This window comes from Heterodontus francisci, chromosome 15 (genome assembly GCF_036365525.1).
Source record: "Heterodontus francisci isolate sHetFra1 chromosome 15, sHetFra1.hap1, whole genome shotgun sequence".
Classification (NCBI taxonomy): domain Eukaryota; kingdom Metazoa; phylum Chordata; class Chondrichthyes; order Heterodontiformes; family Heterodontidae; genus Heterodontus; species Heterodontus francisci.
Window position 1 is genome coordinate 36,976,305 of NC_090385.1, and position 72,089 is coordinate 37,048,393.

Below are 72,089 nucleotides of genomic sequence, written 5' to 3' on the forward strand. Positions count from 1 at the left end.
GGGGAGCAGAGTATGAACGAAGAGCTAGTAAAATTCAAACAAGAACAAAGAAAATAAAAAATATCTTTCAAAGTAAATTAATTCTGCCAGTCAAATAACTAATGAAAGACACACAAGATTGTTGGCAGATTCAAGCATTCCTCCATGAAGCCGCAACAGTTTCTATCTGATATAGTTTGATTCAGTTAAATGTTATTATACAAATTACAATCCTATTGGCATTCATTAATCCAAACACCTTGCTGTCTTTTCACAATAACCTCTGACCTTCCCTTATATGAGCCTGAATGATCTGTCCTTAGCAAAGGCTAGAGTTTCATTCCCATACACCCCCACCTCATTGAATTTCAAGCTCGGCACAATGCTGAGCTCTTCTTCCATTGTCTTCTCCACCGCGTCTATTTCTTTGGTCAGGAGTCTTCCCCCCCACTCAGCAGACCCTTTTACCCATCTCCAGTATTCTCCCTCCTCCTGGACCCCTCCCTCTGGCCTCTTACCCTCACGATCATTTCATTGAGAACTGCTAGCATAACATTGGTCGTCTTAATTTCTCTGCTCCCCTCACTCACTCTGACCTGTCTCCCTCTGAATTTGCTGCACTTCATTCTTTTATGTTTAACCCTAACATATTCATCAAGCCTGCTGGCAAGGATGGTGCTTTTGATGACTGACAAACTGACATTTACCATGCAGAGGCTGAGAACCAATCCTCTGATACTTCCTGCTACCTCCAGCTGCACCATGACCCCATCACCGATCGTCAAGCCATTGCCTTCAGGAACGTCACTGGCCTCATCTCCCCTAAACATCTTCCCGCCATGTCCTCCAACTTTATAATACCCCAACTCCGAAGAGCCTGCTTCCACCTCCTTCCCAAGATCCACAAACAGGATGGCCCTGGTAGACCTATTGATTCAGCTTGTTCCTGCCCCACTGAACTGATTTCTTCTTATCTCGACTCTATTTTTTTCTTCCCTTGTTCCACCTTGACACTTCCCACCTACATCCGTGACTCTTCCGATGCCCTCCGTCACTTTAACAGTTTGAAGTTTCCTGGCCTTAACTGTCTCCTCTTCACCACGGGTGTCCAATCTCTCTATCCCTCCATCCCCCATCGGACAGTGTGAGGGTTCTCCGCTTCTTTCTTGAACAGAGGCCCAACAAGTCTAGATCCACCACCACTCTCCTCCGCCTGGCTGAACTTGGTCTCACATTGAACAACAACCCCTCCAAATAAAAGGTGTTGCAAGGGTACCCATAAGGGCCTAGCTATGCCAGACTTTTTGTGGGATATATGGAATATTCCTTGTTCCAGTCTGACTCAGGCCCCCTCCTTCACCTCTTTCTCTGGTACACTGATGACCTGATCGGTATTGTTTCCTGTTCTCGCCCCGAACTGGAAAACTTCATCAACTTTGCTTCCAATTTCCACCCTTTTCTCACCTTCACATGGTCCATCTCTGACTCTTCCCTTTGCTTTCCTACCAATGATATAGGTAGAACAAGGATAGAGGTTTTGCTGAGGGAATATGCACAGATAGGGGCTAAATTAAAAAGCAGAACCAAAAAGGTAATAGTCTCCGAATTACTACCTGAGCCATGAGCTCATTTGCACAGGGTCAATAAGATTATAGAGGTAAATGCGTGGCTCAGAGATTGGTGCGGGAGGAATGGGTTCGAATTCGTGGGACATTGGCATCAGTACTGGGGAAGGAGGGAGTTTTATTTATTTAATTTTTAAATTTAGCGGTACAGCACTGAAACAGGCCCTTCGGCCCACCGAGTCTCTGCCAACCAACAACCACCCATTTATACTAACCCTACAGTAATTCCATATTCCCTACCACCTACCTACACTAGGGGCAATTTACAATGACCAATTTACCAATCAACCTGCAAGTCTTTGGCTGTGGGAGGAAACTGGAGCAAACCCACGGGATCAGAGGGAGAACTTGCAAACTCCACACAGACAGTACCCAGAATCGAACCCGGGTCCCTGGAGCTGTGAGGCTGCGGTGCTAACCACTGCGCCACTGTGCAGTCTGATGAGACAGGCTCCACCTGAATCATGCTGGGACCAGAGTCCTGGTGAATCGCATAACTAGGGCTGTAGATAGGGCTTTAAACTAAATAGTGGGTGGGAGGGTTCAGTTGCATGGAAAATTAGGAAGTCAAAGCTAAAGGAGAAGGTAGGAGTGCAGGTTAGTGATGAGGCTGATAGTTACCAGAAAATAAACAGTAAGGATAGAATGCGTGAATTGTACAAGAGTAGGGAAATTTGATAACAGAACAAACGTAAAGGCTTTGTATCTGAATGCATGAAGTATTTGGAATAAAATTAATGAGTTAACAGCACAAATAGAGACAAATGGGTATGATTTAGTCACGATTACTGAGACGTGGTTGCAGGGAAACCAGGTTTGGGAACTGAATATCCAAGGGTACTCAGTATTTCAGAAGGATAGGCAGGAAGGAAAAGGAGGTGGTGTAGCTTTGTTAGTAAAGGAAGAGATCAGTGCTGTAGTGAGAAATGATATAGGTGCTGGAGATCAAGACATAGAATCAGTCTGGGTAGAAATAAGAAATAGCAAGGGAAAGACGACCCTGGTGGGAGTAATCTATAGGTCCCCAAACAGTAGTTCCGCAGTGGTGCACAGTATAAATCAGGAAATATTGAAGGCTTGTAAGAAAGGTATGGCATTAATCATGGGTGATTTTAATATGCATATAGATTGGATTAATCATATTGGCAAGGGGACCCTCGAGGGAGAGTTCATTGAATGTATTAGAGATTGGTTTTTGGAGCAATATGTTGTGGAACCAACCAGGAAGCAGGCTATTCTAGATTTGGTATTGTGTAATGAGGTGGGATTAATTAATGATCTCATAGTTAAGGATCCTCTAGGGAAGAGTGATCACAGCATGCTGGAATTTAAAATTCAGTTTCAGGGCGAGAAACTGGAGTCCCACACTAGCGTTCTGGAGTTAAACAAAGGTAATTACATAGGCATGAGAAGCGATTTGGCCCTAGAGGACTGGGCAGGAAGACGAAAAGGTAGGATAGTTGAGGAGCAGTGGCAGATGTTTAAGGAGATATTCAATTCCTCCCAACTAAAATATATTCCAGAGAGGAAGAAAGATTGTAAGCGGGGGAGAAAACATCCATGGCTGAGCAAGGAAGTTAAGGGTAACATAAAGCCAAAAACTAAGGCACACCATATTGCAAAGGCCAGTGGCAGGCTGGAAGATTGATAAACTTTTAAAGATCACCAAAGGGTTATGAAAAAAAGTAATAAGAAGCGCAAAGGTAAATTATGAAAGAAAACTAGTGCAAAATATAAAAACAGATGGCAAAATCTTCGATAAGTATATAAAAGGGAAGAGAGTAGCTAAAGTGAATGTTAGTCCCTTGGAGGATGAGACTGGTGAGTTAATGGTGGGGAACACAGAAATGGCGTATTTTGCCTCAGTTTTCACGGTGGAGGACACCCGTACCATCCCAATAGTAACAAGTAATGCAGAGGTTATAGGAAGGGAGGAACTTAGAACAATCATCACTAAGGAAGAAGTACTGAGCAAACTATTGGTAATGAAGGCAGACAAGTCCCCAGGGCCTGATGGCCTACATCCTAGGGTCTTAAAAGAAGTGGCAGTGGAGATAGTGGATCCATTGGCTATAATATTCCAAAATTCCTTGGATGCGGGAAAGGTTCCAGTGGATTGGAAAAATGCTAATATAACACCCTTATTCAAAAAAAGGAGGGAGGCAGAAAGTAGGAAACTATAGACCAGTTAGTATAACATCTTGGGGCGGCACAGTGGCGCAGTGGTTAGCACCGCAGCCTCACAGCTCCAGGGACCCGGGTTCGATTCCAGGTACTGTCTGTGTGGAGTTTGCAAGTTCTCCCTGTGTCTGCGTGGGTTTTCTCCGGGTGCTCCGGTTTCCTCCCACAAGCCAAAAGACTTGCAGGTTGATAGGTAAATTGGCCATTATAAATTGTCACTAGTGTAGGTAGGTGGTAGGGAAATATAGGGACAGGTGGTGATGTTTGGTAGGAATATGGGATTAGTGTAGGATTAGTATAAATGGGTGGTTGATGTTCGGTGCAGACTCGGTGGGCCGAAGGGCCTGTTTCAGTGCTGTATCTCTAATCTAATCTGTCATTGGGAAATTATTAGAATCCATTATTAAGGAAGTAATAACAGGACATTTCAAAAATCAAAACAATCCATCAAGTCAGCATGGTTTTATGAAGGGTAAATTGTGTTTGACTAATTTGCTAGAGTTCTTTGAAGATGGAACAAGTAAAGTGGATAATGGGGATCCTGTAGATGTAGTATAACTGGACCTCCAGAAGGCATTTGATAAGGTGCCGCTCAAAAGGTTAATGCACAAGGTAAGATCACATGGGGTTAGGGGAAATTTATTAGCTTGGATAGAGGATTGGCTAACCAACAGAAAACAGAGACTTGGGATAAATGGGTCCTTTTCTGGTTGGCAAGATGTAACTAGTGGGATGCCACAGTTTGGTCCTTGGGCCCCAAATATTTACAATCTATATTAATGACTTGGATGCAGGGATAGAAAGTAGTATAGACAAATTTGCAGATGACACTAAAATAGATGGGATAGTAAGTTGCAATAAAGAAATAATAAATTTACAAATGGATATGGATAGGTTAGGTGAATGGGCCAAAATTTGGCAGATGGAGTTTAACATGGATAAGTGTGAGGTTATCCATTTTGGTCAGAAGAATAGAAAGGCAAATTATTATCTAAATGGAGAGAAAAATCAGAGTGCTTCGGTGCAGAGGGATCTGGGTGTCCTCGTGCATGAATCGCAGAAAACTAGTATGCAGGTGCAACAGGTAATAAGGAAGGCAAATGGAATTTTGGCATTTATTGCTAAAGGAATAGAGTATAAAAGTAGGGAAGTGTTGCTGCAACTGTACAAGGCATTAGTGAGACCGCACCTGCAGTATTGCGTACAGTTTTGGTCCCCTTACTTGAGGAGAGATGTAATTACATTGGAGGCAGTTCAGAGGAGGTTCACTAGATTGATTCCAGAGATGAGGGGTTTGTCTTATGAAGAGAGATTGTGTAGTGTAGGCCTTTACTCCCTAGAGTTTAGAAGAATGAGAGGAGATCTAATTGAGGTCTACAAGATGATTAAGGGGATTGACAAAGTAGACGTAGAGAGGATGTTTCCTCTTGTGGGGCAATCTGGAACAAGAGTTCATAGTTTTAGGATAAGGGGTAGCAAATTTAAAACAGAGATAAGGAAAAATTACTTCTCTCAAAGGGTCGTGAGTCTGTGGAATTCACTACCCCAAAGAGTGGTGGATGCCGGGACATTGAGTAAATTTAAGGAGAAGATAGACAGATTTTTAATTAGTAAAGGGTTGAAGGGTTATGGAGAACGGGCAGGAAAGTGGAATTGAGGCCGAGATGAGATCAGCCATGATCGTATTGAATGGCGGAGCAGGCTCGAGGGGCTGAATTGCCTACTCCTGCTCCTAGTTCTTATGTTATGTTGTTACGTTCCTTGACTTCTCTAATTTCATTTCTGGGAATGGATTACCAATGAATATTCACGATACAAAAGCAAAATACTGCAGATGTGGAAATCTGAAATAAAAACAGAAAATGCAGGAAATATTCAGCAGGTCAGGCAGCACCTGTGAAGAGAAAAATAGAGTTCACATTTCAAATCTGTGACCCTTCATGAGAACAGAATCATAGACCTGAAATGTGAACTTTGTTTTTCTCTCCACAGATGTTGCCCGACCTTCTGAATATTTCCAGCATTTTCTGTTTTGGAATAAATGCTCACTATACATCCACTGAATCCCAGAGCTACCTCTACTGCACTTCCTCACAACCCGCTTCCTGCAAGGTTTCCTTTCCATTCTCCCAGTTTCTCTGTCCCAGTAGCATCTGTTCTGATGATGCAACCTTCCATACCAGCACTTCAGATATGTCTTTCTTTTTCCTCAACCAAGGATTCGCACCCCACAGCCACAGTCATTGACAGGACCCTTGACCATGTCTGTCTGTTAGAATCTGCCTGGTCATACCTCGTAATCACATCATTCTCAGCTTTGAGTCGTCATCCATCTGAAGTTGTTCACATCTTGAGACCTCATCAAGCTAGAATAGGTGTGAACATTAGAGTTTGTCTGGAACAATGGGGTGGGGGGGCAAGAAATCTAATGGATAAGAAGCCAGGATGTCTCCTGTTCCTTTGTATCATAGAAACAGCAATTATCTCACAGCCTGGAGGTTTGTATGGAGGGAGCATCGGTGACATGACGACATCAAAGGAGAAGGTTCTGGACTTTAGTGGAGTGATAAGTAGGGTTTTCCTATAACAGTGGGGACCCTGCTGAGGAGAGCCCATGGGCAGCCAGAAGAAAAACACCTACAGCCTGAAGCCAAGCGTGATAATGTTGGGTCTACAAGAAACTAGGTGGTATGAGTTTATTGTGTAACCTTAATAATTACTGTATTTTTGTGTGAGTAATGGACTTGCATTTAGACATCACACTCAAGCCTGAATCACAAGGAATCACTTTACTAATTAAAGCAGAATTAATTACACCATCCCATTTCACACACCTGCTCTCACCCCTTTCCCTCTCTCACAGAACCATGATAGGGTTCACCTTGTTCTCACCTTCCACCTTACCAGTCTTCATATTCAATAGAACATGCACTGTCAGTTCTTAGTATATTGTATTTGCTGCTCAGAATGCAGGCTGCTCTACATTGGGATGACCAATGCAGATTGGGTGACCGCTTTGTGCAACACCTCCATTTATTCTGCAAGTATGACCCTGAGCTTCCGGTCGCCTGTCACTTTAATTCTCCACCCTGCTCTCATGTTGACCTCTCTATCCTTGGCCTGCTGCAGTGTTCCAATGAAGATCAGCTCAAGTTTGAGGAACAGCACATCATCTTTCAATTAGCACTTTAAAACCTTCCAGACTCAACATTGAGTTCAACAATTTCAGATCATAGTCTCTACCCCCATTTTGTTTCCTTTTCTTTGTTGGTTTTGGTTTTATTCTCTTGTTATTCTCTCTTTTTTGCTTTCGGACAGCAGCCATTCATTATTCTGTGATTCATACCTCCTCTCGACATAATTTTTACAGTCATAGAGTTATACAGCACTGAAACAGGCCCTTCAGCCCATCGTGTCTGTGCCGGGCATCAAGCCCGTCTAATCCCATCTCGTCTAATCCCATTTTCCAGCACTTGGCCCACAGCCTTGTATGCTATGACATTTCAAGTGCTCATCTAAATACTTGTTAAATGTTGTGAGGATTCCTGCCTCTGCCACCTCTTCAAGCAGTGTGTTCCAGATTCCAACCACCCTCTGTGTGAAAAAAAAAATTTCCTCAAATACACTCTAACCCTTCTGCCCCTTACTTTAAATCTATGCCCCCTGGTTATTTACCCCTCTTCTAGGGAAAAAGTTTCTGCCTATCTATCCTATCAATGCCCCTCATAATTCTGTATACCTCAATCAGGTCCCCCCTCAGCCTTCTCTGCTCTAAGGAAAACAACCCTGGCCTATCCAGTCTCTCTTCATAGCTGAAATGCTCCAGCCCAGGCAACATCCTGGTGAATCTCCTCTGCACCCTCTCCAGTGCAATCACATCCTTTCTTTAGTGTGGTGACCAGAACTGTACACAGTACTCCAGCTGTGGCCTAACTAGCTTTTTATACAGCTCCATCATAACCTCCCTGCTCTTATATTCTATGCCTCGGCTAATAAAGGCAAGTATCCCATATGCCTTCTGAACCACCTTATCTACCTGTGCTGCTGCCTTCAGTGATCTATGGACAAGTACACCAAGGTCCATCTGATCCTTTGTACTTCCTAGGGTCCTACAATCCATTGTATATTCCCTTGCCTTGCTAGTCCTCCCAAAATGCATCACCTCACACTTCTCAGGATTAAATTCCATTCGTCACTGCTCCGCCCATCTTATCAGCCCATCTTTCCTTGTCCCATTACCACTCCCTTTGGCCTTGCACCATTTTCTCATTTAATCTCTCCTGCCCTTTACCCTATCATTGACCTTCCCTCCCTCTTTTTATCACCTTCCCCCACCCCCTCCTTTCACTTACTCAAGACCTATTACATTTCTAACTTTTCTCAGTTCTGATGAAAGGTCATCAACTGAAATATTAACTCTGTTTCTTTCTCCACAGATGCCGCCTGACCTGCTGAGTATTTCCAGCATTTTATGATTTTATTTTAGATTTCCAGATCCGCAGTATTTTGTTTGTGTGTTTGTGCAGCATTAATTAATTACTGCTAGGCAGAACAAAGCAATCAATTAACATGGAGTGCATCATGAGGGACCAACCCCATTTTATATCTTAAAGCCACTTTATCTCACTGAAGCCACCTGTTCATGTGTGGAAGGCAAGGAAGTTGATTCTACACCTAATTCAACCATAGGCTTCCAGTAAATACACTTCAAGTGACTACGTGTACCTTATACATAGCTGGTTAAATATACAGACTTTTAATATGATTGGAAACATCACCTAAACTACCTGTTTGTTACAATACCTAAAGTGCTTTACAGTATGTTTCTCAAAGTTTTACACAACTGTCATTCCATTAGCTACATGTTAAGTTTTGGTATATATTTGAACTTGGCCTCTTTCCAAGTTATTGCTTATGTCCGTGTTGGCTTCCTTGTCTTATTAAATTTGTTTCATTTACTTCCCTAATAATAGATTCCAGTACTTCGCACCACAAATAATGTCAAGCTAATAGGTCTATAACTCCATGATTATGGGACTGACCTTTTGAAAAAATGGAAAATTAAGTATGTTGTAATCTTCTGAACTTTCTCGATTTAATTAGCAGAAAATAGTTACGCAGCTCCTTCTACCTCTTCATTAATTGCTCTAACTATACAGATACATCTTCTATGTTCCTGAAGCCTAATGAATATTCAAGTATTTCAGGGTTTTTAATGGCCAGTTTCTCATTGCCCTCCATGAACTTCTGCCTAGTAGCCTTTATTAGGGTAAGTAATTTGTTGCAGCTAAGATTTGTTATTGCTCAGATCCATTCAAAAACAGGCAATTTCACTGTCTCCAATATTTCTTTCAGCAAAATTGTAGCACTTGGGTAAGAAGTCATGTACTAGTAATGCAATTTTCAGGATCTTGTGCTGTGCTATATCACATGCTTAAACATCACCTAATAAGCACATCAAGTGTATGATGCCATTTTCTTCAGTGAAAACGTATGGGAGAAAGCTTTGAAATTTGACTCCCTATCTTATTTCTTTCATTCTTAACGAGCTCTACTTATTCATTTCTTCTGCACATTGTTTTGCACACTGGGCCAGTTACATGACGAGTCACAATTCAAACCAAATCACTTTCTCTGCTCACTTAGTTACGTGCTTGAACATCTGAAATGAAGTTTGTTTCAAGAAACGGCTCATCCTCAGCTGGGGTAAATAATAGTGCAAAGTATCCTAGAGGATGAGAAGTTGGCACACTCATGATTATTAGAGTAGATCTTCATCAGCTATTGTATTATAAAGAGGTATCCATGATTAAAGAAGTGAATGTTGGATACTGTAGACAATGAATTACATAAATTGGGTTACCATTTAACATTCTTCACAATATTCTTTACTTAAGGTCAATACAAAAGTAAGCTTTCATAGGTCTGATTTCCTATGGAATAACATGTTGCAGAGTAAATAAGTCCTACACCAGAAATAGTATGGGATGCTGCCATATACTCTGAGGGTTGGATTTTACCAGCCCTCTGCAGACAGATTGGGAGGTGGGAGGCCTCATAAAATGGTAACGGAAGGGTTCGAGAGGGGAGACCAACGTCTTCCCACTGCCACAGGATTTTTTCAATGGTGGGAACCTAGTGGTGCAGCCACCCATTGACTGAAGGCGGGCGGCCAATTAATTTCCAATTATTGGCCACTTCCTGCCCCCACCAACATTTTACCGGCGTCACGAGGGGCCGTCACTGCATAAGGAGAAAGCCAAGTAAACTGTGGTGCCTCCCAACAGGCTCCTGGGGGAGACCCTCTTTTATGGCCACTACATGGCTGACTGAGGATTCCCCCCAGCAGCAATGACTGCCCGCGCAGCTATGGCGCCAGTGCTGGAGGGTGCACCGTCCGATTGCCGGGGCCTGCCTACCTGGCCCCAGCACATTGAATTAAAAATCTTACCTGGCCTTTGAGGGCGCTTCGACATGGAGGCACCTCTTCTTCTTCCTGCAGCCTCAGCAGCGGCCACCTCAATCTGGGAGGCGGGCCACTGTCCTCAATTGGACAGCGGTCCCAGTGGCATCTGTCCATGCAGGTTTGGGTCTCGGTGAAGAGACAACCCGGGCTTTGATAAAATTCCAGTCTTGATATCTCCAAATGATAGCAAAGCAATGCAGTTCAGACTAAAGTATTAATTTCAATATAATATGAGATGTAAAACTTCGCAGAAGTAAGAATACATCAACACTTAAAGATACAATAGTCCTTCCTTTTGAAATGTTCTGTAAAACTATCAGTGGAGAAGGTAATTGCTTTGAGATTAACATTCTTGGATAATTTTAAATGGACACATCACAAAATCCATGGAAATCCCCTCATTACAGTGACTTAGAAAAGTGTTTAAACTTGGTAAACTAAGGACTAGATTTTCCACCTATTAAATATAAATAGACAGCAGATCGAGCACTATGTAAACTAATGGGCAGGTGGATGGAATGGCAGTGGGACAGCATTTTGGAGGTAGTGATCATAATTCAGTCAGTTTTCACATAATTATAGAAAAGGACAAGGATAGAACAGGGGTTAGAGTTCTCAATTGGGGCAAGGTCAATTTTACTGAGCTGAGGAGTGATTTAGTGAAATTGAACTGTAAACAACTACTTGAAGGTAAATCAGCGTCAAAGAAGTGGGAGGCATTCAAAGGGGAGATTCAAGGGGTTCAGAGTAAACATGTTCTCACAAAGAAAAAGGGTGGGACGGCCACATCTGGAGCCCCATGGATGTCAAGGAGCTTACAGGGTATGATAAGACAGAAAAGGAAAGCTTACATAAAAGAAAAATACTGTGGATGCTGGAAATCTGAAATAAAAACAAAGTGCTGGAAAAACTCAGCAGGTCTGGTAGGTCTGAAGAAGGGTCACTGACCTGAAATGTTAACTTTGCTTCTCTCTCCACAAATGCTGCCAGACCTGCTGAGTTTTTCCAGAACTTTTTGTTTTTATTAAAGGAAAGCTTATGCCCGACACAGAGAACATAATACTACAGAAAGCTGAGAGGAGTATAGAAAGTGGAGGGGTGAAATCAAAAAGGAAATTAGGAAAGCAAAGCGAGGGCATGAAAGAATATTGGCAAGCAAAATCAAGGTGAACCCAAAGATGTTTTATCAATACATTAAAAATAGGAGGATAACTAAGGAAGGAGTAGGCCCCGTAAAAGACCAAAAAGGTATGTGTAGGGGCGGAAGATGTTGGTATTGTTCTTAATGAATACTTTCTGTCTGTCTTCACAAAAGTGGGGGATGATGCAGATATTGGAGTTAAGGAAGAGGGGTGTGAAGTATTGGACGTGATAATCATAGGGAGAGAGGAAGTGTTAATGGAATTAGCATCCTTGAAAGTTGATACATCACAAAGGCCAGATGAAATTTACCCCAGGCTGTTAAAAGAATCAAGAGAAGAAATAGCAGAAAGTCTGACCATCATTTTCCAGTCCTCACTGGATACAGGTGTGGTGCCGGAGGATTGGAGGACTGCTAACATTGTACCTCTGTTTATAAAGGGAGCAATGGATAGACCGAATCATTACAGGCCAGACTATTTAAACTCAGTAGTGGACAAATTATTGGAATTTATTCTGAGAGACAGGATAAACTGTCATTTAGAAAGGCACAGATTAATCAAAGATGGTCAGCATGGATTTGTTAAGGGAAGATCTTGCCTGACCAACTTGATTGACTTCTTTGAAGACGTAGCAAGGAAGACAGATGAGGGAAGTGCAGTTGATGTGGTCTACATGGATTTTAGCAAGGCTTTTGACAAGGTCCCACATGGCAGACAGGTAAAAAAAAAAATCCCACGGGATCCAGAGAAATCTCTTAAATGGTAAGAGATTAGAAAGTGCAGATGTACAAAGGGACCTTGGTGTTCTTGTCAATAAGTCACTGAAAGCTAACATGCAGGTGCAGCAAGCAATTAAGAAGGTTAATGGTATGTTAGCCTTTATCACAAGAGGATTTGAGTACAGGAGTAGAAAAGTCTTGTTTCAATTGTATAGAACCTTAGTTGGACTGTACCTGGAGTACTCTGTACAGTTTTGGTCCCCTTGCCTTAGGAAGGATATTATTGCCATAGAGAGAGTGCAACAAAGGTTCACCAGACTTGTTCCCAGGATAGCAGGACAGTCCTATGAAGAGAAATTGGGGAAACTGGGCCTGTATTCTATAAAGTTTCGAAGAATGAGAGGTGATAAAGGGATAGACAGGATAGATGCAGGTAAGATGTTTCCCCTGGTTGGGGAGTCTAGAACACAATTTCAAAATAAGAGGGAAGCCACTTAGGACCGAGATGAGGAGAAATTTTGTTACTCAGTGTTGTGAATCTTTGGAATTCTCTACCCCAGAAGGTTGTGGAAGCTCAGTTATTGAGTATGTTTAAAGCAGAGATTGACAGATTTCTAAATACCAATGACATAAGGGGATATGAGGATAGTGTGGGAAAAAGGCATTGAAGTGGCTGATCAGCCATGATCGTACGGAATGGTGGGGCTGGCTTAATGGCTGAATGGCCTACTCCTGATTCTTTGCTCCACTGTTCCTATGTAGCAAGCTGGGTACAAAATTGGCACAGTGGCAGGAAACAAAGGGTAATCGTTGACAGGTGTTTTTGCGACTGGAGGGCTGTTTCCAGTGGCGTTCCACAGGGCTCAGTACTGGGCTCCCTGCTTTTCGTGGTATATAATAACGATTTGGACGTAAATGTGGAGGGCATGATCAAGTAGTGAGCAGACAACACAAAGGTTGGCCATGTGGTAGATGGCGAGGCGGACAGCTGTAGGCTACAGGAATATATTGATGGTCTGGTCAGATCGGCAGAAAAGTGCCAAGTGGAATTCAACCCAGAGAAGTGTGAGGTGATGCATCTGGGGAGGTCAAACAAGGCAAAGGAATAAATGACGAATGAGAAAATACTGAGAGTTGCAGAGGAAGTGAGGGACCTTGGTGTAAATGTCCAGAGATCCCTGAAGTTAGCAGGACAGGTCAATAAGGTGGTTAAGAAGGCATGTGGAATTCTTTCCTTTATTAGCTGAGGTATAGCATATACGAGCAGGGAGGTTATGCTGGAACTGTATAAATCATTGGTTCGGCCACAACTTGAGTACCGTGTGCAGTTCTGGTCACCTCATTACAGAAAGGATGTAATTGCACTCGAGAGGGTACAGAGGAGATTTACGAGGATGCTGCCCAGACTGGAAAAATGCAGCTATGAGGAAATTTTGGTTGGCTGGGATTGTTCTCCTTGGAACCGAGAAGGCTGAGGCGAGATCTGATTGAAATGTACAAAATTTTGATGGGCCTGGATAGAATGGAGGTGAAGGGCCTATTTACCTTAGCAGTGAGGTCAGTGACTAGGGAGCAGAGATTTAAAGTGATTCGTAGAAAGATGAGGGTCTGGAACTCACTACCTGAAAGGGTAGTTGAAGCAGAAACCCTCAACTCATTCAAAAGAAGTCTGGATATGCATCTCAAGTGCCGCAATCTGCAGGGCTACGGATCAAATGCTGGAAGTTGGGATTAGAATGGGTGGAACGTTTTTTGTCCGGCACAGGCACAATAGGCCAAGTGGCATCTTTCTATGCCGTTCTATGATTCTATAGCAATGGTCAACCACCGTCAAAATTTATCAATAATCGGGGTGGAGGGGGTTGTCCGGATATGGAGCTGTCAATCATCTATAATATCAATACTTGTGCACCTTGAACATGGCAACAACTGATTTAACATTGATCTATACCTTGTTCAGTCTACATGTCCAATTAGTGGTTTGGCATTAAAGTTAGAGGCAGGAATTTTTCATTGGGCAGGAGGCCCTGCCCACTGGCCAAAGAAATCGGGGCAAGCTCGCCTCTGCTGAGACAATCAAGGCTCTTAAGTAGCCAATAAACTGGCACTTAAGGACCTTCTCCCACCATCGCTGGTATTTTACCCAAAGAAGCCTTCTTGTGGGCTAAGGAGGGCTCTCATGAGGGCCCCAAGCAAGGTCCCCCCTGAAGCCCCAAACACCCCTCACCGCACAACACTGCCCCAACCCTCTAATAGAGGCCCCTTGCCTCGCTGGGGCCCGGCCAATTGGGCTTTTTCGCTCCCCACGCCCTTGATTGGCCTTGGGTGGGACTTCCACCTCCTTGAGGTAGGAAGTCCCGCCTAATGGAGCTGCCAGCCAATCACCGAGCCAGCAGCTCTTAGTCCCAGCAGTGCCACCAGGTGTGGTGGCCACTGCTGGGACTACACCCAGCCAATAGAAGCAAGAGAAAGGACAATGTAAGTTTTTGGGGCCTCGCTGGGGACAATTGGCCGGGCCCCAGCGAGGCAAGGGGCCTCTGTTAGAGGGTTGGGGCAGTGTTGTGCGGTGGGGGTGTTTGGGGCTTCGGGGGGAGCTTGCTTGGAGCCCTCATGAGAGCCCTCCTTAGCCCACAAAAAGGCTGCTGTGGGTAAAATACCAGCGATGGTGGGAGAAGGCCCTTAAGTGCCAGTTTATTGGCTACTTAAGGGCCTTGATTGGCCTGCGGAGGGCAGGCTGTTTCTCGCCACTGCTTCCAACCGTAAAATTGCAGCGGGGGCGGGAAGGAGTCAGGAACAGCCCCTCTCACCTCCCACTCAATTTTACAGCCTGCCCACCCCCTCCCCCTCACCCGCCACCAGCCTGCTTGTTGGGCGGCCTTAAAACTCTGGCCAGACTTTTTTATATTCGATTACAACAAGCACAATTTAATTAGTAAAGTATGATTAAAATAATAAATCTACAGAAGGCATCTTCTATGCTAATAACTGTAGTGAAACCCATATTATCTACCAAAATAGAGCATATCACTCTTGGTGGAAAATGGAATTTGGAAGATAATTGAATTCCCAATTTTAGGTCTGAAACAGATGGAATAGCAATGCCTCAGACACAGGGCAAAATAAATAACAAAATAAACATCTTTATGGAATAGCAAAGACAAAAGAAACTTCTTTCTCACCAAGGAAAACAGATATGGTAACAAAAGAAGCAATGCAGGCTTTAATATGAAAGACTTCACTTCATCCATGCAAAGGTAATTAGGGAATCTGAGGAACTAAATTAACACACCACTTGCTAATACTCAGGATGAGTGAACTTTTACTGCCCATCAAGTACATTTTGCCACTGAGAGTTCAGGACTCCTGAATTACTGCCATAGTACCAGAGCCTTTCAAGGAGCAGGTTTCACCTAAAATGCATGGTACATAACCCCACAAAGGAATATGCATGACTTTGTACCTACCATGTCCTGAGCATAGCACTGTGACAGAACTATATTTCTCTTTACAACAGCACAAAAGCAAAATACTGTGCCTGCTGGAAATCGGAAATAAAAACAGAAAATGCTGGAAATACTCAGCAGGTCAGACAGCAGTTGTGGAGAGGGAAACACAGTTAATGAACAGAATTTTATCAGCACGCCATGGGTCCTGCTGCCACGACCAAAGGCAGATCCTGAGCTTGTGGGGGCAAACGGCAAGACCACAAAGAGGACTTTACGAGCGGCCAATTAAGAGGTCACCACTGGGACCGTTATCCTGTTAAGGATGGCGGCCTGCTGCTCCGAGCTGCAGGCCCAATCAGAGGGCTGGCAGCTTGGCAGCCTTGCAGCGCCACCTATAGAGGTGGCCTCTGCTGAGGTTACAAGGGGATGGTAAGGGCGCCTCCATATTGCGGTGACCTTGAAAGGCCAGGAAGGGTTTTTTCTTAATGAACCGTGGCCAGGCAGGCAGGACCCAGCAATCAGAAGGCTGAACCATCCAGCAGCAGTGTTGGAGCCACAGTGGGGGTGGGGGGGGGGGAAATGGGGGAGCGGCCATTGCTCCTGGGGGCTGCCTCAATGTACCTGGCAGTCTCCCCACTCGGTGGGGAGCCATTCTGATGCCAGTAAAATGGCCATTAATAGGCCAGTTAATTGAGTTAATTGGCTGCCTGCCTTGAGTCAGCAGGCAGCCGATCCACTGCCGTTTTCACATTTCAAAATATCCAGTGATCACAGGAAGACATCGGGCTTCTCTCCCGAAGACTTCCGCCGCTAATTTTACCACCTCTCCCACCACCCAACTGGTTTCCAGAGGGCTTGGTAAAATCCCAGTCAATGTTTCAGATTGGTGACCTTTCATCATAGAAATATAGAAATGTAGAATGGTTACTGCACAGAAGGAGGCCATTCAGCCTGCCATGTCTGTGCTGGTTTTCTACAAGAGCAGCACAGCTAGTCCCACTTCCCTGGCCTTTCCCTGTAGCCCTGAAAATTATTTCTCTTCAGGTGCTTATCCAATTCTCTTCTAAAGCAACAACTGAATCTTCGTCCAACACATTCCCAGGCAGTACATTCCAGATCCTAACCACTCACTGCATAAACTAGTTTTTCCTCATCTCACCACTGGTTCTTTTGCCATTCACCTTATATCGGTGTCCTCAGGTTCTTGACCCTTCCACCAACGGGAGCAGTTTCTCACTATCTACTCTGTCCAGACACCTTATGATTTGAATAGCAGTCACCTGTCAACCTTCTCTTCTCCAAGGAGAACAATCCCAGCTTCTCTGATCTATCCATGTAACTGAAATCCCTCATCCCAGGGAAACTGGAAAAGTTAGGAATGTAATAGCTTTTAAGCAAATGAAAGGTTTGTGATCGGGTGGAAGGCAGGAGAGATTATATGACAAAAGGATTGATGGTGCAAGGCCAAAGGGAGTGATAATGGAATAAGTAAAAAAAAACAAAAGATGTGTTTCGAGGAGGTGCCAGCTGTCATCAAAAAACATCAACAAAAAGAGAAAAAGACAGTAAAACCAAAACCAGCAAAGAAAAAGGAAACAAAATGGGGGCACAGATTACAGTCTGAAACTGTTGAACTCAATGTTGAGAACAGAAGGGTGTAAAGTGCCTAATGAAAAGAGGAGATCCTGTTCCTCAAGCTTGCATTGCACTGTACTGGAACACTGCAACAAGCCAAGGACAGAGAAGTGGTCATCCAATCTGTGTTTGGTCTCCCCAATGTAAAGCAGATTGTATTGTGAGCAGTGAATATACAATACTAAATTGAAAGAAGTGCACATAAATTGCTGTTTCCCACGGCAGGTGTGTATGCGCCCTTTGATGGTTTCGAAGGAGAAGGTGAAAGGGCGGGTGTTGCATCTCCTGTGTTTGCATGGAAAGGCACTGTGTGAAGAGGAAGGGTTGTTGGGGGTGATTGAGGAGTGGAGCAGGGTGTCACAGAGGAACGATCCCTTCAGAATGCTGAAGAGAGAGGGGCAGATTGTTTGGTGGCGGCTTCATGCTAGAGGTGATGGAAATGCAGAGGATGATCCATTGAATATGAAGGCTGGCCAGGTGGAAGGTGAGGACAAGGCGAACCCTATCGTAGTTCTGGCAGGGAGAGGAAGGGGTAAGCAAAAAAGTGTGGGAAATGGGACAAACGTGGTCAAGGGCCTTGTCAACCAGAGTAGAAATCTTCAGTTAAGGAAAAAGGAAGACATATCAGAAACACGGATAGGGAAGGCTGCACTATCAGAACAGATGTGATGGAGACAGAGAAACTACAAGAATGGAAAAGGAGTCCATACAGGAAGTGGGGTGAGAGGAAGTGTAGTCGAGGTAGCTGTGGGAGACAGTGGGCATATAGTAACTATTCATTGCTAGTATATCTCTGGAAATGGAGACAGAGAAGTTGAGAATGGGAAGGGAATATTTGGAGATGGCCCCTAAGAAGGTGACAGAAGGGTGGAAATTGGGGCATATTTCTGGCTATACATCTATGTGATTTCAGACAGAGCAAATTCATTTTTTTATATCTTCAACCAACTGTGTTTCCAGATAGTTGGCTTGAAGATCCTATATTCTGAGGCAAAGTTGGTAACTGGTGACCAATACACACCACTGGCTGCATGCTATTAAACATAGTGATCCTATTTAATATGACACAACTGTTCTAAATGGATTTTCTTTGTTGTTTCAGTACATATCAGAGAAATACATTATAGGGATGAAACTCCGTCTAGCAGAAAAGTGCAAAGGAAACAGCAGTTTCCAGACATCGAAACTTCACCTCAGCTATAAAGTCTGTTGAACTCTGTTATATTGCTTACTGGAAAAAGAAATACCTGTAACATAAACAGTCCCACGGTACCCGATTGTCAAAGATGAGTTCTGGCAAAGTCAGCTGAACTCCTTGGCCAATCTGAAATTTCTGACATCCAAGTACAACATCTGAATAGGTAAACTTGATTGTTTCATCCAAAAGTCCTGCTGCTTTAACAATTCTTACAGTGCTATTCTTAAAAGTGTACAATACTTTTTAGAGAACGAACTCCAATGTTATTATATTTCTAAACATTACTCTTTGGTACAGTGCTGTCTTTCTGCTTTAAAGCATAATGTAGTCTATAAATGAATTTGAAGACATTTGATGGGATGTTTGTTCTGGAGGAACTGAAGAATGAAGGTGGGCAACTTGGATAATCTCTAGTGATCAAAGACCTGCGTTAGAGGTTAATTGTTAAACCTGAGCACACTAACCTATAATCAGACAATGCAAGGACATAGTTTGAGTTCACAGGAGACTGGGTCTGCTTATGAAAAATGCCATTTAGTCATGAATGCAAGTCAGAAATATAGGAGAAAAAGTCAATTGCTTGGCATAAGATGGATACTCCAAGCGAGGTGGTCACATATCATCTTCTCATTAAGAGATTGAAAGGTGCTTCATTTTGCGCATGTTACAGTTTTGCCAGATGGTGCTTGATTATCAACATAGGTGTAACTGATTAGTTACTAATTGCTAGGGATGCACTCAATTTGTTCGAAGCCCTCCTGCCTTTTGGATTGCAGGTGCTTGTAATGCTAAAGTTGACATACTGGTGGGGCCGAACAACACATCAGTCACTCAGTTTTATGGCTCCTTGGACTGAATAGTGGCTCACCCAATTATACACTTTATTCGGTTCTAGAACATCCCACAAAGGGCAATGCTGAAGAAGACTGTCTCTAAAGCTTCTCTAAAGCCAGTTCCGAAGAAGGGTCACTGACCCGAAACGTTAACTCTGCTTCTCTTTCCACAGATGCTGCCGGACCTGCTGAGTGATTCCAGCATTTCTTGTTTTTGTCTCTAAAGCTTACTGTTCAATAAGTCAATATAAATCAGTAAACATTGTCCTAGACGGCCTCAGTTTTGTATATTGGTGCAATCAGGTGATGAGAGGTTGAAGAAACACCTCTTGTCCCTCTCCTTGTCTGACCACAACAGGTTTCTTTTTTTTTAAAGCAGATATACTTGCCAATTCAGTGAGTGTTTAATGATTTATGTGCTATGATCATGAAAAGAACCAATCGGACAAATTTTCTTGAGTTTAACAAAGAAAGAGGTTAGCTTTATTGTTATTAAACCAATCTTAGTAAAATATAAACTACGCTCAAACCTTTTCTCTCTCTGTCTCACACACACACACCACACACTCACACACACACAAACTCGAGGTTAAAGACACACACAAAAATAGGTTACAGAGTGGGGAAGGATAGATTGATCAAATTAGAGTCCAGAGAAATAAAAAAGGTTCTACAGTCTGTGGAGGTTGATGACTCAGCTGGCTTCAAGCAATTTGATAGTCCTGAGCTTTCCGGTTTGAAGATGTGGACAGCTGATGTGATGGTTCTCCTGGGGACAGCGATGCAGATAGTTTCCTTCACGGGGTCTCTGTCTGTAGCAGTGATATACCTAGGTGGTTACAGCCAGTAGGCAGGGTTCAAAGCTTGCAAGGTGGATTGGAGAGAGGGAGGATGGGACCCCACTTGGGTCTTTTCTTGTTTGTGTTTAGCTGCTTGTCTGGTTGTTGCAGAGAAAACACCAGCTTAAGCACACAAATGGTGGGACTGTCACATCACTGCCACCCAGTGATTCAACATGATCGTTACCAGTGTGTATTCCATCTTGCAACTTAATCAGTCCATGTCTCAGAATTCCCTTCTCTCAACCAGGGTCCCATTGTTCAAATGATCAATTTTTGTGTGGTTTAATGTCCACGTAATGACCTTCAATGTCTTGCTAATGGGAGCAGGATAGGTAGTTCACTCAGATTCCCCAGGTCATTGTTCTTGCTGGAACTGGGCAGATAATTTGTCTCCACCTCAATGCATTGGAATCTGGAGTACAGTGATGCAAATTGGGGTGGCCATCTTCGCTGTTAGTAGAGTCACCTTTTATCTGTTCCTTTCTTCTTTTAAATTTAATTCAGGTTTCCAGCCAGTGGATTAAAAGAAAAATCATCTTTTGACATAGCACATTTGTGTGACAATATGCTGTTCTTTGAGTAAGCATTGGTAGTTAATTGTTGACCTGTACACATGGCCTTGGGAATAGTTATATGTAGGTGAGTGTTCTACTTCCCCACTCTTTTTTTTGCACAGAGATATTTATTTGCACAGCATATTTACCAGTTGTAATGCTCACCAGCCTAGATATTTTGATCTGCATTATTTTAACTCATGCATTAAAATTATACCAAATGGATTATCTAAGTTAAAACCCAACCTAGGTGGAGGAGAAACATGGAACAGTGGACAATTTATCATAATCAATGTAAACTGCATCAATCAGTATAACTAATTAACAAGCTCTTGATTGGGATTAACTAGTTGCCATTAAAATAATGCTTATACATTACTGTTTATGAATTATTTTTACACAGAATAGTATCACTACTTCTGTTATTTTTCTGGTTTCCATCTTTTTAATCCCCATATTAAAATTAATCTGCTGGTGTTTTACTCACTTACATATTTTATCTGCATCAGTTTGTAGATCCTTGGCTGACTTTTCTGATTCAACTGCCATTTTATATCAAATATAACATTGACCAATTCACATTGAACTTCTGAATCATCATTAATGCAAACTAGAAACAATAGGGAAGCACAATACCAATTCACTCCACTCAGCACTCCTATAATAAGAACACATTTTTTCCTATATGCCATCCAAATTCTTTAAAATAGTCATCCTTTTGCTTTAATCTTGAGACCAAAACCAAACCCACCACTATAACATGCCTCCCACCAGCAGTCATCAAGATTTTCCACCTCATGGAAGAGCTCTGTAATGTTGAACTGGCACAATGTCTATGATTCATGGATATTACATTCATTAGACTCCCTGCCTCTCCTCCTTTAAGATGCTCCTTAGAACCTACCTCTTTGACCAAGCTGTTGGTCATCTGCCCTAATATTTCTTTATGTGGTGTCACACTCACAAAATGAACAGTTAAGAACTGACGTGAACTGGAGCAATTATGAACTGTAAAAATGAACTGGTGAATTAAAGTTCAAAAAATGGACATATTTTGCTGCAGACAAGATGGAGTAAAACGTCAGGTGACCCTCCTGCACTGCACATACACATCCTGATTGTTGGAGACTCGTTCTGGGAAAGACATATTGAGATGCTAAACAGGACATTCAATGTTCAACGACCACTATCCTCAAGAATTGGGTTGACAAAAACCTTCACAAACAGGGCAACTTTGGATGCAAAGCCAAGATAATAGGTGGGAAATAATACCACTTTATCAAGATAAGCCACATTCCAACTCCACTGTGTAACAATGGACCTATATTCAAAGACGTTGTGTGAACATACCTGGTGAGTGGTTCTATGATCAACTGACCAAAACCCAGCCTGAGGGGTTTCTTAAAAAAATATATTTTTTCTGAAAGTAAGAGAGAGAGAGAAAGCCAGACAGCAAAGAAGCTGAGATATCCATTCCAGCCAAGACTAAGACGCTACCTGTAATATCTTTAAACCACCGAGGCAGAGATTCAGAACGTGACCTTGAAAACTCCCCATCTGAGAAATTTTAATAAGATTGTCCACTAACTTTGATGAGTCAGCAATACTTCATTGAACCAAGGAAAGGAGCATCAGGCCTGCAATGATGTTAAAGTTCTTCTTGGAAAACTAAGAAGGTTTCAAAGTGAACTCTTTTTACAACAATTGGACTTAAATGCCTGCTATCCTCTAATCTCTATCTTTTCTTGTGTGTGTACATATTTGTGCCTGTGTGAGTGGGTGAGGTTGTGAATATTTTCAGGGATTATTTAATAAATAGTTATCTTTTTAAACCTACAAGAAAACCTGTCATTCAGCTGTTTATTTGACTCTTAAAACACTCAGGGACGAAAACATAATTTTTTTGAAAAAAAACTATCTGCCATCAGTTGGGAGGTGAAAAGTGGAAGTCACCCACACCGTGTCCCACCTGTCCATAACAGTGGCTTGATGTCAAATTTTATTTGATAGTGCTCCCGTTAAGCACCTTGGAGTTTTTACTACTACAAAGGCGCTATATAAATACAAGTTGTTGTTAACTCTTCATCATTGTTTTCAGGTTTCTTGGCTGACATTGTGATCCTTTTTCTCTGAGACAATAATATCCTCATCTGCCAGTGCTGCAGTACACTGCTCCTTTGCATCCACATTAAGAGCAAGATTTATGAACCCATTATATTTACAAGCCAGGAGCTTCACATAGAACTCGATCGTCGGCATCTTCTTAAGTATCAGCAGCAGTAAATCCACGGAAGCCATCATCGTTTGGATTGCAGACAAATGCCTGCAAAAAACAATTTAGATTTGTCTTGCTTTACCAGCGTCCAGGCTTCCTTTTTTAACTTGTGTGTGCCCCCCAGTAGGTTTTCCATAAACATTGGTAGTTGTCAACACCAAGGAAGAGTATCTGGGCTAAAAGTGTTTTGCCATCATACTTAAGATTCTGAATAATTCCTGGATTAACGGCACAATATTTGGAGGAACAAAAATTGACATTAGGGTGGCAGAGCAGCTATTGACTACTGACATGGATAGGTTAGGTGAATGGGCCAGAATTTGGCAGATGGAGTTTAATGTGGATAAGTGTGAGGTTATCCATTTTGGTCGGAAGAATAGAAAGGCAAATTATTATCTAAATGGAGAGAAGCTTCAGAGTGCTTCGGTGCAGAGGGATCTGGGTGTCCTCGAGCATGAATCGCAGAAAGCTAGAATGCAGGGACAGCAGGTAATAAGGAAGACAAATAGAATTTTGGCATTTACTGCTAAAGGAATATAATATAAAAGTAGGGAAGTGTTGCTGCAACTGTATAAGGCATTAATGAGACCGCACCTGGAGTATTGTATACAGTTTTGGTCCCCTTACTTGAGGAGGGATGTAGTTGCATTGGAGGTAGTTCAGAGGAGGTTCACTAGATTGATTCCAGAGATGAGGGGTTTGTCTTATGAAGAGAGATTGAGCAGTTTAGGCCAAGAGTAACTCTGGAGTTTAGAAGAATGAGATGAGATCTAATTGAGGTATATAAAATGATTAAGGGGATTGACAAAGTAGATGTAGAGTGGATGTTTCCTCTGGTGGGGCAATCTAGAATGAGAGGTCATAGTTTTAGGATAAGGGGTCGCACATTTAAAACAGAGATGAGGAGAAATTACTTCTCTCAAAGGGTCGTGAGTCTGTGGAATTCACTACCCCAGAGTGCGGTGGATGCCGTGACATTCAGTAAATTTAAGGAAGAGATAGACAGATTTTTGATTAGTAATGTGTTGAAGGGTTATGGAGAATGGGCAGGAAAGTGGAGTTGAAGCCGAGATGAGATCAGCCATGATTGTATTGAATGGCAGGGCCGGCTCAAGGGGCTGAATTGCCTACTCCTGCTCCTAGTTCTTAAGTTCTTATGTAATTATATGCTGATCAAGTGATGTCATCTGCCAATTGAATTTTTGGATCCATTTGGTAAAATTATCATTTGCTCTCTCAGCTTTGGTGATAGCCTCATAATCAACTGATAGATTATTTTTAAAACATCGTGGGTTTGTTGAATTCCCCATCATCAGACACTGTGTTGAGAATTGAAATAAAGCATGACTGCTGTTTACCCCAGCGCACAATTGGCCCTTGATGCCATATGTTTTGAGTGTAGCTCACTGGCAAAAACCTTGGCTTTCTCAATAATTGTCTTGATCAATTGTGATGGTGGTATTTTCATTAATCTACAGGACACTGCATCTTCTATGTCTTCATATTTGGCAGTTTTCCTTTTCTTTTTCTGGGATGCATATATTCAGCCTTCATACTTTAAGTAGATTTCAACCGACCAAATAGTTTGTTGTGCTTTACAAAGAAAATTTAGCAGACTACTTTTCTAGACTTTGCATTCCTGATTGCTTTGCGCATATTTATCTCTGAACATTTTCAAGTCAAGCTTACTGTTAATTACAGTCTTTATATCCATTTTAAGTAATAGACTGTGAACGCACTTGCAACGTGGCTAATTTATAGGCCTAAAAAGCCTATTGCTTCTGTGACATATGCCAATCGTGATGATAAGTGTCTGTCAACATAAGCAATAATTAAAGAAGGACTTTAATTCTGTTAGCTCCTTAAAAATGCATTAAAATACACATACCAGAATTTATATCAACATACATCCCATCTGTTATAATTGTGCAGAGAGGGGACTAAGTCATTACTTTTTTGTTCGGTTAATTCATGACATTAAGAGCGCTACATATATGCAAATTGTTATTGTTGACTGAACTAAAGGCACAAATAACGAGTAAAAATCAAACAAAAATATTTCAATTCTATCACAACGAGTAATCCTAAGAAAGCAGACATGAAGGTGCATGATCTTGAATCCATATTAATTTACGATCTAGTTATGATGGTGCTTCTATATTTTTTGTTAAGTTTTTTTTAAATCCCTTCTTTTAGAATTATGAAAATTATTTTATTTGGGAAAACTGAAAAGGATTCCATGGATGTTTTTCACTGGGGTCATCAGAAGGTATTTTGAACTTGGTGTGTGAACAACCCTGACTGGAAGTCGCCTGTCTTCAGATAATTACCCAGCAGGAGTTTTTTGACTTGGAGGAAATGTTTACAGAGAAGTGCCAGGTCAAGAGTTATCGGGGCCAGGAAGCTTTATTCTTGAGATATTGTTTATGGTTTCATTTTGGACAATATGTTGGAGTGTGAATTGTTTTTGAAGGCAGTTGGAGAAAACCAGCCAAGAGAGCAGTCACCATCATCACTCTATTCTATCTCTATGAGAAGCTCTTAGAAGGGAGTGTAAGAAATAGAGAAATTGTTGAACGGACTGCCAGAAACTCATGTTGCCACATTTCTCGTGGAAAGCCTGCCAAACTGATCTTCATTGTCGCCTGTAAAGACTGTTCAAGAAAGATCCCAATGACAGCCGTCTATGCGTATTTGGGATGCCAAACCAAAAAGGGACAACTGACATCTTTCCAAATCTTCTCTTTTTGCTTCAAAAATTAGCAAGCATTTGGCTAAAGTATTCTTTGTCATCATTATTTTTGTGACAGAGCTCTAAAGAGAAAATCTCTTTTCTCGGTTAACGTGTGTCTGTGTGTGTGTGTGTGTGTGGCTAAAGTAAAATTGAACTTTCATATTTCACTCTGTGTGTTAATGCTTTGCTTCATTACTAGCTATGTCTTGTTTTGTAATTAAAGAAACCTGTCTGGTGCATTTTGTTCTGAGATAAAGATTAGAGTCTATGATTGACCATATCGGTAACTGGGTAAACATTTAAATATATGTTATGATCTGTGGAGAAGTGGAACAAGAAAAGACAGTGCACTCCTCCCACATTGGTCATAACATATAATTGGGATAACCCAACACCAACATCATGCAATTGTAAGTGGGGTAATAATAATTGAGAAAAAAGGAAAAGCCAGCTTTCTTGTGCATTAGAGTAAAGTTTACACGACCAGAATGTCTATGCCGGTTGCTATGACATTTCAGGGGAAGCAGGATGTATCCCTGAGTGATTTGAGAAACTTAACCAAGGCTAGGCTGAAGGATTTGGCAGAATTGTTGGTGTTAGAGTTAAAGCCAGGAGCTAAGAAAGTAGACATAATTGCAGTAATAGCACAGAATTTGCAATTGGAAAAAGAGGAAGAAGGCAAACCCTTCTGTGTGTGGTTGAATTAGCTAAAATTCAGTTGCAGATGAGGCAGCTTAAACTTGATAAAGAAAAATAAAAATAAATAGATTTGGAAAAACTTAAGCTTGAATTTCAAGTAGAAAGTGAAAGAGGAGGAAGGAAATTTGAATTAAAAGAGATAGAACTAAGATGATGGGGTGGCCTTGACCTCAGTGAAGGTTCTGGTGAGGAAAGATCTGACTCCAGCCCAGGACCTAGTGGAGAGCTGTTTAAATTTGTACAAGCCCTACCCAAATTTCAGGAAAGGGACATACAGGCATTTTTCATTTCTTTTGAGAAGATAGCCAGACAGATGAGGCGGCTGAAGGAAAAGTGGACACTGCTTATGCAAAGCAGGTTGATGGACAGAGCTCATGAAGTTTATGCCATGCTTTCTGAGGAGGCTCCTGCAGATTATGAGATGGTAAAAAAAGCTATACTCACTGCTTATGAGTTGGTCCTTGAAGATTACCGGCAGAAATTTCAGAACGTCCAGAGACAGTCTGGGGAGACTTATATAGAATTTGAGAGGGTAAAGCAAATAAATTTTGATCATGCGGGCACTAAAGGTAGAGGCCACATATGAGAACCTTAGGGAACTAATTCGAGAGGGATTAAAAAATTCACTTACTCAGTTAGGAAGAACCCATGTAGAGAACCAGAAAGTTTCAACAGCCATACAGGCAGTGGAAATTGCTGATGATTACGAGCTTGTTTACAAGCCCAAGCCCTTTGTTCGTCACCCCACAAACATGAGAAGGATAGAAGGTGGAAGGGTGAAAGGAAGGCAAGTAGCAGAGGACAAAAAGGGATAGCTGGAAAAACCCTGGGATCTCCTCCTCAGGCCAGAAAGGAAGATGCTGAGGGTGAAAGTGAGGTCCGCAATCCTAAGTGTTACCATTGCCGCAATATGGACACCTTCGTGCAGAATGCTGGAAGTTTCAAGGTAAACCCATGGGACATTTGGGGTGCACAAGGTCAATGTAGAGAAAGGGCCCTGACTGAGAGTGTGGCAGATCAGGCTGTAGCTCTGACTTCAGCTGTAAGGCCAAATTTTTAAAAAACGCTTTGAGTACGAGGGATGTGAATAAGATATCTGACAGCTATAGGGAATTCTTGTCAAAAGGAAAAATAACTTCTTATCCCTCACGTGAGGGAGGTAAACCTATAGTGATACTTAGAGAGACAGGAGCCATCCAAACTCTTTTGTTGGGAGAAGGCATAACCTTTCTACCAGACAGCGCAATGAATGCCAAGGGTTTAGTGAATGGTATCAGCGGGAGTATATAACCGTACCTTTGTTTCGGGTGCACCGAGAGTGTGACCTAATGTCTGGAACTATAACTCTCCATAGTTTGCCTGCAGCCAGAGTTGAACTACTTCTGGGGAACAATTTGGCCGGAGCGAAGGTAGTAGCTTCACCAGTAGTCACGGAAAACTATGTGAAGTTAAAGAGACAGAACAGTTTCAGGAAAAGGTTCCAGGAATTTTTCCTTCATGTCTAGTGACCCAAATAATGGCTAAACAAGTTCCATTGTCGGAGGTAAAACTGGCACCAGTCAGATAGTCGAATATCTGAAACTTTCTTTGGGGATTTGGATAATCTGAAGGAAATGTTCAATAAATCTTCTCTGATCAAGGCTCGGCAAACCAATCCAGATTTAAATAAAGTGGCACAATTGGCTTTAACTGAAGCTGAGGCAAAGGGAGTTCCAGAAGGCTATTCTATTTAAAAAATGGATTCTGATGAGGAAGTGGAGACCTCCTCACAGGCCTGCAGATGAAGAATGGATGGTTGTTCACCAGATAGTGGTACCACCCAGGTATCACCGGGAAATATTCAGGATAGTGCATGAAATTCCTATAGCGGGACATGTGGCGATCCGGAAGAACCAATCACATATAAGTCAACTTTTTTACTGGCCAGGTCTTTCCAAGGACGTGGTGCAGTTTTGTAAAACATGCCAGATTTTGAGAAAACCACAACCTTCCATGTGCCTGCACCTCTAATTCCCATCCCAGTTTTTGGGGAACCATTTAGTAGGCTGTGAAGGACTTTTACCAAAAACAAAACTGGGACACCAATATATACTCACTATCATGGATATGGTTACTCGATACCCGGAGGCCATTCCCTTGTGAACAATTATTGCTAAGGTAGTGCTGAAGAAGTTAGCCCAGTTATTCACGAGATATGGATTACCAATTGAGATCCAGTTGGATCCAGGTTCCAATTTTATGTCCAAAATTTTTCAGGAAGCTATGGGTAATTTGGGTATAACACAGTTAAAGTCTTCAGCATACCACCCACAGAAACAAGGGACTTTCGAAAGGTGCCATCAGACTCTCAAAATGATGACCAGGGCATACTGTCATGAATATCCCCATAATTGGGATAAAGGGCTAGATTTATTTTGTTTGCCACTAGGGATTCACCTAATGAGTCTATAGGTTTAAATCCTTTTGAATTAGTTTATGGATATTAGATAAGAAGTCCTCCAAAACTAATTAAAGAAAGGTTTTGAGAACAGAGGGACAAATCTTCTGTGTTAGTTTATATATCTGCATTCCGGGAATGGCTCACGAGAGCCTGCAAAGTGGCTCAGGAACATCTTAAAGCTTCCCAAACAACCATGAAGAAATGGGCAGACAAGCATGCCAAGATCCGAACATTTCAACCAAGGGATTAGGTGTTAGTATTACTGCCTTTACAAGATGAACCACTGAAAGCAGGGTTCAGTGGTCCATATAAAGTGGTCAAAAGGATTGGTAAAGTAAATTATTTGATTGACACCCCAGATTGATGGAAAAAGAATTGGCTGTGTCATATTAATTTGTTGAAACAATAGTATCACCGAGAGGAGGATAAGCAAGCACAAGTATGTCAAGTAGGAGGGACAGTGAAGGATGAAAGGGATAGTGAGGATGAGGCAGAACGAGAATTAGACAATTCTGAAATTGAACTTCCTACTATCCAGTTAGCTGATACTGAATTGTTAGGAAGATTGGACACTATGCTTTCATATTAGGTGCAGAACAACGAGAAGACCTAACAAGGCTACTCATAACATTTAAAGGAGTCTTTAGGGACAAGCCAGGATGTACAACCTTAGCCATAGGTGATGTGGATGTAGGAGAATCCTTTTCTATAAAATCGCATCCTTATCACTTACGTCCAGAGAACGAGGCTCAGGTAAAAGCAAAAATCCAAAGCATGTTGGAAAACCACCTAATTGAACCCAGTCAAAGCAGCTCAAGTTCCCCAGCTGTGTTAGTGCCTAAACCTGATGGTACAACTCGAATTTGCATAGACTACTGAAAAGTTAATGCAGTAAAGAAGGCAGACTCCTACCCAATTCCTCGCTTGGAAGACTGTATTGACAAAGTGGGCAGTGCCACGTTTCTTTCCAAAATAGATTTTTTAATGGGATACTGGCAGGTTCCTTTAACACCACGAGCTAAAGAAATATTGGCCTTTGTAACACCAGACGGTCTTTTCCAATGCCGAGTGATGCCCTTTGAGACTAATGAACCAAGTGGCAGCCAGTGCTCCTAACTGTGTGGTTTACCTTGACAATGTACTGGTATACAGTGACACTTGTAAGGACACTTGGAACAACTAGAAGCTCTGTTTAGAAAATTACAATTGGCTGATTTAGTGATAAACCTTGTCAAAAATGAATTTGCAAAAGCGCGAGTAACCTACCTTGGGCATATAGTAGGGCAAGGACACGTGGTGCCAAGAACAGCAGAAGTACAAGCATTGATGCAGTTCCCTACCATTAGAATGAAACAAGAAATCCTGAGGTTTTTGGGGATGGGTGGTTTCTACCACAATTTTAGTACTATAGCTGCTCCACTGATGGATTTTCTACAAAAAAAAACAAGGTAGTGTGGTCAGGGAAGTGCCAAATATCTTTTGAGAGGCTGAAAGCCATTTTGATTAATGAACCAGTGTTGGCTGCTCCAAATTTCACTAAGCCCTTCAAGGTAGCAATTGATGCTCGTTATCTGGAGGTCGGTGCAGTCCTGTTACAAGATGATGAATCAGGCATAGAAAGGGCAGTGGAATACTTTTCCAAAAAGCTAAATCAACACCAAAAAAGATATTCAACCATGGAAAAAAAATCCTAGGCTTATTGCTAGCTCTTAAGCATTTTGAGGTCTATGACCACCACAACTGCAGAGGGACACTGGTATATACTGATCATAACCCCCTAACCTTTCTGGAGAAAATCAAAAATCAGAATGCCAGACTATTCCAATGGAGTTTACTATTGCAACCTTATCACTTAAAGATTATCCACATTGCAGGAAAAAATAAGGTAATTACAGATGCATTGTCTAAGATTTAACTTTATATTGAGTTATCTGAGTGCAAAGATGGTACAAAGCAGAACTGTATTAGCTACAGGTAAAGAGTGAATGAGTATGATTGTGAAAATGTGTTTTAAAATATTTTTCATCTTTTTTCCCCACTCTTTGTAATGAAATGCATTTAAAAAAAGGCATTTCATTCCTCCAAGGATGACGATGTTATGATGGAACTTCAGTGTTTTTTATTAAGTACTTTTTTTTGAGGACCCACGTATTTTATCATTATGGACATTTGGGAAAACAGAAAAGGATTCCACGGATGTTTTTGATCACTGGGGTCATCGGAAGGTCTTTTGACTTGGTTTGTAAACAATGGGTGCTGGAGGTCACCTGCCTCAGATAATTATCCAGCAGGGGCTTTTTGACTTGGGGAGATGTTTACCGAGAAGTGGCAGGTCAAGATTTATAGGGGTCAGGAGGCTTGACTCTTGAGATATTGTTTTTGGTTTTGCTTTGCACAACATGTTGGAGTGTGAACTGTTTTGAAGGCAACTGCAGAAAACCAGCCAAGAGAGCAGTCATCATCAGCAATCTCTTCCATCTCTTTGAGAAGCTCTTAGAAAGGAGTGCAAGAAATAACAAAATTGATGCTGTCTTCCTCCTGAAAGGCCTGCCAGAAACCTTTGTTGCTGAATTTCTCCTGGAAAGCCTGCCAGACTAATCTTCAATAACTCCTGTAAAGAATTGTTCGAGAAAGATCCCAGTGACAGCCGTCTACTCGTATTTGGGATACTAAACCAAAAAAGGACAACTGACATCTTTCCATACCTTCTCTTTTTTCTTCACAAATTAGCAAGTATTCGGCCAAAGGATTCTTTTTTTTGTAACATAGCTCTATAGAGAAAATCTGTATCTTTTTTTGGTTAACCGTTAACCGGTTTGTGTGTGTGTCTGTGTATGTGTGACAGGCTAAGGTAAAAGGGAACTTTCATATTTCACTCTGTATGTTAATGCTTTGCTTCTTTACTGGTTATATCTTGTTTTATAATAAACTGATAATTTTGTTGTTTATTAAAGAAACCTGGTTGGTGTATTTTGTTCTGGAATAAAGAGTAGAGTCTATGATTGACTATCAGTAATTAGGTAAACATTTAAATCTATGTTGTAACATCTTCAATCAGTTGGTATACATAGGTTTTATAATTAGGAAGCTTAAAGCTTTTTTTAAAATAGATCATTTTTCTATTGTGGTGGCTTGGTTAGATATTTCTAGTAATAAATTGTTATAACCCTGTTAGGCCTGTAGATCTTGAACAGTCTTGTTCATATTATCTGGGGAACATGGTGTTAGAATAGCTCATAGCAGCCATGCTTCGGTGTGCTTATTCTGTAATTTGTTTTCTGATATTGAAGCATTGCTATTCCTTCTGAACGTAAAGAACTTATTGAAACTCTCTCTAATTCAGCACTACAGTTACTCTTAATTCAAAGTTGCTTAATTAAAATGATCCAGTAATACAATTTTCTTAGTATTGAATTCTCACGTTGCCATGTTATTTATGTGTTTTCATTCAATTTATTGAATAACTCTTTTTAGTGCAAAAGATAACTGAATTATTAGGTAATTTCAGTCAAAGGCCTCAAAGTGGCTGGTGTGGAAAATGGAAAAAAATGTCACATTGGTGCAGGAAAGGTTGAGATTATTTGGCTCTATTAATTGAGTTCCAGGCTTAGTGGTATCATTTATGTGGACTGAAACCCAACAGCATTCACTCAACCTTTTATCCTTCTGAGGAGGATAATATCAAGTTGGATTTATGATATGGGCAGAAAATAGGAAACTGCATGGACAGAGCAATGCTTTCCTCACTGTTTACATATTTCCTGGCTATTCGGAAATGGGATGAGGATCAGGTTTAAACCTAATGGAGATTATGCTCTGCTGAGAATTTTGTTTTGGATTTTGGCCTCTGGATTGGGTGGTCCTTTACACTGAGCACATTGTTGATGCAGAGTAGAGGGAGCTTTGCTCTGTCTCTGACTGGACAGTACCAGGCCTGGAAATACAGGACATTATTGTTCTATGATCGCTTTAAGAATGATGTCCCTTTAAGAACTCAGTACGTTCATGAGCTAAGTGCCAGGATATAGTTATGTGACTAGAAGCCATAGTCACTAAGCACTGTAACACCCTAAACAAAGGTTCTGTATATAGTTTGCTCTATTGTATATACTTGTTCAACTGTTAATAAACCCTCCAGAGATCTTCAAGGAACTGGAATCCATGTACCTCATTGTATTGCTTAAGATAACACAAAGAAACTCATGATATGGTGGCAGTGGTGGTGAAAAGACAAAATATAAGCTTGAAGACCACAGGTAAAACAACTGTGAGAGCGACCCTTCCTCGAGCCAAAAGAGAGAAAGTTCAAAAGAAATACTGGCCCAAACAGTGGAAAGAAGAAAAAACTTACCTCCAGCTGTGGAAGACAAAGCTCTCCAACAGGACATCTTGTCGCAAATTCACCATATGGCTATAGAGCAAATGAAATGACTATCTTCGTCACCAATTATTTCTCCAAATTACCAATTGTCAGACAGGTAAAAGACACTTCAAGTGCGGTTGTCGCAGACACATGGAATGCCATATAGATGGTGCATGACCGACATGCAGGGGTGGAACTACATTAATTACATGTAGGACAAAAGGTCAGGGTCGTACACCCCACAATGAGAACATGGTTACCCGCAGAGGTATTCAAGGTCTGCAGTGACCCTAGGTCTTACGAGGTTACAACATTTAATGGAGCAGTGTTGAGGAGGAACCAAAGCCAATTCGGAGAATTGTGTAATACTCCAATTGTGCACAGCAGACTCGAAAGAACACACTCCAATGTGACGGAACAACAGGACAACAACCAACACATTGACAATATGTCTACAAAACAAAAACAGCCAAGGGTGAAATCCACATCCCCAGAAGGTTATACCATAACCAGATCTGGTAAAGTTGTCCAACCACCAAAATGATATATGGACTCTTAAGCTTCTGCACTCATAAATTTCACAATCCTTATCTTTATACTTATAAATTTTATAATCTCTATCCCAGTATAACTAATTTTAATATTATCCAATTTTATGTGGTTTTACTTGTCGTGTACAAGACTTATCTGGAAAGAAAGGGGATGTTGTGTGATCGCTTTAAGAGTGATGTCCCTATAAGAACTCAGTATGATAATAAGCTAAGTTCCAGGATGTAGTCATGTGACTAGAAGCCATAGTCACTCGGCACTGTAACATCCTAAAAAAAGGTTCTGTATATAGTTTGCTCTGTATTGTACATACTAGTTTAAACTGTTAATAAACCCTCTAAAGATCTTCCAGGAACTAGAATCCATGTACCTCATTGTGTTGCTTAAGATAACACAAAGAATCTCATTACAATTATTACTTGGTTGATTGAAATAGAAAACATTCCATTCCAATTACAAATATTCCTCACTATGATAAGAACAAAAAATACAAACTGAGAGAGGTAAAGGAAACAGCGATTTACAATTGGAATTAAATGGTAGATATAAATATCACCTTCTGAAATTGGTGCTGGGGCCTCATTACAATGATTTAGATGCAGCCAACACTGCTCACACTATTCATTCACTGCATGCGTGTTTTTTATTGTGGGGGAGAGTGGGGAAAGGCAGAAAATTGGGCTTCACTGACATCACTTAAAGATAGCCAGCACCTACTAAACCCAAAATGCACACTGATTGCAGACAACAGGGAATTTTGAAAAATGTCAGGAAGACACCAGATGAGGCACCCTGGTATTCTGATGATGCAATGGAGACCCTAGTCCAGGTGGAAGGAGATCCAATTTCCCCAGAGGAACACCTCCCAGACCAGTGGGAATAGGTTTAGTTTAGTTTAGTTTAGTTTAGAGATACAGAGGAGGTCAATGGCAGAAGCTTAGCTTCCAGGATACAACTGCAATGCCCAAAAAAGTTCTTACCCAAGATGTCAAGGTATGAATTCTACTCTCTTCTGCTCTGCTCACATCTCCAGCCTCACTACCAACAGTAGTACTGCTCTCCCTCAGCTTTCCTTCATTCCACTACAACCACTGCATCTCCTCCTCATATTCACACACTCACCACTATCACAGCCCTTATTTCTGCACCTCATCTTACACACTGAGTACCAACTATTCAACCACACCAGGCATATTCTCTAAACACCTCACAAGCACGTCATCAACGCAAGCCCCTTTTTCTTGCAGGAGAAGTTTACACACAGAGGACTCACATGGAAATTTTGAGGGCCAAGGCTACCAGAAGGCTGATGGGAATACACCAGGAAATGCTTGCTGCACTGGGAAGCCTGCCAGGGAATTTGTCTGCAATGGCTCAGAGCATGGAAGAATCCAGTACCAACCTGTGTTGCGACTTTGTGCAAAGCACGGAGACCATTCTTGTTAATTATATATTACTTGTTTTATTGTATGCAGGTGGTGGACATTAACTTTGAATTCACTTGAGCCACAGTTAAAACAGACACAGAATAAAACTGTGGTTTCTGAGTTAGGGAGTTAGGAGATGTACACATGTAATGTATAACTCTGTAAACACATATAAAAGGTGCAGATTGGCTCCAGTTCTATCCTTCACCAACTGGTTTTCTGGGGTAGAACAATTCTGCCCAACATGGACTGAGTGGCTAGCTCCATGAACACTATAATGCTATGATGGAGCCTCTGCTAACAGCATTGAAAGCTTCCATGGCAGATCACATTGCTCCTATGGAAGCTCAGACTACTGCCATTTTGGCTCTGGGGCTAGTGTTGACAGGCAGTAAAGGTTTGTACAAGGGTGATTCTTAGTTATTTCTGTTAACTGTTAGACACAAATAGAATTGAGTTCCTGGATTTATTTGGTTTTTTTTACCCTGGATTTGGTATTTGTAGTGAATTGAGGGCAAGACCCACAAGTCTGGATTGAAGGAAGGTGGTAGTTAGGGTGGTGATGATACAAATCGCAGGACTGTTGTGTATTGGGAAGGGAAGGGATCGTTCTGGTGAAATGGTCTTGGATGAGCTTCTTTCCAAGAGCTCTAGTAACTTGGGGCATTGGTGGACCTTGCTGCTCCTGCTCCTGCTGCACTTCTTGCTGTGCAGATGGTGGAAAGGGCTGGTCCCTCATGATGGCAAAGTTTTGCAGCATGCAGCAGATGACTACAAAGCTGGATTTCTGCTCAAGGCTGTACTGCAAAGCTCCTCCTGAATGGTCGAGGCAGTGGAAATATTGCTTGAATATGTTGACTGTCTGCTCGATGATGTTATTGGTGGCAACATGGATCTCACTGTTGGCCAGCTCTGCAGCTGTGCCCAGGTTCCTGACAGAGGTCAGTAGGTAAGTTTGAATGGGATAACCAGTGTCACCCGTTAGCTAGACTGTAGTCTAATGATGTATTTCTAATCAAGGTGGCATAAAGACTGGGGCAGGATGAGTGAATCATGACTGCTGCCAGGAAACGCATGCAGACCAAAATGATATGCTACCTATGGTGATAAAGAAGCTTGGAGCAGGGTTTCTTTCTATTCAGAAAGATACTAGGATGAAGATGGGGGGCAGGCAAGGCATTGTAGGTGAATTCTATGGCATCTTGCACTGTGAGGAAGCCTGCACTGAGGGTGAAGTTAGTGCTCTCCTGCCCTGCTTTGCTCTGTCCATGGGGAAAAGAATGTAGGTGTTTCTCCTTGTGTAAAGATTCTCAGTGAGCTCCCTGATGCAGCAGTGGACCACACAGAATCAGAGAATTGTTACAGCACAGAAGGAGGCCATTCGACCCATCGTCTCTGCACTGCCTTCTCCCCATAACCCTGCACATTCTTCCTTTTCATATTCCCTTTTGAATGCTTCACAACTGGGAGATGTCACTGATCTCACCTGCTGCAGCTTGGACAAAGCCTTTCATAAAACTTTTTAAAAATGTGGTGACTTTGACAAGTACATGGACATGCGCCCAATATATTGGATACATAAGTGTCTGTTTTTATGCCTATCAAATGGGTATGACACCAATCAGCTCCTAGATTATGGTGACTTATTGAGGCTTAGGTCATTAAATTCTGAGGTGTCAATCTATGGAATTAGAAAGTATCGCAATAATTCAAATATTAAATTAAAATACAACAATTAATATGCATTGAGGATAGACAATTTGGCAGCTTAAAATATGTTATTCATTGTTGTATAAAACATTATCAAACACTTATATGAGCTGTATAATTCAAATCCAACTAATAATTCAGAAAGCCTAATTGCTTGTTTTAATGAAATACAGAGATAATTGTGGAAAAATGTCTCAGATTCAAACATGGTGTTATCAAAGGAGGCTTTTAGAGAGATGTATTCACAATTTCACAACAATCATATGAGTACCTTGGATGACAGAGATAATTAAGAAACTGTTGAAGTTATATAAGTCAATATAACAAACTCTGTTCTGAAAATATTTCTCTGGAGATCAGAACAGCAAAATGTATGCAACATGTTGTAGATTTTTTTGAATAGAAATACTTCTATTTCCATTATTCCTTATCTATTCAGTAACATCTCAAAGTGATTCACATGCAGTGAATTACTCTGAAGTGCACCAATTTGCTATTCTGCAGCAGCTATTTTGCACATAGTAAAATCCCATAAATAGCAATACAAAAAATGAGCAATTCATGTGTTTCTGGCAGTACTGGCTGAGGGCTGAATGTTGGCGAGGATAGCAGAAGATATCTCTGCTCTTCTTTAAATAGCACCATGGTATTGTATCCTTCACCTGAATCATCAGAACAAGCAAGCAGGTCTCATTTTACAATTTCATCTAAAGGACTACCCAACTGACAGTGCCACAAATAGCAATGAGATATAGAACCAGGTAAGAGCCTAGATTTTCCAATTCGGAACACTTCTTTTTGGCATTCCCAATTGGAAAATTGTGTAAAGATCTGTTACAGGGGATTTCTGGCCCTTTTTTCCTCCATTGGATTTTGAAGTAGTGCAGGAAGTAACTGCCAGTTTGTGGATGGATGTAACTAAATGAGTGCAAAATGACATGATATATCTGATTGCCTGTTATTTCTGCTAATTTCACACTGGTTTCTTTACCTACTGAAATAAAGTGGGCATTCATAGTTGCTCGGCACTGAGCTCCAAAAATAAGCCTGTTTAAAGGTATTAGTACTGAGATTACAACACTATTTGTCTGCTGCTAAAAGAGTTATTGGGCTGGATTTTGTGCTGGAGCCAGGGCTCCCAGTGCCAGGCGAAAGAGGTGGGGGGAACCTTGTCTTGGCCTTTCTCACTCCCTACGGAAGCAATCTTCCTGTCTTTTTCAACAAAAGTTTCATAGCCGGGATCCCCGTCACTTTAAAGACGGGATCCCAGCTCCAAGAGCTGCCGTTACTACAGAGGCCTCAGACCCAGGCCTATTTGATTCTTCAGTTGCTAAAAGGTAACTCCTTGAAACTTTTGTTCAGTTGCCTTGCTCATCATGAACTCAGTTCCAATGTGATAGATATGGAACAAGAAGAGAAATAATCAACCACAACAAAACAATATTCATTCTATGCCGACTCAGTTACACACATTTTGTTTAATTAATTGGAGGAATTTAATGATTTATTTTTTATTGTACAGTAGAACGAATACTATCATCGACTATCAGATGCTGAATTGTTTCACCTTTCTGAAAAATAAAGCTTTTCTTAGTTTTATGATGTTTATTTTAAAATAAAGTAGAGTTTATAAGGTGATTTTCCAAATGTGTTCCCTCAATAGGGAGCCTCCAGACTTTCCCTTTACAGTGAGAATATCATCACATCATATGAAAACTTCTGGCTATTTCTCAATATACAAAACGTATTTCTGGTTCTTGAGATTTGAAAGGTTACCCACCATCAAGTTAGCTGATAAAAAACACCCAGAGAGGGAAATAAAAATGAAAGAGGGAATATGAGACAGTGATAACGAGAATGAGAGTGAGAGGAGCATTGAAAGAGAGCAATGAGATTGGCAGGCAGAAGAAATGAAATTGGGAGGTGTGCGGAATGAAAAGAGTACAAAAAATGGTTTCACTAATGAGACTGCCCTCCAGCAATATTGCTTGTAGTATTTCCCTCAGTTCCCGTCAGAATCAATATCTTGAAGACCACCCCTTGTTAACTGGATCCTTCTGCCTTATATCACTTCCCCTTTCCAATCTTCTTTTAACATAATGCACTATGCAGGCCCACGATTCATTTATTTTGAGTCATTGCCGTTTCAAAGTTAAACTTTAATTGATGAAGGATTCTCAGGGAAAATAATCATGAAAAGAGTATATATTTGCAGTTTGTCCAAAGTAATGCTAGGCTGAGCAAATTTTCAGATCTGACCTGTGTCTTTAAGAAGTAAGACCTTTGAAGCTGATATTTCCATTTAGGTCTACTTCATCATGGTATTTTGATCAGAGTTCATTACCTTCATGTAAAGAAATAAAAGCTCAAAAGAAAATATTATGCAACAGCAATATTTTAGTAAAAGTGACTTCAACGTACAAGATCAAAACAGCCAAGAGAGATCAAAGACCTATCTTCAAAGCAAATCTGCATCATTCAGATGAATTTAGTTTATCTTTAGAATATGGTGATTAACACATATTCTGTTTCTTTACAATTTTTGAATTCTTGCTCCAGAATTTTCAGGATTAGCATGCAGAGGGATCTTTTTTTAAAGTAGTAAATAAGGAGGCTGAGTTTAATCAGTTCCGATTCTAAAGTCGAAGGGTTGGAGAATTTAATAACAGCTGAAGAAACATATTGGACACCAAATATTAACAGTTCCAATCCATGCATCACGAGAGAAAATGGTACACACTGCAATGGCACTTCATGAGAACCAAGTAACATGTAAAGATGTCATTTGGTAGAGATATCACATTAAATAACCATATTTTGATTTGGTTTTATACAAATTGAATCATTCAACCCCTAAATTTTGTTCCACTAAACACTTAATAAATGATTCTGAACAAACAGTGGGTGGAATTTTAATCCCCACCAAAAATGGGTGGTATGGGAGTGGGTGAAGGGTAAAAACAATTTTCACTTTTAGAGCCAGAGCACAACCTGGTTCAAACACGCCCACTTCTGAGTTTAATGGAGGCATGTTTAATTGCAAGAAACCTACTCCCCAAAGTTGGGGATTTCCTAATTGAATGCGGGTGGGTACTTATTAATGCAACAAACCTTCAGATAAGTTAATGAGGTATTTTTTAATTGCTTTTAATTTGTTTTCAAATTTTACTTGAGCAACCCAGGTTCCTTGGGGCTCAGGAAACTGACATGTGAAACTGGCAGTGAGTTTTGAGCAGATGTTCAGGTGGGATATTGAAAACTTGTCATTGTCCCATCTGAATAAAAGCTCACTTATTGCAGCTGCTGTCTCAGTTCCCTCTGTTTGCAGAGACTGCTTACGAGATATAGCTTTTTTCAACCTTATAGGCTTTCAAGTTGATAGGATCAGGATGGAAGGTGCCCTGGATATGTTTAACAGCACATTTTTTTTAATTTGATCCTGGGATGTGGGCATCACTGGCTAGGCCAGCATTTAATGCCCAAACCTAATTGCCCTTGAGAAGGTGATGGTGAGCTGCCTTCTTTGAACCGTTGCAGTCCTGGGGGTGTAGGTATACCAACAGTGCTGTTAGGAAGGGAGTTCCAAGATTTTGACCCAGCGACAGTGAAGGAACAAAGATATAGTTCAAAGTCAGGATGGTGTGTGGCTTGGAGGGGAACTTTCAGCTGCTGGTGTTCCCATACATCTGCTGCCCTTGTCCTTCTAGGTGGTAGAGGTCACAGTTTTGGAAGGTGCTGTCGAAGGAGACATGGTGAGTTGCTGCAGAGCATCCTGTAGAACGTACACACTGCTGCCGCTGTGCATTGGTGGTGAAGGGAGTGAATGTTGAAGGTTGTGGATGGGGTGCCAATCAAGCGGGCTATTTTGTCCTGGATGGTGTCAAGCTTCTTGAGTGTTGTTTGAGCTGTACCCATCCAGGCAAGTGGAGAGTATTCCATCACACTCCTGACTTGTGCATTGTTGACGGTGGACAGGCTTTGGGAGTCAAGAGGCGAGTTACTCGCCACAAATTCCAAGCCTCTGACCTGCTTTTGTAGCCACAGTATTTATATGGCTGGTCCAGTTCAGTTTCTGGTCCATGGTAACCCCCAGGATGTTGATAGTGGGGAATTCAGTGATGGTAATGCCATTGAACATCAAGGAGAGATGGTTAGATTCTCTCTTGTTTGAGATGGTCATTGCCTGGCACTTCTGTGACGTGAATGTTACTTGCCACTTATCAGCCCAAGCCTGGATGTTGTCCAGATTTTGCTGCATCTGGACATGGGGGCTGCTTCAGTATCTGAGGAGTGGCGAATGGCGCTGAACATGGTGCAATCATCAGTGAACATCCCCACCTCTGACTTTATGATGGAGGGAAGGGCATTGATGAAGCAGTTGAAGATGGTTAGGACAAAGACACTACCCTGAGGAACTCGTGCAGTGATCTCCTGGGACTGAGATGATTGACCTCCAACAACCACAACCATCTTCCTTTGTGCTAAGTATGACTCCAACCAGCAGAGAGTTTTCCCCCTGATTCCCATTGACTCCAGTTTTGCTAGGACTCCTTGATGCTATATGGTCAAATGCTGCCTTGATGTTAAGGGCAGTCAATCTCATCTCACCATCAGAAGAGCAAAGTCATCACCATCCATGGCAGTGATGATGTGCTGTGATGGATTCAGTACATGAACAGGAGAGAAGTTTGCAGGTGGAGGAGGACGAAAGGACTCTTCACTCATCTTCAGATGAGGAGAATATGAAGGAGGAAGGGGAGGAGGAGGGGAATAAAGAAAGGGCATCCATCACCAGAACAGCCATTTACATTGCTGCTCAGGATGCCAGGGATGCCCCAATATCACAACGGTTCACCTAGTTGGAAACATAACAAATGAAATCCTGTGGTCTGCTCCCAGCACCAGCACTAACAAACCCCTGCCCCTCTATTTGCACTAGATAATCCTCAACAACTCATCCAACCATTGTACATCAGCTTAATTAGTTCCATCATGTATTGACATTCTGTGTGATACAAGTGAAAGTGAGTTGGCACTAGGCAGTGGTGCTAATTATTATATTTTATATGGCATAATAAAAAAGAAAGCTTAACAACATAACATTTTGTCAAACACTGATGCATATCCTTTGTGAATTACAATTTCTTCAACTTATACATCCTATCACATCTGCCTGGTACATCCTGTGTGATGTCAGTAGAGGTAGAGCCAGGCTGCTCAGATCCTAACCTGACTGCTGACACATTTTTCATTTATGCCATCGAGGGTTTAGAGCCCATGAGAGTCCCACCAAAGACTGCTCCACCAGCACCTGTTCAGGGGCAAATTCGGCATCTGGGAGCCAAGACAGCCTGACCAGTACTGGTTGAATCAGGGGTGAGGGAGGGTGGAGAGTGGAGTCAGTAGGTGAGTAGGTGAGCAGGTGAGAAGTGAGACCACTTGGAATGGAATTTTCATATTCACGTCCTCTTTCACCATTATTGCCCTCCTGGGCTATCACTTCTACAACTTTACTGCAGACCAGCTTGGTGAAGATCAGTGATGCATTGCAAGGCCACGGTACTTATCATCCTGTTTAAAGTGGCAGATAAGTTGGCATTCAAAGTTTGCACGACCGTGGTCCTGACCTGTATGGACTCACTTGAGAGACTAGCTTAAAGCTCCATCGAAGTGGGCTATCTCTCCATGGCAGACATTCTTGCAATTCCCTGAGCCATCAATCCACTAGTGATCGAATTGGACTTCCCTGTCCTCTCTGCTATTGTGGAGATTGTTCGTGGCACGTCTATCAGTAACTGGCTAAGTTACTGATACAACTCGAGCATTCTCCTTCTCAATGATAGCCTCTAGAGTTCAGCATCTGCAACCAGCTGGAGAAGATTGTGCCCTCCCTGTTCAAACTCTCCACAGCTACCCCTGCCACAAGTGTCTGTTGATGGTCCCTTGTGAGGCGTGGATTACCAGGTGAAAACTGTCCAAGTGGACCCACCAAAGTGTGAGTATCTGTGCTGGTGGATGGCTGTGATCCTGTGATGGTGCAGAAAGAATAAAATCCTCTGAGGAATAATTCTCGTGGATGCCCTGCAACACTTGCTGTGTGCATAAATCCCTGGAAGACTAAAGAAAAAGATATGATTTTGTTGTGGCAGTCATAATTTTAACAATCACCATACTCATTATTCTCATAGTTCAGTCACTGACAAAATAAAGTCAACGGCTAGGATTTTACTGAGCTCCCAACATCGGCTCCATGGCGGGAGGGGTGCCAGAAGATTGTTCTGGCAGCAGCCCGCCACGGATCCCGATGCCAGGAGTGCCAGTCCCAATCTGCTTGGCGGCAGCAAGGCTCTATGGCGGACAACCCGCTGCTGGGCAATGGGACCTGGATTAACATATTTAAATTAATGAAATGAAGACATTTAAATAAAATCAACAGTGACCTTATCTTCGGGCCGTGATCTTCCGAGTAGCAGCTGGCAGTCACGTGCCTTCACTTTCCCATCCAGGGAAAGCAGATGCCACCGTGGTGGGGATGGGCGTAACTTATGAATTTTAGTACAGTGGGTGGGGGGGGGTGGAAATGGGTGCTAATGCAAATTACAAGTAGAGGGAAAGGCGGGAAGAGGAGATCTCTGCACCTGCACGTGCGGGCCACCATTTTTTTCGTCCGCTGCCAGGGAAGAAAATCCAGCCCAATATGTGTGCATCAGAGATATTTGTAAATCTGTCACCAGCTGTCTGCAAGTTTCCTGTCTCTCCATCTCCGACTGAGAGAGAGGCAGATATGCCACTTATCTCCTGCGCAACCTCCTCTGCATCAGTTAGCTGGACTTTTTGCAGTGGTCCACCTCCAGACCTGTCCTTCTCCATTGCAGTTTGTGCTCTCTTCTCCAATAAGGGATGGAAAAACAGACCTGTGAGTGAGTAAAGGTGAGGTAATCATCCAATGGGCTGAATTTAATCAGCCGTCCGCCAGTCCTCTTCCCCAGCGATGGCAAGAAGAGGTCCTCCCGCCTGACCAAGCAAGCCTGGGTGGAATTCACAGAGCTGTGGGGTCACCGAGGCAACTGGGTGCAGTGCAGGAAAAGGGTCAATGACCTGTGTTCAGCCAAAGTGAGTACTGCATTCCAATACTCTTCTCATGGGTTTGGGTGTTACTACAGGGTATGCGACATGGTAAGGGTGCCACTGCTAACGTAAAGATAGAGAGGTTATAACCCTCATCGTGACAGATGCATGGCTGCATCTAGGACACACCCCACCCTGGTTCATAGCTCAGCCCCAGTAAATGCCAAGAGAGTGTGTGTCAGCATGAGATAGATCAGATGCCCCAGTTGGTGACGAGGGGTCCATAGTAGCAGAACACTCATGGTGAAGTATATGTCAATTTAGATGGGTCTGTTTTTGTCCAGTGTGTGCAGGAGGGTTTTCTGACACAGTATGTGGACAGGCCAACCAGGGGCGATGCCACATTGGATTTGGTACTGGGTAATGAACCCGGCCAGGTGTTCGATTTAGATGTAGGTGAGCACTTTGGCGATAGTGATCACAATTCGGTTAGGTTTACCTTAGCGATGGGCAGGGACAGGTATATACCGCAGGGCAAGAATTATAGCTGGGGGAAAGGAAATTATGACGCGATTAGGCAAGATTTAGGATGTGTAGGATGGGGAAGGAAACTGCAGGGGATGGGCACAAACGAAATGTGGAGCTTATTCAAGGAGCAGCTAATGCGTGTCCTTGATAAGTATGTACCTGTCAGGCAGGGAGGAAGTTGTCGAGCGAGGGAGCCGTGGTTTACTCAAGAAGTTGAAGCGCTTGTCAAGAGGAAGAGGGCGGCTTATGTTAGGATGAGACGTGAAGGCTCAGTTAGGGCGCTTGAGAGTTACAAGCTAGCCAGGAAGGATCTAAAGGGAGGGCTAAGAAGAGCAAGGAGAGGACACGAGAAGTCATTGGCGGATAGGATCAAAGAAAACCCTAAGGCTTTCTATAGGTATATCAGGAATAAACGAATGATAAGAGTTAGAACAGGGCCAATCAAGGATAGTAGTGGGAAGTTGTGTGCGGAATCAGAGGAGATAGGGGAAGCGTTAAATGAATATTTTTCGTCAGTATTTACAGTAGAAAAAGAAAATGTTGCCGAGGAGATTACTCAGGCATGTCTGCAATAACGGAATACGTGCAGTCTAACCCACACATGTTTGTGTTTTATCATGCAGGTTAGCATTTGCAGTTGACTGAGGCCCCAGAGAGACACCTGTTGACCTCTGAGGAGATAGCCCACTCACCATCCCATGACTCACCTGCACCTTCCACCAGTTCAGATACTTTCACCTTGGTGGGTAATCAATTGGCATTAGAATCATGGTTACTGGCTGGTGAGAGCAGCTAGCTGTGGCTGAGACAGCTACGCCCTCCAATAGTCGGAGGACCATGGGTGGCCAGGCCCTTGCTGAGCCCTTGGCTGATGATGAGCCTCTGTTGTCGACAGCACAAGTCATGCTGGAGTTGCAGGGAGAGGTAAGGCAACAGCTGGCAGAGATGCCAGAGGCCATGTGCAGCCATGAACAGATGATGGAGGAATCCATTCATGCCAAGAGTGCTGCCATGTCCCAGGCATACAAACGCATGGTTTCCTCCATTGAGAGTTTGGCGACCCTCATGGACAGCCAGATACCACAGAACAGATAGGACCTGCATACCATGGCCTTGGCCATGAGCTCAAATCAGCAGTGGCAAGGCAAGAGAAGGACCATGAGCTTGGAGACTTCTTCCATTCTCTGGTGAGCAAGGAGGTCCCAGTGAGCCTTGAAAGGGAGGACGAGAGTCTGGCCTCCACATCTGGGGGCTCCCCTCACGGCGCTTCGAGTGTGCCCACTAACTCCTCAGCTCCTCCACCAGTGAGTCCAGCTCCAGCAGCCGTGATGCCTGAGGAGGGACTTGCACCAGTACAGGAAACCCTCCGGCAGCTGGGGCCCTCCAGGCCTCAGTCATAGAGCACCCGCAAGTGTATTTAGAAAAGCACCTAGCCACACATGGGTGATGCAAATATGTTATTTGGAATATAATTAAATGCTCTTTTGAGCCAATCATTAGCCATCATTGTGTGAAAACCATGTTCCAACATACCTTACTTGTGAGCTTCTGAATTCCACCCTACCCCTTAGAGTAGTGCCAATGTGACCACGGCCCTCATTATTATGGTACTGTGACAACATATGCTCTGCAATTGACACTGGCGCACATTGCAGCTGATCAGCATTCAGATAACAAAGATGGAAAGGAAGTGGAAGACTACGTACATGAAGGTGAGTTTTTATTGGATTCTCATTGTGTGGACATTAGGGTGGCTGAAAGTGGGTCATTATGAGATTGTTTCTTGTCTCCTTTGCGAATTGCTCAACATGTCTGGCCTCTCTTGCCGTGTTATCACAACATCATCCATTGCTGCTTGCCCTTGTCTCTCTGTGTCCTCCTTGTTGGAGGATGATTGTCGCTGAGCCATAGCTTCCTCATGTAAGGCCTCCCCCATCTGTAGTACTAGATTGTACAGATCACAGCAGAACACCATGATACATGAGACCCTCAACAGGGCATACTGCAGGGCTCCACCAGATAAATCAAGGCAGCGGAACCTCATCGTCAGCGGACCAATGGCCTGCTCGATGGTCACTCTGGTGGAGTCATGATAAGTGTTGTACCTCTCCTCCACTGCATTGCGAGGTTTCCTCACAGGCATCAGAAGCTATGTCTTTAATGTGTATCCCTTGTCCGCGAGTATCCATCCTTGAAGGCAAGCGGGGGGATTGAAAAGCTGAGGCACCTGGGACTGTCGAAGTATGTAGGTGTCGTGGCAATTTCCCAAGAAGCGGGCACACACCTGTGGGAAAAGCTGTCAGTGGTTGCAGACCAGTTACACGTTGATTGAATGGAAGCTCTTCCTGTTGATGAAAGTGGCTGGCTGGTCCATTGAAGCCTTGATGGCCACATGTGTGCAATCTATTAGACCTTGCACCTGTGGGAATCCAGTTATGGCCCCAAAACCGATGACCCTCTTGGCCTGACTGTCAGGGTCAGTCTGGCAGCATACATAGTCACCAACCTTCTTGAACAGGGCATTGGTACTTCCTTGAGGCAGCAATGCGCTGCGTCCTGGGAGACCCCACATATGTCCCTGGTGGCTCCCTGGAAAGATCCAGATGCGTAGAACTTTAGTGCCTTGGTAATCTTTAGGGCCACTGGCATAGGGTGACCCTCAAATCCCAAAGGTCGCAAATCGCCCTTCAGAAGGCCACATCACAGCCTCCTTGAAGAGCTGTAGTCTTTTCTGACAGTGTCGATCTGACATTTGGAGGTAGGTGATGCAAGTTCTGTAAATTCTCAGCATACATGGCTCTTCTTAACCAGGCTGGCTGTTGCTGTTTACATCATGGAGCTTCAGGGTCAGACGGTGGGGGGAAGGATAGGTGGGGGAAAGGAAGTTGTGAGGAGGACACAAAGGCCGGGATTTTAACCGGGCGATGGGCATCTCGACCATCGGCAAAGCGCTGGCAAGAGCCCCACGTCGCCTCCTCTGGGGAAGGACCACTGGATCAAGTGCCAGTTTGGCACATAAGTGGACAGTGGGGGGCCTTCCCTGGGATCAAGGACCCTGGTGGCAGAAGTTCCACCTGCTGACAGGTGTCAGCCAATCCAAGTCTGGTAACTCTTTCACTGAGCAGTGCCACCGCAGAGGCGGTGGCTGCTGGCAGTGGAGCACTCACCCACGGCACCAGACCCAAGCGACACGTAAGCCTCAGCGGAAGGGATTTTGTGCGGCAGGGGCTGTGGGGGGAAGGGGATGTAGGGGGGTCATCAGCAAGGGCAGGGGGGTGGCTCTCAGGGGGCACGGCCCATTTCTGATGCTGGGTCCCTTGTTCAGAGCCTTTTAACAAAGGACCTCACCCCTGGAGCCGGCAACCATCCCTCACAGGTTTTCTTGGCATGCTCCCAGGCCCGCCTGCAGTTGGGACACAGTTTCAGAATTAGGGATCTCCCATTGAAGATGGAAATGAGGAGGAATTTCTTCTCTCTGAGAGTTATTCATTTTTGGAATTCCCTGCCCCAGAGAACAGTGGTGGCTAGGTTGTTGAATGTATTCAAGGCTGAGTTAGACAGATGTTTGATTTACAAGGGAGTCGAGTTATTTGGGACAGGAAAGAAAATGGAGTTGAAGCCACGATCTTATTGAATGGCAGAGCAGGCTCAAGTGGCCAAATGGCCTACTCCTGCTCCTATTTCTTATGTTCTTATATTCTTATGTTCAATTACGCCTTCCCCAGCAGTAATTCAAGTGAGGTGTCATCAAATCTGGGTGCTGCCCTTACTCTAAAGTTCCCCATCCATCCTGAAGATCTACAATTTCCATTAATGCAATGTCCCTTGAAACACAGCTGAAATTACATCATGCAGGTGCACATCACACTCGCTGCGCAGTCTGGAGACTCAAAACCCAGAAGACAAAATTAATTGGTGCAATTGCATTGAAGTTGCAGATTTCGACCTGCTTAGTTGAGTTTTGGGTTTCACGTATGCAATTCCACATCCCTGCACAAAGCTCCTTCAGATTAATATCAGGGCCAGTGATTGTGCAATGGATCTTTCCACTCCTACATGTCCATATTCTAATCTCAGCCTGCACAAGTTTCAGCATATAATCATATGGATGGATATCCTAATCACAGAGCCAGAGGTTGATGACACAAGTCGTCTGTGATATCATTACATTTTTTAATTTTAGTTAGGGCAAAACAAACAGTGAGCTGCCCTTGGACTGAAACGGTCTAATTTACACAAGTCGAGCAACAATCTGGTCACTCATTTGGATGGAGAGATTAACAAGTGTAATAGTGAGTTCATAAGTTACATTGTGGAAAAACCAATAATTCTGATTTAGACAGAACACTGCAAAGCTGGAGCATTACAGTAGGTTCTACTGTGCAATCAGCTACTTTACAGGTTACTGGAGAAAATGTGCTTTCCCAGCCATTTTGAAATGGTAGCGGTATATATTTGTGCATATTTCAAGTACTTTTCACGAATGTGTTGAAGAGTTTCGTGGGGAAATAGCCTGATTACAAAGCAATGTTTGAAAATGGAGGTGCCGAAGGAGGTCACAACCAATTTTCCCTCTAAGCTGCATGCGGCATAGTTGTGCAGCAACCTGGAAGTTACGGCACAGGCCGCTCACAAGTTGCCCCCTTGCAGATACCGCGTGTGTGCACCTGTGAGAACAAACTAAAAGGCTCTGGGTACTGAAATTAACATGCCACACACAATAAAATAAACAGTAGAGGGGATATTGGTTAAAACTCTGTGAAGTGTGTGTCAGAACCTTCAATGATGTAGATTCTGCCATTGTGTTAATCTTATTAATGATTGGCGACTGACACAAAAGCATGTATCCAAAACCCACCATTAAGGCAAAACGCTAAAATGTCCTGCAAGTAAAATTACCTCAGGAAATAAATTCACAAAAGTCTATCCACTTTACATTTCAAATAAGGTTAATGTTGTTTATTTACTGACAATTTATCAAACTATCATTATTTATTTGTAATATATTTGTACAATTTTTACCTATATGTGAACTCCATTAAGCAAAGTCAGGAAAATAGTGATGCGTGTGGCTTTAATTGAATATACTTAGACAAACTCGATGTCAAGTGAAATCCCCTGCTGCTTTCAATTACCACGGCCTCTAATATTCTGCCTGTTTTTGGCAGTCTGCTGTTCAGGCTCCATTTACAATGGATTGGATTACAAATAAAGTTTGACATGAGAGGCGCTCTTAAAAAATATTAAAAGTCTCTGGAGGAGCAAAGGCAAATAACAAGCAAACAATCGGTGTTTACTTTGTTGGTTGTTATAGGCATAAGGTTAAGCGTGTTGGAAAATGGAACATTATTTACTCTTTAACCTCCACAAATATTATTATGGAGCATTCACTGAGCAATGAGGGACTCTGTCTACACTTAGTTAACATACAAGTAATATAACCCAAAGGAAGGCTAGCAAGTGAGTTTCACCACCGAATACAAACAATGTTAGCCACTTGTCTTTGGCCTCCTTATCTCGAGAGACAATGGGTAAGCGCCTGGAGGTGGTCAGTGGTGTGTGGAGCAGCGCCTGGAGTGGCTATAAAGGCCAATTCTAGAGTGACAGGCTCTTCCACAGGTGCTGCAGAAAAATTTGTTTGTCGGGGCTGTTACACAGTTGGCTCTCCCTTTGCGCTTCTCCCCTAGCCACTTACAATAGACTTATCTGTGAAGATCTAATTTGGTAAGTCTGCCAGTCAAATCAGGTTTGCCATGTGTGGAACGAAAAGGTATCATTTTATTCTGCCTCAGCGAATGTCAAAACTGAAATGAGTACAGAATCCAAGAGGAATATTTCAGCACGGAGAATGGAAAGTTGTCTCGTGGAGAATAGGGGAGGGTCACTTCCTCACAGTACAGCACAGAATCAGGAAGCACAAGTATAGACAACTGAATGTAACATGGCAATGTCGCAGATCAGCATGTTTGTTTTTCAGTTTTGTAAAGCAAATCACTTTGTGTGCAATCGTTTCCATAGGACTTGGAGCAAAGTGTGTGTCATTAGTATGCACAAAGTTTCCTAGTCATATAATATCAATTTGACTCAAATCTTATGGTACATCCTGCACCGAAACATGTCTGAGGAATGCAAAGGTCTTCGGGTTCTGGTCAAATTGACGATACAATGTTATCTGAAACCTTCAATGCTGGGCAGGTAGTCAGGTAGTGTGGTTGTGGCCATGATACTGGACTCATCAGACAGAGTGGTCATAAAAAGGTGCTTCAAAAACAGAGTGTAAAAGTTGGGAATGTGATGACAGTGGAACTCTCTGGTAAGTAGCGGGTGAGTAGTGTCAAACTAAAATTTAGTTTAAATATTTGAATTTAACTCAGATCTTTAAAAACTGTTAAAAAGACTGCAAGTTAGTCAACACTTAAAAGAGACTAACCATTGGAGCAATTAACAATCAATCAGCTGTAAGATTTCCTTGATTACAGGCTAATCATGAGCAGGAAGCTGAGTGAAAATTTGTGATTTGGGTGTAGCTTGAAAAAGTGTACAAAAGTTACCAGCTATTTGCTGATGCTCTGAGTAGTCATAAACAGAATGGATCATAAACAGAGTCCTCTGTAGCAGAACCCTGTGCAATCTTCCATTCTGCTGTGCTGGAATCTGAGCTTTCTCTGTTCTGGCTGCAAGCCACTCGTATCCAGTGTCTCAATTTCTGCAGATTATGCGCCTCTATGCTCACCTCTAATTTACGTGCAGTGTCACGATCTGAGCTGTCTGCTGTAAGTGTGAAATTGAGTGATTGATGGTTCTTGCTGTTCCTCCACACCCTGACCAAATTGCACTTCTTGGGTATCTGAAAGGAGATAGCTGTTGTATATTGTTGTTAGCATAGTTCAAGTGTTGTTTACAGATGTCTTTGAGTCTTTGTATGGCTAAATAGTAACTTGCTTATTGTATACACATAACTATTTACACTCTCATTAACCTGTGGGAGTTTTTTGACGATGTTACTTGTAGCATATATAAAGGAGAATCAGTGGATGTAGTGTTTTTGGATTTTCAGAAGGCTTTTGATAAGGTCCCACACAACAGGTTAGTCAACAAAATTAGAGCACATGGGAGTGGGGGTATGGATCAAGAAATGGTTAACAGACAGAAAACAGAGTAGGAATAAACAAGTCATTCTCAGGATGGCAGACTGTTACTACTGGGGGTAACGTAAGGATCAATCCTAGGGCAACAGCTGTTCACAATGTATATAAATGATTTGGATGCAGGGACCAAATGTAATATTTCCAAATTTGCTGATGACTCAAAACTAGGTGGGAATGTGAATTGTGAAGAGGATGCAAGGAGGCTTCAACGGGACTTGGACAGGATAAGTGAATGGCCAAGAATGTAGCAGATGGAATATAATGTGAATAAGTGTGAAGTTATCCACTTTGGTAGAAAAAACAGAAAAACAGAGTATTTATTAAATGGTGAGAGGTTGGGAAGTGTTGATGTCCAAAGGGACCTGGGTGTCCTTGTTCATGAGTCACTAAAAGCTAGCATGGTGCAGCAAGCAATTAGGAAGGCAAATGATATGTTGGCCATCATCGCAAGGGGATTTGAGTACAGGAGTAAATAAGTCTTGCTGCAATTGTATGGAGCCTTGGTGAGACCGCATCTCGAGTATTGTGTACAGTTTTGGTCTCCTCATCCAAGGAAGGAAATACTTGCCATAGAGGGAGTGCAACAGATATTCACCATGTTAATCCCTGGGATGGCGGGATTGTCTTATGAGGAGAGATTGAGGAAACTGGGCCTGTATTCTCTAGAGTTTCGAAGAATGAGAAGTGATCTCATTGAAACATAAAATTCTTACAGGGTGTGACATGGTGGATGAAAATAGGATATTTCCCCTGGATGGTGAGTCTAGAACCAGGGGACATAGTTTCAGAATAAGGGGCAGGCCATTTAAAACTGAAATGAGGAGGAATTTCTTTACTCAGAGGGTGGTCAATCTTTGGCATTCTCTACCCCGGAGGGCTGTGGAAGTTCAGTCATTGAGCATGTTCAAGACAGAAATTGACAAATATCTGGATATTAATGGCATCAAGGGACATGGGATAATGCGGGAAAGTGGCATTGAGGTAGATGGTCAGCCATGATCTAATTGAATGGTGGAACAGGCTCGACGGACTGAATGGCCTACTCCTGCTCCTATGTTCCTATGTCCAGCTAGCACTTCTCATAATGCTTCTAGCTCCTTCCAAGCCTAATACCTATGTGACTATTACATCATCATCACTACAGTGGGTGGGGTCACTCTCATTATCTCAAGCATTAACCCTTTCAGAACCTTACGCTACATCTCCCCCCAAGTCTTTGTATATATATCAAAAATATAGATGGACATTCATTCATTTTGACTTTAAATACTGCCCCATCTCCCCCCAAGTCTCTGACATCACAGATTCAATCTGCCAGGAGGCTTCATGACTCTCCCTGATCGTGTTCTTGGCAGACTTGGAAGATCAGTAGTCTTTCTTGAAAGTCTTGTTCGATGTTTTGGATACTCTTGGCCAATATTTGTAGTATCTTGTTGTCTCCGGGTTTCTTAATCATCATCTAGTTCATCCACATAAATGACTGGCTGTTGTGCTTTAGGAATAGGGATTAGGTTTCTTCTATTTCGGTGTATGTTGGAAGTGTGTACTACATAAGATCAAAGAGCGTCTTTCATTGAGTTGATGGTCCTCCAGCAGCAGTTGATGTTTATCTCATTGTGCGTCCCTGGGAACAGCCCGTAGAGCTCAGAGTCCTGTGTTATGGAGCTGCTCAGGATGAACCTTGGCAAAAACCATTACATCTCTTTCCACACCTGCTTTGCAAAGGCACATTCCAGAAGGAGGTGGACGATACCCTTCTTATCTAAAGATTGCTTTTCCATCCTGGGCTTCAGGGACTGTACAGTCATCAGATTTTTCTGACCCAAGGCTTCTCTTCAGCCTGCAGGTTGGCTCTATTTTGTCTTCTGACCTCTGCCTGTCGCACCATCTGAATCACTTTCTCCAGAGTGAGGTCATCTTTTGACTGTAGATCTGATAAGATCTGTAAGAGTGTAAGAGATCTGATAAAGGTTCGTCAGCTATTCCCACTACTATTCGGTCCCTCATCAACCCAGACTTCAATTCTCCACATTCGCATCCCATAGCCAATCTGTACAAATCATTAATGAAAGCATCCACTGATTCACCCAGCTTCTGCATTCTTTTTATTAAACTTTGCTCTTTCCAGTATCTTATTGCTTCTTCAATCAAAGTATTTATTGAAGGCTTGTAAAACATCATCAAACTTGTCTGAAGCCTCATTGATGCCTTGACTCACGATCCCGTCATCAGCAATTGCACCCATGGAGTATAGTAGATTATTTACCTGCTCCGTTTCGGATTTAGTGTGTAGCTGAGAAGCTATTCTAAATCTGAAAAATCCTTTTTGTCATATCAACCAATTCTGTATCTGATTGGGTCCTTCCGAATTCTGGAAGCTTTCAGGCATCGTGTATTTCACATACATTTTTTCCAAACTCTTTAGAATTTCTCTTTCTTTTAAGAAATTTTTCTTTGCTTCAATTGAGGTGTTCATGTACTTTTCTGAGGTTTCCCACACTTTTTGAGTGTTCCTGCGCTTTTCATCTGTGGTCTGCTCGAGTAATGGCTGCCAACTCCGGACTTGCCCTTGCAACGATCGACTTTCTTTTCCCATCTCGCCTGCCCAGTGTGCTGTTAAACAATAAATGCACCCTTTCCAAAAGGTTCCTCACCCGATCCAACGTCACTCGGGACTGTGACTCGCATTCTGATCGCTGGACCTGGTTTCTGCTTGCAGACCACCACGCTTCTGTGGTGCAGCCTGAATGCCTGCACAGCTGACTCACGGACTGTCCATGTCTTCCTTCGGCTACAGAGCAGCTCTGGAGCTCTTCACAGTCTCCCTTCGAGATCCGCCGTCTTCTTGAGATCTGCTGTCTTCTTGATGCTATTGTATGAGTTAAGGTCTTTCAATAATTTCTGGGTGTGTTCACAGTATTGCATATTGTTCTTAGTGTAGTTTGAGTATTGTTTACAGATGTCTCGGAGTCCTTGTATGGCTAAATAGTAACTCCTTTATTGTATATACATAACTATTTACACTTTCATTAAGCATGTCCAGCTAGCACTTCTCATGATTCTTCTAGCTCCTTCCAAACCTAATACTCATGTGACTATTACATCATAATCACTACAGTGAGAGGTGTCACTCTCACTGTCTCAAACTTTAACCCTTTCAGACCCTTATACTACAATACCACAAGGGTAGGGTTGTTGTGCAAGGTAGGAAGTGGTGGGGGACAAGAGAGGGTGGAAGTAAGAGGTGCATTCTTACACCATCTGCAGCTTGTAAACCAGAAGAGCATGTAGAGTGAGGGGGAAGTGGGATATGAGAATGAGGATTAAGTATGAGGGTACAGTCGTCTTTGATTTTTTTCAGCCCCACCCCACTCCTCAGCAATGGTTGGCAGTATCTCCACCATGGGGGTTTGGACTTGCAGTTAGCCGCTGCTGGCTCCGTTTTTGCTCCACCTTGTATTGTAAGAGAAAGAGAAGTGTGCCAGTGAGTACCATGCAATCTGTTTGGGTGTTATGGCTGTTATGGTTGTCGAGCTGACAGTGCGTTCAATCTGTGAGATGTGGGTGTGAGGCTTGCAGTGGTGCCAAATGTATGAGGGACAGTGGAGCTATGAATGTAAGGTATGAGTTCTGATTTATAGAGATTTTTGGTAGGTGAGTGCTGGGGTGTGTGGTGAATTGAGGAATATCTGAGACTAGCGGTGCAGTTAGTGGTATATGGCATTTGAAGATGTATTGATTTACCTTGACCACTTCAGTGAGGTAATTGAACTTCTTGTGGCACTGCATCCAGGTCCCTGTGACTTGACTCCTGGCATTGACCTCCACCTCTATCTCCTTCCACTGACTTGTGTGAGCGTCTGGAAGGCCTCCTAACCCCCACCCCACCCAAGCCCCCCTTTCAGATACAGGACATCTCTACTCATTTCTACTTCCTCCAGTGCAATGTCCAAAAACATTAGAGCCTGCTGTGTCCCATGTTGTACCATTCTTCAATATTTCTCAGGTGAGAATCACTTCCTGCATGACTGCCAACACCTACTCTGGTCACAATGCACCTTCCTTTTAAGAGGTACGGGCGAGCTTTAAGTGGTGCTAGCCACTCAGGATATTGGCCCTCCTGCTGATGTCTCCAGCAAATCAAAAGTGTGGTTAACTTTGTCTGGGTAATGACATAATTGGAATGAGCAGGCAGCTCGAAGTTGGCAAGCTGCCTGCGTTGCAATCAACAGGCGCAAGTTAATCTTGCATTGTGATCTCCATGCCCCTTTTTAGATGCTATCGAATTTAGCCCAAAGTGACAGGTTTCTTCACAAGTCGGGCTGGCCAATCAAAAAGTTATGGACATAAAGAAGCCATTCAGCCCATTAAATTTCACTCCCCAGTAACACAATTCCCCCAATTTGGCATCCAGCCACATTTTAATTTTTTTAAAATTTCTATTGCCCACGTGAGAGATTAGTGCAAGCATTTATCATCCTTTGAGTAAATATCTATTACACCGCATTACATTTATATACTCTGCTCCTACTTTCTGGATATATTTGTGGTTCATCTTATCCATAGTATTTAATATTTTATATACCTCAAAGAGGTTCCCCTTAATCTTCATTGAGGATATTTACAACCATTTGAAAGTGGAATCTCTGATCTCGTCTCTGGGCTGGAGCCAAATGTGTACAGATAGTGCACTTTTTCAGAACACTGCAGACTATTGAGAAGCGTGTGCTTTGATAATGCGCACAAAAAAGGAGGGGTTCTTTAGTCATTAGTTTCATTTTGTGCACTTCATGCAACCATGGTTACTGATTTTCTTTCTGTGTATTCTCGAGACATAGGCATCAGTGGAAAGCTCCATCCTCAGTGGGCCTAGAAGGTGGTGATATAACTGAATGGCTTGCTAAGTTAATTCCGATGCCAGTTACAAGTCAACTATTATGCGTAGGAGTGATCACTATTCTAGGATCATGCTGGAATGTAAAGATAACCTCAGGCTTCTCTTCTCCACTACTAGCTGTCTTCTTCAGCCCCTATCCCTGGGCTTCTCCACCCTCACCTCCAATAACAAGTGTGAGGAACTCATGTACTTCTTTTTCACTAAGATTGAGATCATCCATTCAACTACCTCTGCTGCTTCCCTTCCTTCTGCCAGTCTATCAAGCCTCTTTCCTCTAAACTTTGGCCCGCGTTAACCTTGAACACTTATCTTTCTCTGGTTTCTCTCCTATCTCCCTTCATCTCCTCTCCGAGCGCATCTTGTCCATGAGACCCACCTCATGCCCCTCAATCTGATTGCCACAAAACTGCTGAAAATCCAACTTCCCTTCCTGGCCCTGTGTTAGCTGACATTGATAATAGTTCACTATCCTTGGTCCAAATATGGACAAAAGAGCTGAACTCCAGAGGTGAGGTGAGAGTGACTGCTCTTGACATAAAGACAGCATTTGACCGAGTATGGCATCAAGGAGCCATGGCAAAACTGGAGTCAATGGAAATCATGGATAAAACCCTCCGATGGTTGGAGTCATACCTAGCACAAAGGAAGATGGTTGTGGTTGTTGGAGGTCAATTATCCCAGTCCCAGGATATCACTGCAGGAGTTCCTCAGGGTAGTTTCCTAGGTTCAGCCATCTTCAGCTGCTTCATCAATGACCTTCCCTCCATTATAAGGTCAGAAGTGGGGATGTTCGATGATGATTGCACAATGTACAGCACAAGTTTAACTCCTCAGATATTGAAGCAGCCCGTGCCCAGATGCAGCAAGACCTGGACAATATCCAGTCTTGGGCTGATAAATAGCAAGTAACATTCATGCCACACAAGTCCCAGGCAATGGCCAACTCAAACATGAGAGAATCTAACCATTTCCCCTTCACTTTCAATGGCATTACCATCACTGAATCTCCCAATATTAATATCCTGGGGGTTACTATTGACCAGAAACTGAACTGGACCAGCCACATAAATACTGTGGCTACAAGGGCAGGGTCAGAGGCTGGGAATTTTGCAGTGAATAACTCACCTCCTCGCTCCCCAGTGCTTGTTCACCATCTACAAGGCACAAGTTAGAAGTGTGATGAATACTCACCACTTGCCTGGATGGGTGTACCTCCAACAACACTCAAGAAGCTGGACACCATCCAGGACAAAGCATCCCACTTGATTGGCACCCCATCCACCACCTTCAATATTCGCTCCCTTCACCACTGACGCACAGTGGCAGTAGTGTGTACCATCTACAAGATGCACTGCAGCAACTCACCAAGGCTCTTTCGATAGCATCTTCCAAACCTGTGACCTCTACCACATAGAAGGACAAGGGCAGCAGATGTATGGGAACACCACCACCTGCAAGTTCCCTCCAAGCCGCACACCATCCTGACTTGGAATTATATCACAGTTCCTTCACTGTCGCTGGGTCAAAATGCTGGCTCTCCCTTCCTAACAGCACCATATGGATTGCAGCTGTTCAAGAAGGGGCCACCATGTTCTCAAGGACAATTAGGGATGGGCAATAAATGATGGCCTAGCCAGCGACGTTCACATCCCATGAGAGAATTTTAAATTCCTCAGATACTGTCCCTCTCCGATTCAAATCTGCCACCATAATCCCCTCCTCTCAAAAAACATGCTTGACCTCTCTGTCCTTGAAAACTACCATCCAATCTCCAACCTCCCTTTCCAAGACAAAGTCCTTGAACATGTCGTCACCTCCCAAATGTGTGCTCACCTTTCCCACAACTCCATGTTTGAATTTCGCCACTGCCACACCACTGAAACAGCCCTTATCAAAGTCATAAATTACAATTTGACTCTAACCATGGTAAACTATCCCTCATCCTCCTTCTCACCTGCCCGCATCCTTTGACATGGTTGACCATATCATCGTCTTTCAGTGCCTTTCCACTGTCATCCAGTTGGGTGCAACTGCCCTTGCCTGACTCCACTCTTATCTATCCATTTGTAGCCAGAGTGTTGCCTGCAATGGCTTCGCTTCCTGCTCCCTCACAGTTCCCTCTGAAGACGCCAAGGATTTATCCATTTCTCATCTACATGCTACACTGTGGTGATATCATCTGAAAACATGTCATGTTCCACATATACACTGATAACACCCAGGTCTACCTCACCTGAACCTCTTTCAACCCCTTGACTGTCTCTGTATTGTCATGCTGTTTGTCTGACATCCAGCCCTGATGAGCAGAAATTTCCTCCAACTAAATATCAGGAAGACTGAAGCTATTGTTTTCAGCCCCAGGCATAAACTCCATTCCCTATCCACTGATTCCATCCCTCTTCTTCAACTAATTTAATCCATAGATGAGGAAGGTGGATACTAAATTGGTTCAGTGGCAGAAAACAAAGGGTAATTGTTGACGGCTGTTTTAGCAACTGTTTCCAGTGGCATTCCGCAGGGCTCCATACAGGGTCCCCTTTTTGTGGTGTATATTAATGATTTGGACGTAAATGTAGGGGGCATGATCAAGAAGTTTGCGGATGATACAATGATTGGCCGTGTGGTAGAAGGCAAAGAGGATAGCTGTAGGCTGCAGGAAGATATTGATGGTCTGATCAGATGGGCAGAAAAGTGGCAAATGGAATTCAGCTTGGAGAAGTGTGAGGTGATGCATTTGAGGAGGTCAAACATGGCAAAGGAATACACAATTAATAGGAAAATACTGAGAAGTGCAGAGAAAGTAAGGGACTTTGGATTGAATGTCCACAGATCCCAGGGTAGCAGGGCAGGTCGATAAGGTTGTTAAGAGGCACATTAGCCTTAGGCATCCTTTATTAGCCGAGGTATAGAATATAAGAGCAGGGAGGTTATGCTGGAACTGTATAAAACATTGGCGAGGCCACAGCTTGAGTACTGTGTGCAGTTCTGGTCACCTCATTACAGAAAGGATGTAATTGCACTAGAGAGAGTACGGAGGAGATTTATGAGGATGTTGCCAGGACTGGAAAAATGCAGCTATGAGGAAAGATTGGATAGGCTGGGGTTATTCTCCTTGGAACAGAGAAGGCTAAGGTAGATCTGATTGAAATGTACAAAATTTTGAGGGGCCTGGATAGAGTGGAGGTGAAAGGCCTATTCACCTTAGCAGAGAGGTCAGTGACGAGAGGGCATAGATTTAAAGTGATCGGTAGAAAAATTAGAGGGGAGATGAGGAAAAACCTTTTCACCCAGAGGGTGGTAGGGGTCTGGAACTCACTGCCTGAAAGGGTAGCTGAGGCAGATATGAGACATATCTGCTCATCAGCAAGACTGTCTACTTCCACCTCCATTGCATCACCTGTCTTCCATCCTGTCTCATGTCATATGCTGCTGAAACCCTCATTCCTGCTTTTGTTACCTCTAGACTTGAATGTTCCAATGTTCTCCTGGTTGGCTTTCCATCTTCCACCTTCCATAAACTTGAACACATCCAAAACTCTGCTTCCCATGTCCTGACTTGAACTAAGTCCTGTTTACCCATCCTGTTCACCCATCAGAGCTCACTGACCTGCATTGGCTACAGGTATAACAATGCCTCAATTTTAAAATTCTCATTTTTGTTTTAAAATCTCTCCATCACCTCCCCCACCCTATCTCTGTAACCTTCTCCAGTTCTACAATCCACCAAGATCTCTGCATTCCTCTAATTCTGGCCTCTTGAATATTCCTGATGTTAGTCATTTCACCACCAGCAGGACTCTGTGCCTCAGACTCCAGAATTCCTTCCTAAAGTCTGTCTGCCTCTCATCCTCTCTCTCCTCCTTTAAAATGCTCATCAAAAACTCAAACACCGTGCTTTCACCGTCCTAATGTCTCCTTCCATGGTTCGGTGTCAAATATTGTTTGATAAGCGATCCTGCTGAACATTTGAAAATCAGCTGTAGAAATATGTACACATATAGCACTGTTATAGATGACACACATAGCAGTATAAAAACTCTTTCAAACAATCATTAAGAAAATTAGGCACAATTTAGGTGCCACTAAAGTCTGCAAAGGATGTGTTAGGTAACCCTAAGCAAATGTGGTTCTGCACCAGAGAAACATTTTCAATTATTAAAATGAATTATATTAAATTAAGGTTCCACTTACATTGCAGTTACGAATGCATGTTTGAAAGACCCTTATACCGCAGACTGACCTCATTCTAACTAGTAGTTACATTCAGCAACTACAATCAACATATTGTCAAAGTGCTGTTCCCCATCAGCTACTTTATAAGGTTAGGAGAACATGGTGACAGCTTTAGCACATGTGTTAAGTATCTGCTACCCAAGTTAGGCTGCCACATTTCATGTCAATATGCAACTAATTACATCCTTGGCATTTATGCCATTGTAGCAGTATAACTCCAACCTTGTTCCTGAAAGTTTAAAGGTAGGCTTCTTACCACATAATTATTTTTCCCTTGGGCTTTTGAGGAAAAATATACCATTTATAACAATCAAATGCGTAGCAGAAAGAAGAATGATTTTCACTTCAGCTATTTCCGAAACCTAACATTGGTAACTCAGCATATGCAATCTATCCTCTGTGCAGTGTTGTAAATGCATCTCAGCAACGGCGTCAAAAATCACTTGTATTGATCTGTCAGCTTCTCTTCCTCAAAACAGGCAAGTGTGAAAATTCTGTACTGCTACACAGTTACAAGCACTGAACGATATTGTGGAAAAACAAAAATGGGAAATGTTCAGATATTACTGCACATATAGAAAGATAGCTGGCTAATTATCAATCTGTTACTATGTCCATTGCAGTACAGATTTGTTGGGTTCTCAGCATTAGATTACAATGGACTGAAATATATTTATATAGTGCAAATAATTCAATTCGCAGAATGGATGATTTTTCCTGGGATGCTGTTAATAGTTGAAGAACTGTGTTTGACTGATTTCAATTCAGTTGTGAAGAAAACAGAGTAATGAAAATGTATGAACACCAACAAGTAGAAATTTTGATTAAATGGTCTACAATTATGTATAATAGGCAGAAGTAATGACACTGCACCACAGGCGGAACGCTGAATTGTAAGCATAAATAGAAATTGGTCCATTTTTCTTTTGCAGCGTTCACTTAAAAACATTGTAAATGTCTGAATAGTAGATTAGATTCAGGCGTCACGTGAATGTGAGGATCAATGCCATCCTCGATGCACTTCACAACTAAAGATGGATGGGTAGATTTTCCACTAGGCTGCACTAGTTTTTTGAACAAAATTGGCCCACAATCAGCTAAACTGGCACAAAAGATCAATGAGTTTCAAAGACAAATTACATCCAGTGCAAATCAAGTCCGTAATCTGGTTTAAAAATCTGGCCGCACCCCGAGATTGAAATAATTGCCTTGGTAAATTTCTGCTAATTACATCCATTTACAGCCCTTCAAGCAGGTTCTTAAAATTAAGCTGGATTTGTTTTTTTAGGCACAAGGACACTAATATGCACCTTTTAAAAATTTCAAATATAAATAAACATTTAGTTACTGAGGAACTGACCACTCTACACCAATGCAATTGAAAACGTTTTCGGTATATGCTTATTTTTTGTGATAAATCCATTTACAGCTGCAGTAATAAACCTGTACCAGGATACCACTCTTAAATATATCATGGAATATTTCTTAATGCAAGAAAACAAAAATCAAAAAACTACATTCTAAAACGCTACCTGATTTTACATTTGGCAATATGCAAATGAACTTGAAGTGAAAACCTGAAGAAAATATCCAATCAGAAAACTAGCACAATTCTGAACACAATTTGAACATGGAATATTGATAATGCCCAAAATTTAAATGGATGAATTTATTTTCCTTCCCCAGTTTTTTCCTTCTGCTCCTGAAACCATTGACGTCGGCTGGGGTTAAGGTTTAATGGCTATCAATAGCCCTATGATAGTTCATCTAGTCTAGACGTTCTTCCCGTGTGAAACTAAGGCAATTGGACTAACAATGCAACTGCTGGTGCCTGGACCATTATGATGTTTCTGGGGCTGGGGCCTCACAAAACAGGGTGCATCATCCAAATGTAAAAAAATGCAGTATGCTTGATGCCATGTATTGCATGCTGACTCCACAGATGGCTTTGAAATCCTGCACAGTCAATATTCCTGAAGGCTCTGTGTGCACAGCAAGCGAAGCCTGCTGCCCATAACATGGATACAGCGCTTGAAAGGTGCATGCGTTACTCAACGTTCTTCGCAAAAGGATGTCACAAGAGAAAACTGCACAAAATGTAAAATGTTTCTCCTGGATGGTCCCGACTATCAACTGGGAACATCCAGCTTATTTCCTCCAGAAGATCTAGGCCTAAAGAGGTTAAAAGATTGCTGTCACCATCATCTCCAACCTCCCTCCACCCCCACCTCACACACACACACACACACACAAAAGGAATAGTAAATTTGAGCAACCTTTATGAGCTGAAATCCTGTTCCATGAACCTGAAGCCCTTCTCAATGTTCCAAGTGCTGAAGCACTATTAAAATATTTAAATGAAGTCATGTGGGGTCAGCTCAATTGGGCCCAGGTACACACAACTCCTAAGGAGCAACAGTTTCAGCCATGTTGCACAGGAACACATTATCAAGATCGGGGAGGTGGTCATTGCCAAGTCTAAAAAAATAATAATCCAGCCATAACAAATATTTTAACTGAGCTAAGTAGATGAAAGCCAGGCATCCAGAACTGGTTTAACTGGACCGAGAGGTGGTTGAATGTAACCTCAGGATTTGGATCTGCTCCTTGGAGTTGCAACAGGCAACATTAGTCAGTTGTAAAAAAAAACTGATTTTAATGGTTGGGAAATTTATTTAGGATCAATATAAAATTATATTATATTGCTGAATTTACATTTTGCAGAGCTTCTTGAAGTTAGTTATTAATACAGTACAACTTGGCAGCAAGGAGGAATCAGTATTAGGGTGAATCAAGTGGGAGGAATAGCCAGAGGTCATTAAAAGCAATAACATTTGAAGCAGCAAGTTTTAGCACATAGATAGGTGTGATGGGAAAAAAAATGATGGAAATCAGCACCATAGTAATGTGCTACAAATAATGGGCTAGATTTTAAGGAGCCCTCGATGTCAGGATCTGTGGCGGGGAGAGCCTGAAGCTGCCTGGGATGAGGTCCGCCATGGACCTCAATGCCAGCAGGGCCTGGCCCAATCCTTCCGCCGGTGGCGAGGTACCGTAACGGCCTCCCCGCTGCTGGGCAATGGGGCCATAATTTGAATATTTAAATCAATTAAAATAATTAATTTAAATAAACTTACGTCACTTCCGGACGTCCCGCTGCTATCTTCAGCCCAGCGGCTGGCACTCCCGTGCCTTCGGATCCCCGTCCGGGGAAACAAGGCGAAACACTGGTGGGGATGGGGGAGGAGGTAGGTTTCTCAGTGCGGGGGGCGTTGAGAGGAGACGGGGTCAGATTAACATCATGGGGTAGAGAATGGTGAGAAGGGCTGTAGGTTAAATGTTGTGCAGTTTGGGGGGGGTGAAGGTCAAATGGCAAAGGTAAGAGTTTTGGTGGAGGGAAAGGGCAAATAATTAATTTAATTGTTATTGGGAAGGGTGGGAGAGGGGAAAAAAGATGGATTTATTTAATTTTATTGAATCTTTCTTTAAATATTTAAATATGCCAGTAGGGCTAACAGCCCTTTAAAAATGGCGTCAGTGCCTGTGCACAAGCACTGACGCCATTGCTGGGGACAGACAGCCCGTCCCCTCCATGTGATGGGGGGGTGGGCAGCCTACCCCGGCTATTTAAATGAGCCGTCGCACTTGGAATCATGGCGGTTGTTGGACGTGCGGCCAGCACGGGTGGGCTGCCATTTTTTTCACTCACCACCGAAATCGGCAGCTGGCTTATAAAATTCAGCCCAATGTGTGCAGATGCAAACCTTTTAATGAATATATAATTATAGACATATAAAAGTCCATTAAGATAAAAGTTTTATTCTGTTCATAGATCTTAAAACCTATGTGAATGACCAACCTGCAAATCACATAACCAACTTATTACAATGTGCCATTGCCAAATATTTATTTCAAAAATTTCAGAAATTAAGCTACAATCTGCCTGTTGCCATGCAGAATGGCTGAGAAAACTGCAACAGACCCATTGATAACTCAAGGCACCAATTAGTTAAAGCATGTGAACCACCCTCTTCATCCATTTGTAATGCCAACTTGCAGGGAAGACAAAAACCTAAAGACAGCTGTAGAAAATGGGGACTACCAAGTAAAATGCTTTCTTAAACAGGGTCATGTTACTATCAATGAAATTAGAGAAGCCACTTCCCAATCTGACCCTTTTCATCATTGATTGCCTTTTCTCTACCCTAACAATGTAGATGACACACGTTACACTTAAAAGTGTATTACTTTGTAAATAATAAATTATTTTCCTCACCAATTTTCTCCCCTCCCCTCCTGAAGACACATTGGTGTTGGTTGTCCTTGGATATCCCACAAACTGGCCAAGATTCATGCATGAATTTAGCCAGGCCTAGATATTTATTTGGACTGTAGAGAAAGTGGGGAGGCAGGAGGGATGATTATCATACAGTAAGCTCAGAGGTCTGGGCTTTTTGGATGCCCTGCAGAATTTAAGAGCAAGGGGGAGATCTTATAATGTTTTCCACAAGTTTCCTGCCCACCAGTCAGCCAAATTGACAGGCTGACTTCCTGTTGAGCAGGAAGTAGCCAGAAAGTGGATGGCAGGCAAGTTTGACATCACAGTGTGTGTGGGAGGTAGGGGCTGAGGTCAGCCTATTGCAAGGGTCTGATCATATGCAGATAACCTTGTTGTGTCTGGTCTATAAGCAGTACAGTGAAGATACTTACCTCATGAATCAGCTCTTCTCACTTTCTTTCACCTGCTGTTAATTTTGGCCTCCATCAGTTAAAAATAAAAATCTTGTTAAAATGGAGGTGTGCAGCCTCCTTAAAAGATTTCAGTGACTGAATCACCTCCAGAGAGTAATTTAGTTGACCACCCTCGATCCACCTCTATTGAAACTGGAAGTGAGCCGGTTGGAGGTGAGTTTTGGTTGAGTTTGAAATTTAAATTTTTTTTACCTTCCCACCTATTTGAGGGTTAAAATCTCTTTAAGTGTCAACAGCCCATTTGATTGTATAGGGGCTGTTCATTCTATTCTATTATTTCCTGGTGTTCATATCAGCACACTGCTAGCAGGGCACAGCAGAAAGTATCTGAGGCCAATTGTAATACCCTAGGACGATACAAGGATCACAGTTCAACATAGATTGGATAACAAACTTTCTTGGTCTACATGCCTTAGCTACATAATTGACAAACAGGTAAATAGACATTACATTTATTTTAGTTTGATCTGTAATTCAGAGGCATTAAGCTTTTCTTCCCAATGAATGCTTAAATGAGGAAGCTCTGCTGAAGTTCAAGAGCAAGTTCATTTTCATTGAAAGTTACACCTAGCCCAGCTAGGCTCTCATTTAATTTTGTTTATTTAATTCTAGACTTTTATATTTATTGTGTAACGCCAGCTTAGTTTCCAGGGAATAACTAACTCTCTCATTGGGTGGTTTTAACTGAACAGCCAGAAAGTGTAAATATTGAAATTTATAGACCAGAGCTTTCTTAGTTGCCCTTCCAGTTGGACAGTTGCTTAAAAAGTGACCAAAAATGATCAAGAAAATTAAATAGAGAACAGCTAAATGAAAGTAACATCTTCATGAAGCTAGCTCTTAAACTGCAGTCAGCTACTCCGTCAATGCGAGACCAGTGGAATGATGCCGTTAACTGCCAGTTACCCTCATGGTGAATATATATAGAGAGATATAAAAGTCCCACTGGGAACCTAAAATCATGGGCCACAATGATTCTGAGATAGTTTTACTGCATGTGACAAAAACAGACATTTATGATACCAGGCTGCATTGATTATTTTCTACCTGAAAGCATAAGCACCAAATCAAAGGTCTGTTGTAAACAAACACACTGACAGAATGGCAGTATTCACAGGAGAACAGTCAGTGGAAAATTACAGCGATTGTTTTTGAAACATAATTTGTGACCACAGAGATCCACAATGTATGAGCTAGACTTCATTTGTTATTCAATACAACAACACAGTGTAAATGTTTATGGCCAGATCAGTAATAATTAGCTGTGTCACCAGGGAAACCACTGCCAGAAATACACATGCATAAAAAAGTGTGTGGGATCTGGAATAATACTGCAACCAAGGTTCTAATACTTTCTTGGATTTTTCAAGTCGTGCATTGTCACTGATCCAATTGTGCAGTACCTTTCATTATTCAGTTGTAATCTCATTGAATGCTCTGTAATTAACTAATAATTAAGGGCATTTCTAAAAATAAACTTTCAGGTTGTCACTGGTCACTTAGAAACAAAACAGACTCCCCAATAAGTGGTAAGTTAAGGTATTATGGATTTAGAGCAACCCAAAAGATATACAAAAACAGAGTTAGCTGACTGCAAATAGGGCAGCAATTAAGGGCAGAAGTAGTCTTAGTGCAAGGGGTGAGGGGCGGGGAAATCAGCCAGGGTTTTCTGTTTAAGTTTGCTATCCACATTCTTGCTGGTAAGTGTGCATCTAGAAACCCTCAATGTGGGCAAGATTAAACATGGCTGCAACCACCTCCACAATAGTCTGCCAACATTCACTGTCATATGAAGAATGGTCACTTGGTCTCCCAGCCCCAGTGGAACTGTGCTTAGAATGCATCAGTGCCTTCAGGAGGGGAGAAAAGACAGTTGGAGGGGCAGTAGGGGGAACTGGAGGTGGTGATGCTGGTGTTGTGTGTTTGAAAGTGTACAAGCAGTACCAATTACGCAATCATTATAATGAGCAGTCATTTTCTTCTCTTGTCCTTAAATAATGTAATTGTAAAAGGGTCACCAAGAACCATGAAAGGACTTAATGATAATTGCACTTTAATGAGGTGTGAACAGCTGAGGCAAAAATGATTCTGCCTGAAATAGCCAGCATTCATCACACGATTTAAGCAGCGTCTTTGCAATTGATGCACTATGGCGATGGTAAATAGTTAATACCATTTGTTTAATATAGGCGGTCACGCCGGATAAGGGTGGTGTAAATGATGGCAACTCTGCTTAGCAATCCTTAACAAATTAATTCTGAGTTTATCTTCTTCAGGTTCATATTATCTAGGCAATAAACTTTTTCCAATTATCCACTTCAGACTATGATTAACTGACCAGGGAAGCACAATTAGGTCATTGATTTTGAGCCTTGTTTCAAAAGTTTTTGGGATTCTGTTAAAATCAATTTACTACATTTTCTCTGGGAACAATCGGCCACTTGCAAAAATGCATCAAACTACATTTTTGTATCCATAAAAGCTTTAAAAGCTGGGCTTATATCCTTCCTATCTCAACCGTCCACTTCCCAAAAGCTGGTATTGGCTATAACAATAAATGCTGTCTTCAAGCGGCCCAGCTAACAGCTGACAAAACTTCTTTCTAACAGTAGTGGGTGATCTTTCTTTACAGAAATCCAGCTCTGAAGCAAATCAGTCTATTTTCCTGCAATTCTTATTGACCAAAACCTTTACAATGGAACATTATGAATATGCTATTGTCCACAAAGGCTTATGAAGAAATAGATGCATAAGGTCCTTGTGGTATCCAACACATATGTATATGATTATTGATAAATGCATTGTATTACAAGCATGCCCAGATAACATTTCCCTTACATCGTGATCAATGAAGACACAGTAATCTAAGTATGCTTGTCCGAGATTTAGTTGACATGCTTCCTGGGCAGATAGATCAGGAATACAAATGTGCAAAATCATTGAATTTACAATTGCGAATGGAAGCCATTTAGTCCAACGTAGCCGTAAGGGTGCAAAATCCTCAATTAAAGCTAATGCTCTGAAAGCATTTTCCAGCCCTTTTTTCTGTGTCTTTCTACATTTCTTTCTTTCTAAATAATTAAAAATTCCCTTTTAAATGATGCTACAATAATTACCTCAATAGCCAGTGACAAAGCATGCAATATTCGAAAGACACTCTCTGTGAAAAGATTTCTCTAACTCCCCTCTTCACTCTTCCCATGATAATCCCTTGTCCATCCGTCCTTTGCAAAGTTCAGCAGTCTAAACAACTATTATTTACTCTCTCCAAATTTTTATCATTTTGAAAAACTCTTAGATTCTCCTTAGCCTTCTTCTTCCAAAGGGAAAGAAAATGAGCCATTCTTCATAACTATAATCTGTCATTCTTGGTATCATTCTAATGAATCTTCACCCTCTCCTTTCTATGAAGCTGATAGCTTTCTCATAACGGGATGCCCAGAACTGCATACAGATCTCCAGTTATGGCTTAATTTGAAGATGTCTCAATTACAAATGGCAAATTCAGAAGGTTACCACCACATTGATTTTCTGCACATCTGTCTCAGCAGCAATCTGGATATGTTGGCCAATAACCTATTAAGGCTATAAACCTCAGGCCGAAAGAGTTTCCTTGTATATTGTGCAAAAAATAATCTGTAGAATTTTCCACAGAATATTTAGTTACAGGCTTACTGATAAAATTATCCATGCAGAGATACCCATACAGCAGACACCATTAATGCTAACTGCACCTCTACCTGGTTGAAAACTGGGTGTTTATGGTCAGAGCAAATTAATTTCAACAGCACCTCCCAAACCCATGACCTCTATCACCTAGAAGGACAAGTTTAGCAGGTGCATGGGAACACCACCACCTCCAAGATCCTCTCCAGGTCACACACCATCCTGACAGAACTATATCATCGTTCCTTCATCCTTCATCAGGAACTCCTTACCTAAGAGCACTGTGGAAATACCTACAACACAGATTGCGGGGTTCAAGAAGGCAGCTCACCATCACCTTCTCAAGGGCAATTAGGGATGGGTAATAAATGCTGACCTTGTTAGTGGCACCCACATCCCATGAATGAATAGGAAAAAAAATCTTTATTTCAATTTCCTATTAACTGCTTTCAGATGGTGTCATTTAAAAATATTTTTTATATCTTTCCCCCTTCTAGATGTCCAATCTCTGACTTCAGTTCAAAGGGGTACCATACCTCATCCAGACCCAACTCACAGAAACACTGGCTTGGGTTTTGTCTTGGTGTCAGGGGTCTCAACCACCGGAAAAAGCGCCGGCGACAGCCCCACATCGCCTCTTCTGGGGAAGGCCCGCCAAATCAAGTGCCAATTAGGCACTTAAGTGGACAGCGGTGAGCCTTCCCCAGGATCAAGGACCTTAATGAAGGACGTCCCGCCTGCTGAGAGCTACCAGCAGCTCTTTAACTGAGCAGCGCCACCACAAAGGTGGTGGCTGTTGTCGGTACAGCATTCACCCGAGTCCCTGGGACCAAGACACAGGTAAGTCAAGCAGGAGGGATTTCGCAGGGTAGGGGTCATGGGGGATGGTGGTATAGGGTGGTTCAGCAGCAAGAGCTGGGGGGGTGGCACAGCAGCCCCACCCCCCTTTCTGATACCGGGACCCTCATTCAGGCACTAGGTTTTTGCTTGGCATGCTCCCTGTGCGACGACAGGCCCGCCTGCTGCTGGGCTAATTCTGGCAGCAGTGAGACGAGGCCCTTAATTTGGCATCAATCGGCCACTTAAGGGCCTCAATTGGCGGGGGGGGGGGGAACGGCAGGTCGTTCACAGGCCTTCCAGCCCCAGAATTTGGGTGGAGTCGGGAAGGTGGTGGGGTCCCCCCTCCGCCACAATGCCACCCGATTATATGCTCTCCCCACCTCCAAACCAACATGGGGGAGAGCACAAAATTCTCCCCACTGGGTATATTGCTAACCGTCATGGCTGACGTGATAATGTGGCAGAGCAGACTGCCTGCTGATTGTAGAGTTCATCGGAATTTTTTTCCATTGATTTTAATGGGATGAGAATTGAATGAGTTCTCTAACCAGCGAGTGATCTGCTCCTCCACATTATCACCCAGGCAGTGAAAATGAAAATCACCTCATTATATCCTGTCCAATTTCCTCCCAGCCTTTTAAAGAAACACCATCTTATCCTCTGACTCTTGCACTGGCAGTCTTCTCCCTCTCTACCCCTCCAGTTCAACTAGGCAATCTTTTACTTACACCCCATATTCAACTGAGCACTTCGTTTCTCCTCAAGTGCTCTTTTCACTTGCAGATCCCCTCAATACAAGTTGGCATTACCCCTCACCAGTTCATACTGGCACTCCTCTTCCTCCTCCATCCCAAAGTACAACTCCAAGTTATTTCTCTCTTCACTGCCATCATCACTTCAAATTCTGCTGTCTCCTCGCTTCCCTGCATTGGCCTCCACTTTCCTTTCTGTCCTCCTTTATTATCCTCCAATTACCCCTACCCAGGTCTGCCAAAGACACCTAAAATATGGTCCTCCACGAATTTAGGAGTTGGGAGCAGGCTGACCCACTGCTAACTCGGTGTGACTTGTGGCCATTTTATGCCCGAAAAACAGATACAAAGCATATCCATTACTACCTCAAAATGTCTCTGCTGTGCTAATCATTCTGAAGCAACTCTGAGACTCAGAATGTTGCAGGATGCCAAGGCTTTTTCAATGCTAAACAAATGGTATGAAAACAGCATTCCGCCAGTGACTTAAAACTAAATACCGGCTGGCAGAAAGACTATAATTGAAAAGAACACTAACTGTTCTGGACAATGTACATGAACAAAGACTTAAGCTTTTGCAAATATGTGTTGTGGGGAAATTCTTCTAAAGTCAGGTTTGTAACAATATTGATTGTTCAAGTTATAAAGGAGACAGCATCTATTAAGCTGTTATATATGCCAAACTGACCTGTCAACAGCTTTAAAGAAAGGTGGGAGAGAAAAGGATGGAGGAAAAGAATGAAAGAGCTGCTAGAAACGGACTTAAAAGAAATAATTCACTTTCAATTAAACATGCTCTGTACATTTTTATGTTTTTTTATCCTCGCCCTTGTATCTTTCTAACAAAAAAAAATGGATACACTCAATTCCAAATACACATTAAAAAATAACACTATTAGAATTATTTATTTTGGCATACTTTTGGTGGGGAGTTTTCTTTTCTAGTTATGAAACTCTTGATACTGAGAGTGCTAACCTTGGAATGAGGAATCATCTAGCCATTCATTTTGTATCAGGAAGATACAACGAACAGAATTTTTTTGAATTTTAGTTCACCGAGGAATTGATTAGAATTATTATTCAAGCTATGGCAGCTCCTGGTATCTTTTCACGCACCATCATTCTCTACTGATGAGAAGACTGGAATAAACCACAATGTTCAAATCCTCTAGTGTGTGCTTTTACTATTATCTGTGTTGATCAGAACTGGGTCGTAAGAAAATAGCATAGTATAATGGAAACCGGATTCGTGTAGAAAAACATGTGGTCTGATCATGTCTCTTTTGTTTTAAATGCCTGTTAGATATCCTGACACTACTGTACTGCCAACAATATAAATAGCTCTTCAGTTCACAATTTGTAACAGAATGGGTTTCTTGAAAAGTGTC